We start from the raw sequence: 72,089 nt of genomic DNA on the forward strand, positions 1-72,089 counted from the left end.
TTTCAGCAGTTTGGCGTTTTGACACGCGATCCAAACTGCTGAAATCATGTGACATTGGCCATCCGAACCATTGATTGATTGACTGATTCATAACCGTTTGAATCTTTATTTGAGGAACACGGAAGACAATGCTGAATAAAGTCGTAGTTTTTTATATTTTATTCTTTTAAACTGAGATCTCAGATGAAATGAGAAGATGAAGATCTGAGCATTCATTGCGGAGTTAAAGGCTTTCGGGGACACTTGGTCAAGACCACATATTGAAATGACCCAATTATAGCCATCCAAATGCAAATGCAAATGAAAAGTCATTTTGGATAATTATTGACCTGTCAGAATGAGCAGACCTAACAAATCATTGGAACATTATAGATACAAAAAACATTTACAACCAATACAGGAAATTTACCATAGTAAATGCATCAAAGCTTTTATAGTTATAGCGCCACATAAAGACCGATCTCCATAAAAGTTTGAATGCTTGCTTAGTCATATGTCACACGTACTTACCTATTTTTGAGAAGATCTAAACATGCTCTGAGGAGTTAAAGGCTTTCAGGAACACTTAGTCAAAGTCACATATTAATATGTCCCTATTATAGCCATCCAAATGCAAAAGTTATCTCTTTTTTTTGGATAATTATGGACCTAGAGAGTCAGAATGAGCAGATCTAACAAATGATTTGAACATTATATGATAACAGATGGAAAAGAACATTGACAGCCATACAGGCAATTTAACATTTTGGCAAGTGGTTCATTTGTGGTTCATACCCCAAATAAAAGGGCTGGTGCTCGCAAGTCTTTATGGGTAGACACATAAGTAACACTTATCTAGAAAGCCAACGCTTAAGAGTTTAAAATGTAATACTCAGAATTACTCAGACTGTTTATAATATGAAGATATATAGGCTCAAACATTAAAACAAAAAAATAAAAAAAATATTAAAATATATTTTAAATCAATAAAATTATGGGACTGTAATATAACAACTTATAACCAGAACTAATGTGAAGCCACAAGTGTGGCCATGCTTCATTTCAAATCTGAGGATGAATTCTCTGAAATCATGAATTTTATGAAGCATATTGTAACACTATGTCATGAGAGTTTTTAGCAAAGGCTAAGAGAAGATGTTAATCATTATGTTATTGGCCTGTAAAACACATACTTGCAGTCTACTAACTAGTCTTTCAACTGCTCAATTCACAGTCTATTGTTTTCACTCAATGAACGTTTCACATGTCTGTCATAAATGACTTAATCCTCGTTATTGTTTTATAGTAATTACTTTATTTGTATGGAAGCATAATAACCTATTCAGGCATTCTGAATTGGTCATCAATCCCACATTCATTCCAATTTACATTAAAACCTACTATCTGATGTCTTTTTGTCAACAGACAAAAAAGCATACTGTTGGTACCTTATGTGACAGGTGCATTAGAGCTACAGTTAGCATCAAGCTACATAACACAAAATAATAGATTAATATTACATTTGAACTACAAACTCCCTTTAAACAGCGAGTGTTTGTATTTACTTCCGATCGCAACATACTGTGGGATTCAGTGATGTTCAATGATGTTCAAATGTTTTAATTAGCATTTTATATGGAGGTAATCGCTACATCTGGCGATTTTTATAGATTTTTTTATCGTGACCAAAAACGCTGTGAGAACGCTTATCCCCATAGCTTCAATTCTTTCACCGCAGACAGGATCGACATTATGCGTACTGACGATAATTGCGCCCGCATAATTAGCAAATCCCATACCACGCCTAGATACGCGGTCCTCTGAGCTGGAGGAAGTACACTTTTCTTTGCGTTTAATCTCAACCCCAATCTCTTCATGTGTGTGAGGACAACATTTCGATGTTGAACCGCCATCTGCTCTAACTGAGCCAAAATCAACCAGTCGTCGATGTACTTGAGTATGCGGATGCCCTGCAGGTGCAAAGGCCCCAGAGCTGCATCCAAACACTTCGTGAAGGTGCGGGGTGACAGACCAAAGGGAAGAACTCGATATTGGTATGCCTCTCCCCTGAAGGCAAACCTCAGGAACTTCCTGTGTTGTGGAAGGATTGAAACATGGAAATAGGCATCTTTGAGATCTATAGGGACAAACCAGTCCTCAGACCTGATCTGTGACACAATCTGAGTGTGAGCATCTTGAACTTGAGCTTTGCTACAGAACGATTTAATAGACGCAGATCTAATATCGGGCGCAGCCCTCCATCCTTCTTTGGTACAATGAAGTAACGGCTGTAAAACCCCGACTCCCTGCTGGGAGGAGGAACCCTCTCTATAGCCCCCTTTCACAGAAGAGTCTCTACTTCTGTGCCTACCTCTGTGGGTAGGACATCGCTGAAAGGAGGCTGGCTTGTCGTAAAAGCAGAGAGGAGATGGAAGCACGATCGCTTAACTGTGTCATTAGAGATTTTCAAAGAGTGTCTGGTTAAGTTTCAGAATGCAGCAAAATCAGCTAGAGCAAATTATTTTTCACAATTAATTAATACACACTGTCATCGACCTAGAATTTTATTCTCTACGATAAATTCAGTAATAAATCCAAGCTGCCAATTTCATTGTGAACCGTCGGCTGATCTTTGTGAGAAATTTCTAACATTCTTTTCTGATAAAGTGCTAGCTATTCATTCATCCTTCAGTTCACAGCTCTTCGATCAGTCCTTGGTTTCACTGGCAAGTACGCTTTATCATACTTTCCAGCAGGTCTCTCTACTGGAGCTTTGTGATTTGGTAAAGAATATGAAGACAACTTCCTCCTCGCTCAATGTTATTCCCTCAGAGATAATAAAATCTACTTTTCCTATAATTGGTCCCAGTATCCAAGTGTTGATCAATTCATCTTTGGACACTGGGGTTGTCCCTAAGTGTTTTAAGCATGCGGTTGTTCAGCCTTTGCTTAAGAAACAAGGGCTGGATGAGGGTTGTTGTAGTAACTATCAGCCAATCTCTAAACTATCATTTCTCAATTGATCATTTCTCATCATTTCTCAATTGATCAGTCAATTGATCCAGTTTTTAAATGCAACTACGCTATTAGAACCTTTTCAATCTGGTTTTACTGGCCATCATAGCACAGAGTCAGCCTTGCATAAAATGTTCAATTACATTTTACTTGCAGTTGATGCTGGTAAAAATGCTGTATTGATCTTACTTGATCTTACAACGGCCTTTGACACTGTTGACCATGACATTCTTATCTGGCATTTAGAACACTTATTTGGTATCAAGGGGACAGCATTACAGTGGTTTAGTTCATACCTTAAACACAGGTCTTTCTCTGTAGAGTTAGGTAAGTTTTTTTCATCTTCTGCCCCTATTATTAGTGGAGTCCCCCAGGGATCTATTTTGGGTTCACTTCTTTTTAACTTATACATACGTCCGCTGGGGGATATTATTAAGCAGCACAATGTTGCATTTCATTTCTACACTGATGACACACAGCTTTACTTGCCAATGAATGCTGGCGATTCCATTTGTAGACTGGAAATTTATTATTTGAATATTATTTTATTATTTTAATATTATTTCATTCATAAATGGATGTATAATGTGTTTGTGAAGTTTAAATGCATGAGAGAGTTATGTATATACTGCATGAACATACATTGGAATCATATGGCAGACACAGGGGAGGAAGACATAATTTTGCCCATACAGGAATGCATACATGTAACACGTGGCATTAGTGACGTATCATTGACTGATGGAACACATGTGTATGCATGAAGTATACATTCTATTTTAACCATAGGATGCAAGTTTTGCTACCTTGTAAGGAATTGTAAATCCTTTTGTCAGTGGTATATAATGCTCACTGTAAATGCACTGCCCCAGAGAAACAGAGAAACGGAAACAGGGAAACATGCAGCTGGCATGACGACAACAAGTTTCTCTCCTATGCCTGATACATATGATAATAAAAGAGCTTTTTGACATGGCAACTGGTATCCGGTCCTGTGATTTCATCATAACGGGGACAAAGCTGTAAATTACAGATCAACATTTGGCGTCACGAACAGGATCTGCATTTCAGACATTTGTCTCAATCAATTCATCAGGTAAGACATTTTCTTTTGCTTAAAAAAATACAATAAAATAAAAATGCTAAGTCTACCTGGATGATATATATATATAGTGTTGAGACAGTGACTGAAACTGCTTAAAAAAGAACTGTGCAATTTTAAAATACCAGTTGTGTTGCCAATAAATGTGTGTCAGGCATAGTCAAATTTTAAGTAATTAATTTGATGTGATTTAATAAGTTGTTCTGATCAGTGGGTCTCCAAATATTTGAATGAAGCTGGGTAAAGTAGATCTTTTGTGCAAAAGACTGTCTTGTCAAATTTTCAGGAGAATAATCCGTAAAACGGTTAAGCAATTAGCTTGTTGTGACTATGAGGTGGTGGAATGTGGCGAGTCTGCAGTAAAAGGTGGCAGAATAAACTCTAAAACATGTCCACACACCAGAGCCGCACTTAGAAGAAGCGCGGGGAAAGTGCAACTTGCTGTGAAATAAGAGCGGTTTAAAGTTAAGGGTCTGTGCTAAAAGTAGTACTGTTTAAGAACCCTAGAACATTTAAACACGCTAAAGTAAAAGGTACCTGTCTAATAGTAGCTAGGATCGTGGGCCTTCTGATTTTGACTAAAGCTGTTCAAATGTTTGGGGAGGAGACTGATCTGACTTCAACTGAAAGAAAAGAGAAAATTTGGAATTTGTAAGAATATTTAGGATTTAACTTTTGTTTTCTTTCTCTTCTTTCTTTGTTTTCTGAGTTGTCATCTAGGGAGTGAGAGAGAGAGAAAGAGGGTAGGGCAGGACCCTTCCCTTCAGCTGTCACACACACACACACACACACACACACACACACACACACACACACACACACACACACACACACACACACACATAGTTATATATATATATATATATATAGCCCTGCTGCTGAGAGCACAGAGACACAGATCATCTGCGAGATGGCAGAGAGTGGCTTAAATAGCAGAACAATATCTGCTTGGTACCTGGAGAAGAAAAATAAAAAACAAGCCAAGTTCTTGAAGAAAGGACTGGATGTTGATGCTTCTTTGGATGAACAGTTTAGATGGTTCACCATCCAAAAAGACTCTGTCAAACTTAAAGCCTTTCCAATCCTAGCAGCTCACTGGATTGTGAAACAAGGTGGAATTTGTTGCAGTGCGGATGGGAGTCCAGTTCCACTTGTTGAAGCAATGAAGCCCCAGATTGAAGCATATAAAAAGTTGAATAAAATAATGTCCATTACATGTTCAGAAAAAGATAACACAATCATTGATAATTCATTTGATCCAGATTGGACAAATATAATAGCCAAGGCTGAAAGTAAGTTTTTGCAAGCACAAGTAAACTCAGCAAAAACTGTAATGCCTCCTCCATACAACCCAATTTATCCAGCTTTGCCTGGACAATGTAAAAGTTATTGTAAGCCAAATGAAGGGCCAGTTGACAAAATATTTGTTGCATCTGCACAGGCCGCTCCAGTAATAACCAGATCCAAATCAGCCCATCCAAACAGAGACATGTTGCGTTGTACACCAGCACCTGCTTCTGATTGGGGTGATGACACAAGAGATGACATGATCACCATTGATAAGGTCAGTCCTGAATTTTCTTCACCTATTATTAAAAATGAAGAATTAAAATCTGAAATGATGACAGAAGAAAGACCATTCACACCAGGAGAGCGTCAAGCAATTCTCACAGCTTTGCCTCCTTTGAAGAGACAAGATCCAAACACAGAGTTTTGGAGAGAATTAGATTCCTTGGTTGAAGCACATCAAATGTCACTGAAAGACATACACACCATTGTAAAAGCTAAAATCCCAAGAGACAGATGGGAACGCCTACCATCGTCAATCACAACAGCCCAATGGATAGACTTGTGGGTTGATGGCCAGGGACGACCCCTGGGTCTTTGGCAAGCCTTAGATGTGTTCCGAAAAGAAATCCAGGAGATCCTGGGCAGTGGTAAGATACCTTTTACATCAGTAACATTGATTAAACAAAAAGATGATGAATCGCCAGATGAATATGCATTGCGTAAATGGAATGCTTATGAAAGATGGGCACTTTGTGCTAAGAAAGAACCAGATAGAGATGATGTACAGTTTACCGACACACTTGTGGATGGTTTAAGCACAAAATACCAACAAGCATTATTACTTGGAGTTAACCCAGGAGAAACATTTGACCAAATTATGCAATGGGCTGGTCGTCTGGAGATGGCTATCAGATCAAACAAGGATGAGGGAAACAAGCCAAATCGAAGAGGGGTGGCATTCGTTCAATCCAACAACAACAATGCAGACGGGATGTTGAAGGTTTGCTGCAATTGTGGAAAGCCTGGTCACATCATAACAGACTGTTGGTCTAAAGGAGGTGGAGCAGAAGGTAAAGGCCCATCGTTTAGACAGGTCAGGGTGAAAACCAATGATAAGCCCCCTCAAGGAAAAACATGGACTGAAGCACAAGTTCGTCAGCTCATCAAGGGAATTATGAGTCCGCAATAGGAATCAGTGGCCCCCTGTAAGAGTAAGAAAAGAGACAATCGCCTTTTTATTTCAGCTTTGATAGGGGGCCATCAATGTGACTGTTTAATTGATACAGGAGCTTCCCTCTCCATAACTGATTTGAACCTACCTACAACCCATGAAACCATAGAAGTTGAAGGATTTGGAGGAGATATCATGAAACTTCACAAAAGTATACCAGTTCCTCTGCAGATACATGAAGATGAAGTCTTATGGACACCTTTCTGGGTGGGACCGAATTCACAAGGAAGCCTTATAGGTATGGACATTTTACCATTGTTAAACATGATCATATTTACTGACAGTCGCCAATTAGCTACAGCAGCTGGAATAATACCACATGAAGATCGCACATGTAATATAAGTTCTGTTGGTATAGCAAAACCAATTATCAGAAACTGGGGGAAAGAAGGCGTGTGGGGACTTCTGTGTAGCTTATATCCAGATGTTTGGGCTAAACACAAATTGGACTGTGGTAAAGCAAACATTGACCCTGTTGTTATTGAGGGACCGATACATGCCCCTCATAAACAGTACCCAATTCGACCAGAAGCAAGACAAGCTGTGGCAGAGATTGTGGCAGACTTGGAAGCTGAAGGAATTGTTCGACGAACAACTTCTACTACCAACAGCCCTGTCTGGCCGGTCAGGAAATCAGACAATTCATGGAGATTAACCATCGATTATACAAGACTTAATAGTGTTACGCCAAAACCACATCCTATTGTGGCTAACCCTGCTACCATTTTGAATGACATTCCAGGGAATGCAAGAATCTTCACGGTATTAGATGTGCTATCAGCTTTCTGGTCTATACCCATTGATGAAAGATCTCAGGAAAAATTGGCCTTCACTGTGGGGGCATCCCAGTTTGTTTGGACAAGACTTCCACAAGGCCTTAATTTATCTCCAGTTGTATTTCATAGAGCACTGGACCAATTCTTAACGGAGCGAAAAGCTGAAATTGAGAGTTCAGGAAGTGTTTGTCTCCAATATGTTGATGACTTGTTGATTGCAAGCCCAGATGAAAACAGCCATATATTTGCTCTAAATATTACTCTGCAAGCTCTAAGGAAAGGAGGATTTAAAGTCAACCCCGACAAAGCCCAGTTGGCTCAATCCAAAGTTATCTATTTAGGCCAAGAAATATCTGTCGAGGGAAGGAGGATGACAACAGAGCGTGTAGAGGCATTGCAGCAACTTCCGAGACCTCTGACAGTAACAGGAATACGGAAGGTGATGGGACTCTTCAACTATTGTCGACAGTATATACCTGATTTTGCTAGCATCACTAGTCCTCTCATTGATCTGTATAAAGGGGGGAAGCCTGGAGTGGAACCGATCGAATGGACATCAGAAGCTGAGGAAGCGTTTACTTCTATGAAAGAGAAACTGATTTCAGCCCCAGCCTTGGGACTTCCTGATGGTCGTTTGCCATTTCATTTGTGGACCAGGGTGGGAGATGAGACCTATTCAGCAGTGCTGTGTCAAAAACCAGGTGATCGGTACAAACCAATCGGATACTTTTCTACAAAGATTCCTGTCACCATGATAGGTCAACCACGATGTATACAAGCTCTTGATGGTGCCACGTGGGCAGTGAATGCTGTGGAAAATCTGATAGGTGCACAAACCATCACATTGCACACTCCACACAGTATAGTAACGCTGTTGAACAACACAAACATCAAAACAATCACTGATGCAAGAAGAGCAAAATGGGAAGCAACTTTGTTGAACAAGGACTTGAGAGTGGAAATCATCAGAGACACTTCTCTCAACCCCGCAAAAATGATGTTGGAACCACATGAGGGAATACCACACGAGTGTGAGAAACAAGTAGAAGATGAAAGCCTTGGACCAGTTAATCCAATCCCGCTTGAAAATCCAGACAAGGAGTTATCGGTCGATGGATCCAGTTACTACATTGATGGAAAACGACACACTGGATGGGCAGTGGTTAAGGCTGATGGAACTGTTGTGAAGAAAGGAGCTCTTCCGGGACAATTTTCAGCACAAGTAGCTGAACTGATGGCCCTTACAGAAGCTCTTGAATTATCAGAAGGAGACCGAGTCAACATCTATACAGATAGTCGTTATGCTTTTGGAGTGGTCCATGACTACCTTGCCCTATGGAAACGACGTGGACTCATCACTAATAGTGGGAGTGAAATACAACATGCTTCTATAATTCGTCGCTTGATTGCAGCATGCCACCTGCCAAGAGAAGCAGCCGTGATAAAGGTAAAATCACACCAATCTGAAAAGTCTAAAGAAAGTCAAGGAAACATGGCAGCAGATGCAGCAGCCAAAGGAGCAGCTTTACTTGCCCCTACTCCTGTTACCTTGGTACAAGAAAACAGAAAAGATAATCCTGACTTCCATCTTCTGTCATATCACACAGAGACAGAAAAAGAGAAAGAACAATGGGAAAAGGCAGGAGCAAAGGAAGATGATCAAGGTATTTGGAGAATTCCAACAGGACAAGTAGTAATGCCTATTGGTACAAGGAAAGAGCTAATGCAGCTGTATCACGGGAAGGTGCATGCTGGAGCAAAAGCAATGAAAGCTCAAATCAGCGAGACATGGTGGTGGCCTCGAATGATGAGAGACATTGATGATTACTGTAGGAGATGTTTGATCTGCATAAAAGCCAATGTGGGAAAAACTGTAAAGGTGAGGATGTCACATGCACCCAGACCAACGGGGCCATGGACAAATCTTCAAATTGATTTTACAGGACCATTGTCACCCAGTGGAGGGTACCGGTACATAATTGTAATCATAGATCGATTTACTAGATGGGTGGAAGCATTTCCGACAAGAACTTGCACTGCTGAAGCTGCAGCACGAGTAATGGTGGAAGAAGTTTTTCCTCGCTGGGGTCTTCCATATGAAATAGATTCTGACAATGGAACTCACTTCACTGGAAAATTGATGAAGGAAGCAATGAAATTAATGGGGATTAAACAAAAGTTTCACATTCCCTATCGTCCAGAATCTTCGGGGTTCGTAGAACGAACAAATCGCTCGTTAAAGACGTCTCTGACCAAAGCCATTATGCAGACTGGCCAAGGTTGGCATAAATTGTTACCTGCTATTTTGTGGAACTTAAGAGCAACTCCAAACAGAGTAACAGGACTAACCCCTTTTGAATTAATGACTGGGAGAGCAATGATTCTACCTCCTGATGCTCCGCCTCCCGCAGGAACAGGAGGAGATTCAACTTTGTTCCAAGAAAAGTTATGACGATATCTCACTATGCTGGACAAAGCTACCAAAGAAAACACTCAGAAAGTGCGAGAAGCTCAGCAGCAGTGGGATGAAAAACACACCACTACTGACATTCAACACATTCCTGAGTTAGGCAGTTTTGTTATGGTCAAAAGAATTGCTAGGAAAGGTTTAGAGCCTAGGTGGGAAGGACCATATGAGATACTTCTAACCACAGATACAAGTGTGTGCCTTAAAGGGAAGGGTGTAGGAACAGATAGATGGTATCATTGGTCACAAGTTAAACCTTGTCTAGTGAATGAACAAAATGATAGCGATAGCTTATGGCCTGAAACTGAGCAATGTTCATCCATTACTTTTAAAGACTGGGTAACAAGGAATGATATTAATGATTCTTCTGCTTCCATTTCAGGAATCAATTCCATTGACATTGATTAGAGATGGTTGCAAGTTATTCTCGATACACACCGAAAATGGTATGCATGTTTTTAATTTTATTTGGCATTTACCAAGAGAGCCAAGCTTTATGGACTCCTCGAGTACAAGGAATCACTCGAAATGCAACTCTAAAATCTGGTCAACATTTTACTCTACCCTTTATTTCCAAATGGGGATTATGGGATTGGGTGCCGAGAAATGATAAAAATCTTGATAAATATCGAGAAGGCATCTATGGTGGATGTAACTATCACCATGAATGTTACCAAAGCAGAGTTATCTGGCCAGTGAAAGATGGGGGGTATTCTAGTAGTGGTCAAAGACGAGAAATTTGTTCAAAAGAACAATGCGAAATTGTGGGGTTAGACCTCATAACTTCTACTAATGTGGAAAGGAACTTTATTTTAAATCGTACTCACATGCTTACAATATGGGATTCATTGGCTCTAGGGTGTATTTATCCCATTGTGTTGCCTTGTGAGGGGTTTTTAAGAGATACTGAATTCCGAACAACAAGATTCAAGGGAAACTATGTAAGAGTATGGCATTCAGAAGATGAGAATGAATATTGTGAAACAGAACTAGAAACTGGGGAAATTGGACGGTGTTTCTATCTTTCGGCTGAAAAGACAAACAAAGCTAAAACATGCCCAACTACAACTATAGCACCAGTTCATGGTATTTTGTTAGCAAAAGAAACAAAAACTTTGATAAATGAAGCTCACATGGTGCGACAACGGATCAATTATAACTTAAGGTCTCTGCTTACTGTTTTTGATCAATCCTATTGTGGAAATTTTACACAAATTAGGAGTTGGTTGGAAAAAGAAGTAAAATATTATACCTCTAAAAATCCGCTGAATAGTCAAAGTCGTAAACCTCATATGGCATATGGGGAGACATAGCGGGGGTATTTGGTTCTGTCAATTCAATAAGTAATACTGCTCAAATGAGTCAATTAAGTGAATATACTCAGTGGGTGGGGAAAATGACAGGAAAAGGACTTACTGAGGCACTTCAAGGTTCTTTACATATAATAGCAGCGGGTCAACATCTTAATAATGCTGCGAAGGAATTGGCAGATGCATTAGTAAAATCATCTAATTTTGAGACACACCGTGCAGCGTGTTTATTTTTAGCTCAGAATTTAAAGGATCAAATGGTAGAAGATGTTCAAGTTATTTGGATGGGTCAAATTCCTGAACGGATAGTTGAATCTTTACTACTGGTTTTTGGTAACCAACTTAATTTAACTTCTGCTAAACATATTCCATTAGTCAAAATTGCAATAGATGAGAAATCTTTGTCAGGTTCTGGAACATTACCTTTAATAATGGTATGGCCTCAATATGGACAATGCAATATAATGACAGTTAGGCAATTCCAATCAATGGGAATTAGACAAGGAAACTCAGTAATTAGATTAGGGAAAAATGGATATTGGGCTGAAGGTGAGATACCAATGATTTCTACCACAGACTGTTGTGTTGAGGAACATGAGTGGGTAATTTGCTCATGCTCCACAATGTTTAGTCTATCCCTTAATGGATCTGCAGTTTGGGAGGTAGTTCCGTTAGATCAAGCCACAGGTGCATGGCAGGTGTCGGAAGCACAGTGGTGTATACTACATGATGGAATAAGTGAGACTATGATATATGGAGGGAAGTTGTGTCCAATTCCTCCTGATCCATTTTGCGTTGAAATTCTCTATCCTCTTCATTTAGGTGGAATTCATGTTCCACATGTGCAATTGCTGCAGGTAGAACCACAGTGGTGGAATAATGACTTAGTTGAGGAAAGGAATTATGAACTCTTTGAAATGGTTAAGAGAGTCAAAGAGAGTGTTAAAGCAGCTCAAGAGGAAGGAATTCAAGCAATGGGACATGTTGTCGTAGCGAATGGAATAGCTAAATTGATGTCTGAAAAGAAATTAACACAGATTCCAGGAAGTTTGTCATGGTCAGACTGGATAGTTCTGACTATGGTAGGAGTTCTTGTGTTTATGTTAGTAATACACATCATCATATGTGTTACTAGAAGAAGAAGTACCAAACCTATCAAAGTGGTTATTTCTAACCATATGGATAAAGCAGAGAATGGGAAATATAGAGTAAAATAAGATATTTTATACACTGCACCACTTACAGAACATAACCCTATAAACAATCAACACCTGTTTACTGATTCACAACCCCAAGGGACAGGATTTTTTAACATCAACATTTATGTTTGTTTGTTATTTTGACCAGGAACTGGAGGAGTTCAGGGCCCGAACGAGTCCAGGCACTGGTGAAGATTCATTAGTTTTTACTTTCCTTTAGATGACTGGGGTTCATTTTAAATACATGCACATAGACATAATCACACACATAGAATGCGGGAACATATCACGGGTGGGGTAATTTAATTTTGTTTTGTTTAGTTTTATTCCCAATTCCTTATGTTTCTATTCTTCTGTCCTTTGTATGTCCTTTGTTTTTGGTTTGACTTTTCTCTCCTCACTATCACTCTATTAGGTGGTGATGATGGTGTGGAACTGACGGTCGGTAGTTCCAAAGGGGGGACTGTAGACTGGAAATTTATTATTTGAATATTATTTTATTATTTTAATATTATTTCATTCATAAATGGATGTATAATGTGTTTGTGAAGTTTAAATGCATGAGAGAGTTATGTATATACTGCATGAACATACATTGGAATCATATGGCAGACACAGGGGAGGAAGACATAATTTTGCCCATACAGGAATGCATACATGTAACACGTGGCATTAGTGACGTATCATTGACTGATGGAACACATGTGTATGCATGAAGTATACATTCTATTTTAACCATAGGATGCAAGTTTTGCTACCTTGTAAGGAATTGTAAATCCTTTTGTCAGTGGTATATAATGCTCACTGTAAATGCACTGCCCCAGAGAAACAGAGAAACGGAAACAGGGAAACATGCAGCTGGCATGACGACAACAAGTTTCTCTCCTATGCCTGATACATATGACAATAAAAGAGCTTTTTGACATGGCAACTGGTATCCGGTCCTGTGATTTCATCATAACGGGGACAAAGCTGTAAATTACAGATCAACACCATTCAACCTTTGTTGGATTGCATCAGGGACGTTAAAGAATGGCTGGCAAAAAACTTTCTTCAACTGAACAATAACAAAACTCAAAACAATTGTTTTTGGTCCTCCAAAATTACGGAGCAGTTTTATTAAGGAGTTGGGTGATCACTTCCCTTCAGTTTCCACCCAGGTTAGGAACCTTGGTGTCATTCTGGATTTAGACTTATGTCTATCCCAAAAAATTAATTCTGTTGTTAAGAATAGTTTTTATCAACTGCGAACCATTTCCAAACTTAAATCGTTTTTATCATTACAAGATTTGGAGAAAGTTATTCATGCATTTATCACTTCGCGTTTGGATTACTGTAAATCTGTGTCTTCTTCAGTCGTCACTTACACGACTCCAGATGGTGCAGAATGCAGTTGCAAGGCTTCTGACCAGGACAAGGAAGTATGACCATGTCACCCCGATTTTGGCTTCGCTACATTGGCTGCCAATCCATTTTAGAATTTAATTTAAACTCCTGTTGTTTGTTTTTAAAGCTCTTAATGATCAAGCTCCACGCTGTCTTAAAGATCTTCTTACTCCACAGTCGTCATCGAGATCTTTAAGATCTTCAGACAAAGCTCTTTTACTGAGTACGCCTTACCCACCAAAGCCGAAGTTGTCTTTAGTGGCGTGGTGGGTAATGTCGGGGCTTTCAGGGACGATGCAGCTAAAGGAGAGAGATGGCTTGCAAGCGTCTCTTCAACCTTTGGCATCGCCCCATAACCATACTGTTTAGCCCTAAGATGTTGCTGTAGGTAGACGTTTGAGGGCTGAAGACACAATATGATGCTGGCTTTTTCCAGGACCTCGACACCTCAGTTTTCCAGGACCTCGACAAAATCTGCCCAGTGCAGAGGATCTTTTTTCTCGGTATTGAGATCGACTCGGTTGCCATGTGCACGCAGCTTACTGGCGAGTGTGCGCAGTCACTTGCCTCCGTCAAATCGAGAGCAAGAGTGTGGTTCCAATGAAACTATTTCAGAGGCTCCTGGGGCATATGGCATCTGCAGCCGCGGTGACGCCACTCGGATTGCTTCATATGAGACTGCTTCAGCACTGGCTTCACAACCGAGTCCCAAGTTGGGCATGACAATATGGCACGCTCCGGGTCCCAGTGACTCGGGCCTGCAGACAGACACTCACCCAGGAGTCGAACCTCAGCTTTCTACAGGCCGGTATACCCATAGAACGAGTTTCCAGGCATGTTGTTGTGTCAAAAGATGCCTCCACTACGGGTTGGGGTGCCATGTGCAATGGACATGCTGCCGCGGGCCTGGACAGGAGTCCCCCCCAGCATCGCCTGCATGTCAATTGCCTCGAGTTGCTAGCAGTACGGTTTGCCCTGCACCACTTCCGAGCTTTGCTGAAGGGTCAACACGTACTAGTCAGGTTGGACAACGCGGCCGTTGTAGCGTACATCAACCACCAGGGCGGTATACATGTGTGGCTCCTAGATGGGACGTGGCAGATTTGAGTGACCTACAACCTCTAGTGGTGGCTACCATCCCTTCCGCTAGAGCGAGTCCATGAGACACGCCTATGTGTTGAAGTTGAACATCTTCGTCACCTGGTGTTCTTCTCGCCAAGAAGACCCCTGAAAATGCCTGATCGGGTCTGTGCTATCGTTCCTTCAAGAAGGGTTGGATCCATGGCTGTCTCATTCCACCCTCAAGGTTTATGTGGCCACTATCGCCGCCTGTCATGACCTTTTGGACGACAAACCGGTAAGTAAGCACGACCTGATCATCAGGTTCTTGAGGGGTGCAAGGAGACTACATCCTCTCGTACCCTCTTGGCACCTCTCAGTATTCTTAGATGCTCTGCAGAGGGCCCCATTTAAGCCTTTGCGGTCAGTGGAGATTAAGTTATTGTCTATGAAGACAGCGCTCCTAACCGTATTGGCCTCCATCAAGTGGGTAGGGGACTTGCAGGCATTTTCGGTTGACAAAGCGTGCCTGGAATTCGGGCTGGGTGATTCTCACGTGATCCTGAGACCCCGGTCTGGATATGTGCCCAAGGTTCCCACCACTACGTTCAGAGACTAGGTAGTGAACCTGCAAGCGCTGCCTTTGGATGAGGCAGACCCAGCCTTGGCACTGCTCTGTCCAGTACGCACTCTCCGCTTACGTAGACAGGACGCAGTGTTTCAGGACCTCAGACCAGCTCTTTGTCTGTTATGGTGGGAAGCTGAAAGGGAAGGCTCTCTCAAAGCAAAGGTTGTCCCAGTGGATAGTGGACACCACTGTTTTGGCATACCAGCAGCAGGGGCGCCCATGCCCCCTTGGGGTCAGGGCACACTCCACCCGGAGTGGGGCCTTCTCTTGGGCTTTAGCGCATGTCGCTCCGCTAACAGTCATCTGCAGAGCTGAAGGCTGGGCAACACCTAACACATTTGTGACCCATCACGGAAACCAGGGACACAAGTCGGCAGCTCTACTTTCGAGCAAAATGAGAAAGAAGCGTTTTTTTTTTTCAAATTATGTGATTTTCGCTTTTTTTGCAGAATCTGTTATTTGAAATCACGAAGAAGCCTCTCCGTGTTTGAAATGGCATTAATGGTATATTTAAAAGTGTATATTTTGAGGTTAAAATCGCCTTGTTTTGTCTGTTTGTATTTTCATACTGTCTTTTGTTATTGCCCCGCCGTAAGACCGTTAGACCGTAAGATTTCCGTATGAAATCAGAGGCTATATCGATTGTAACATTTGACGGGGATAAATACAGAGAAATGGGTCAAATCTTTAACCATGATTATAGTGTAGGGGTAAGGTGCATGTCATCAAGTTTTGATGCAACTTGATCAGAGGTTCGAATCCGTCTTTTGCCACACTCTCTAACCGAGAAACACTTATTAATAAACACATGTTAGATGCTTTATTTCCACTTTTCTAATATTTTCTCAATTCTTTTTGAAAATAAATGCCTTTCCGATCTGATATGTGATGGGAAAATGGAGTAGAGAGTGTGTGGCAAAAGGCAGATTCGAACCTCTGATCGAGTTGCGTCAACTTACTGGCATGCGCCTTACCCCTACACTACAGCCACGGTTAAAGATTTGACCCATTTCTCTGTCTTTAACCCCTTCAAACAGACACACAGTAAGCCCCACTAAGAAGACCCCGGCAAACAGAAAGTGTGCCTGAACGACTTATTTCATTGGAGGCAACAAGATTTACAGGAATTCTTTTCTGTTTCTTATGGGGTGTGTTTCCATAAACACCAAAGTTTGTCATTTTGTGTTCATTCTAAGAACACACACACACGTTATCTCATGTTTAGACCTTCCCATACCTACCTATTGTTCTTAACTGTCGTTTTAATTGTAATCGTTAGCATCCTATCATTTGCCAAAACCCCCCATTACTATAATGGGCTTTTAGATGGTAATGTTAGCATCTTTATTATTAGTAGTATGCGGTCCGTTTTTTCCTGTTGCGTCTGTCGTTACAAGCAACCATGCAGCAAAACTTTAGAGACTACACTTTTAGAATCTGTGAATAACTCAAAATACCCCAGAACCGACTTGTGTCCCTACTTTCCGTGACTGGTCACATTTGCCAGATTTTGCAATCTCAGAGTGGAGCCTTTGTCCGACTATGTACTCGCCTCTAGAAGTGGCCGGTAATGGATTGGCTCAGGTGTCTTCGCTTGCTAGCCATTCCACTCCACAGACTGGATACGTGCGATATTCTTCTCAGGTGAGCTTCCCCGAAAGCCCTGAACTCCTCCTCCTGAACTCCAAGTCTGCCTTATCTAGCCCAGACACTCATGTCAGGCCAGGTGCCTCCATGTGCATGGTTTCCCCTCTTGGCGAACCCCACTAGTGTTTTTCCACCGTAAGCCTCCCTGAGTGGGTGTCTTCCCTTGGCAAGCTTGCCGCCTCCTGGGGTTAAAAATCCACCTTCGGCTGGTACCCCAGTGATCTTCCATATGCAGCCCTTAGCGGGTCATATGTGTATTACTAAGTCCTAGGAATACTACGGGTAGGCATCTTGGTGCAGATCTCCATCTGGAATATGCCTCCCTGTGTACCTTGGTATCTCCTGTGATAAGTGGGAGGCCTTCGGTCGTACTAGTCTTACGACATGGCACTCACGCTTACACAGGGCACTGGAAGACAGCCGTGATGAAATTGGGACCCCATTCGTCAGTCACTGTTACTCGGAGTGACTGAACGAAAGGGAACACCCGGTTACATATGTAACCCTCATTCCCTGAGGAGGGAACGGAGATGTAACGTCCCTCTGCCACATCCGCTGTACTGCTGGAACGGCTGGGAGTTCAGCTTGGCTCCTCAGCAGGTAAACCTAATGCGATCATGCCAGCTACTGCCTTATATACCCACGTGGGTAGGCGGAGTTACGCATGCAAATCTCGCATGCCCATGGCATTGGTACTGCCATTGGGCGTTTTCTAGATCTCGAAGTTAAGCGAAACCCCCATACCCCAGTCACTGACGTTACGCCTCCGTTCCCTCTTCAGGGAACGAGGGTTACATACGTAACCGAGATGTTTTTATATTACATATATATGCCAGCAGGTGATAAAAAAGAGCGGTTTATGTGTAATGTTTTAAGTCAACAAACGTATTTACTTACAAAAATACTGATTTTTTTTTATTAAAAAGTGTGCATTTTTTTACAGCTTTTTTTATTAAAAAGTGTGCATAATCTACTCATTAAATAAAATAAGTCTAAAGAAGTGGTTTAGATGACCAAAGTACAAGGTTTTCTTGCATGATTAACATTTTAATAGTTTGGTCAGACATTTACACATTCATATAAATGGGATTATGGCAAACGTAGAGTTATAAACATAGTGACGCTTGTCTATAACTGTGCTTTGCATCCACTTTCTGCTGATTGATAAATGAGACTGACACGAATGCTAAATGACCACGAAGGCACCAGTTCGTTCAATTCGTTCTCCTCTTGAGATTTCTCTCTCGTTGAAACTCAAAACAGCGACTCGGTCAGTGAAGGGCGCGTTTGTTCAGTAGCTCTACAGTGCTATTTGCTGACATGACACATAAGATCTATTTAACCAATACTGTCACATTTTTATTTGTTTTACAGTTTTTAGAGAAGTGCATGACATGACTCAAACGTAATGAAGAATGAAGAAAAATGATGTTTTATTGAACAAGGTTTAGGAGAAGCACTTTTAGATAATTGACACCAGGGGCGTAGCCATCTTTTCAGAAGTGAGGGGGACAGAAATGTCGTAATACCATTTTTTTTTTTTTTTTTTTTTTGGACCAATATAATTTATCGCATCTCTTGCTTTTAATTGGGCAAGATATCAAATACACTGCTGAACAATAACCAATAATTAATATCTATAATATTATTCTCCTATTCTCCTTTTTTTTGTGCCAATTTTATGATTGGTTTATATACTACAAACACTTGTGCATTAAGACTCCATAGATTTTATGCAATGTAAAAAAATATATATATATTCTGATGTAACTCATCTGTTCTCTATGTGAATATATAGTAAAATGTAATTTATTCCTGTGATCAAAGCTGAATTTATCATCATTACTCCAGTCTTCAGTGATCCTTCACTAATCATTCCCATATGAGGATCTGATGATCAACACACATTTAGGATTATTATCAGTTGTGCTGCTCATGGTGATGCTTAATTTTCTAAACATTTGTGGTAAAATTAAAAAAGAGAGAAATTAATACTTTTATTGATCAGACATGCATTAAATTGATCACAAGTGATATTTTTAATATTACAAATTAGATAATTTATTTAATAAATGCAAATAAATGCTGTCCATTGAACTTTCTATTCATTAAAGAATCCTGAAAAATAACATGTAGGCTATCATGGTTTCCACAACATTTTGGGAACTGTTTTCAACACAGATAATAATCATAAATGTTTCTTGATTATGAAATCCTCATATGAGAATGATTAGTGAAGGATCATGTGTCACTGAAGACTGGAGTAATGATGATAAATTCAGCTTTGATCACAGGAATAAATTACTATATATTCACATAGGGAAAAAAAGCGGTTTTAATTTGTAATAATGTTCAAAATATTACTGTTTTAACTATTTTCGATTACATAAATGCAGCCGTGGTGAGCAGAATAGGGCCTACTAAACATTAAAAAAGCTGCATTATTCATATGATACTTTATTGTCAATAAATAGCCTACATTGAGATGACTTAAAAAACACACATAAAGCATATATTGTCGCACTCGTCTGATTGTCGTCGTCACGTTTCATCACTCATAACGATTGTTTTCCTTCAGCTGCAGCTCCAGGGGCCTGTACCATGATGGTAGTTTAACAAACTCAGGGTTACAGGATTAGTTTTGAGTTGACAAAACCAAACCAATCTATTCTGGCTTTGTTGGTCCCATGATGCTGATCATCAGCTCGCTCTGTCAAGTCAGGCTTTGATCCTGAGTTCAGGAGTTTAGCTGTGACATCAGCAGTGAACAGCCAATCACACGCTGTGGATCAGCGAAACTGAAATTCATTTCTCTCTTCTGCAGATTATTACATGATTGAAAAATATTAAGAATTTTAAAAAAAAATTACACAGCAAGAAGAAAAGAGCTGTCTATGAAAGAGGACAACTAAAGAAACAATATTATATGTCAATACAAGTTAGTTTAGTTGATAAAAAAGTTATGAAGTTAGTTTAGTTGATAAAGAAAATTGAACATTTAAGCTCAGTAAACTTCTTTTTTTAAATAGCTTTATTTATTGATTTTAATCATATTTGTATGACTTTATGTAGGCTATTTATATTAATTTTAACAAAGTGCCTATTAATGATTGATTAACTAAAATGATAAATGTGTAATTAAGTAAGGGTATAATAATTACATAAATTATATCTAAATCATTAAAAATTATTATTTTTATAAATAAGCATGGGTAAAAGCCAGACGCTTTAGTCTTTAAAAACATTTGCTATGTAGTGACCTTTAATTTGAAGTAGAAACAGGGGGAGTGACTTTATTGCATCAGAGGTGTGTCAATTTACTCACAGCTGATTGGCCCAATTTCAGATTGAGATCTCTTATCCAGAACATAACCTGCCCTGGAGCAGGTTAGCCGTGGAGTGTAAGTTACTATGGCGATGAACACAGCTAAAAGCCAAACCACTTTAATGGTACCTAAAACCCAGGATTAGCACAAACTAAGCTTAAACTTATCTAGATAACCTGCTAAACCAGCTTCATGGTACAGGCCCCAGCTTGACAGGGTATTACGAATCCACTTTTGGACTCTCTGTGAGAGCGCCCTCCTCATATTAAGATTCGGAAAAAATTACAGGTCATGCATAGATAATCTTGATGTATTCACATTGGTTTCTATGTAAATACACTTGCCCCTGACCTCAAGAAGCGCGCTATCAACCGAATTTAGAGAAGGCTGTCGTTAGCGTTCCTGTTAACTTGTCCGCCCCCGCACAGGGTAACACCGGTTCGAATCCCGCTCAGAGCGGGTCGACTAGGATCGGTGAGACCCAGTAAAAGTGCGGGGGACGAAAATACATTTTATTAAAAGTGAGGGGGACACGTCCCCCGCGTAATCTACGCCCATGATTGACACAGTTGGAAAGCACTCAGTCAATCAACAATAGAGGTATATATACGCAGCAATCTTACCTCTGTTTGTTGACAGTTAAGCCGGGTGCACACTGTGCGATTTTGGCCACGATTTGGCCGTCTGGGACAAATTTAGCAAATCCTAAAAGATTCCTCTGATCCTAGGCTAAAATCTGACGTCTTTGGTCGTTAGTTTGGCATGTTCACCGGCCGCCGATTAATGAGCGCTGCGATCAAATTTTACCTCAGACGAAATTCTGGCAGTGTCAGAAGATTTGGCACACAATCCTGCAGTGTGACTTCTACGACGACAGTCAAATATCTCCGTTTTTGAAGACAAACTATGACCAAAACGAGAGCTAGAGATTTCTTTGTAGCCAGCATTTCAGTCCCGCATGTAATGCAGCTCACTGTCACTGAACGCGTCATTCATTGATGATATGAACTCCGGGTGAGTTTTCTTGCGCGCGTCCGTTTTTAGCGCGCCTTCACTATCGTGCAGTCTGACATTAATGTCAACTGAGATCTTACAGTGTGACATGGCGATCATGTTCGTACAGTCTGACAAGGGACATTCGCAAAGGATTTTGAAAAATCGCACAGTGTGCAGGACCCATTATCAGCATCCCTCCACCACCCCTTCGCCACACTTTTTGACAACTTACATATGGGGGGTACTCTGGGATCGGGCCTAACTCCGAGATCGAAGCCCTGCCCCCGGACAGCACATCGAATAAGCATTAAATTACTCAATAAATTATGTAAGTGTGAACTTGTGAACTGTTCAAACATAAAACAACGACAATAAAACAAAACACCAGAGCTTATACTCTGTATCATCAGAATTGCTGAAGATATTAGTGTTGAAATCCGATGGCTCAGAAAGGCCTTCATTGACAGGGACGTGCACAGGATTTTTGAGGGGCAGTTGCTCTGACCTAAAAAAAGGGCACCCCCCCCCCCAACCGAACCCCCCCCCCCCCCCCCCCCCCCCCCCATCATCTGTCCAATTACATATTATTGTCATTGCCATTATCATTATTATTTCAATGCCCCCTAGGGATATTTATGTTCTGCTCAGGAAAAATATTATAGGTGGGGCTATTTTTTTTGCAGGGGGGTCTGGGGGTTTCTCCCCCAAGGATTACAAAGCTATAGAAATGTTATGTCATTAAATACGATAAACAGTTATTCTGGAACAGATCTTTGTCTTCCTTATCCCGTTAAAAACATCTTACATTATGTAACCATATTCCGTCCGTTCGAAAAAAAAGTTGTACTAACTGTTCGTTACAAGCAGCATTTGCCGTCAGGCAGGTAGCTAACATAAACATATTTTTGCTAGCTTACCTGCTGCAAAATTACACCATTTTTGTACAAATAGAGCTATTTTATGTAGCGTAGTTTTTTTTTTTTTTGGTATCTAGGCCTACGTGAAATTCTGCATCCATTGTACGATTTTTTTATTGATTTTTTTCCACCTCGGAAGGGCAACGTGAGTCGAGAAGGGCATGCCCGGACAACCTGAGCAACCCCCCTGTGCACGTCCCTTTTCATTGACACCAATGTCATTTCCTCTCTCAAGACCCATAAAGGCACTAAAGACGTCGTTACAAAGCCCATCTCACTACAGCGGCTCTACAATCATTTTATGAAGAGACAAGAAGTGCAAAAAAACACAAAAAATAACGACTTATATAGTGATGGGCCGATTTTAAAACACTGCTTCCTGAAGCATATTTTAATATAAATATTTATTTATTTATTTATTTTGACATAATTACATTTTTTTTTGGATGAACTAACCCTTTAACTTAAAATCTGTGGCAGTGCACCGAATAGCCAAAAAAATTGTGTGATGGGTCCACGGATGTGATGCTTATGTAAGTCAATGGCAGTATACAGACGTGTTGGGTATAGTTATTATTGTCATGATGAATTCATATCTTGGTCTATGATTTTGCTATTTTGACATTGCGCGTGATTCTCGATTTAATCAGCCAGCATATTTGTATTTACATTTATTTGCTTTTGTTCATTTACGGTATTCAGACATGTTTTGAACATGCAACCCAATCCCTTCTCTAAACCTATCTCAAAACTACAATTTGTCTCAGGCTGTAAACTTGTTTTTTTTTGCTGTGAAGTTGGGCATTTTAACATGAGCTCAATGAGATTCTGCTCCTTCTGAAGCCGGTCTCTAATGGCCAGTCGAGGAACTGTAGTTTAAGTCACTTCCGTTCTATCGTGTTAGCAGCCATAGATATCCATAATAAAGGCTAGATGTCTCGTGCCCGCTGTTGGCCAATGGAGGTCGCCGTCCGCAACTGGCGGCCATCTTGTCACAGGCAGCTCACTCACTCGTAACAGTGTGTTTTAATGGTGCATGTACTTTTAAATAGCCATAACTTGCTCAATTTTCAACTGATTTTCAAACTGTTTTGTTTGTTATAAACGTCAGAGATGTATTTATGACACTACATACTTATGAATAATTATAAACATGGACTTCAATATGAAAGTAACATTGACAAGAACAGATAGGTGGAATAAAAAATGTATTTATGTTAAATCAATATATAGGCTACTAAAACACACACACACATGCACACACACACACACACACACACACACACACACACACACACACACACACACACACACACACACACACACACACACATTTAGCTCTGAATTTTTTTTCTAGAGCTAGCTATAGCTAATATATACTTTTATAATACGAATATCACTATAATAATAATAATAATAATAATAATAATATATTTTTTTATTAAAACAAAAAAAACATGCATTAACATATTTTAAGACAAAAGATTGGTTGTCATAAAATTGAACAGTTCGATTGTGGTCTCAGCCTTGATAAAGTGCACGTAAGTTAGCCGTGATACTCAAGCTGCACGATGAAGTCGTTTATCAAAACGAAAAGCTGCAATTTTAACGTGTTAAAGCATCCAGATTTGTAGCCATGTTAATAATGTTTGTAAGAAACCAAACCATTTGTAAATCCGTCAAGATTTCAGCGAGATAAGAGTATTTATGTTCGTACAGATCACTCATCTTACATCAGGTTCCACAGAGCCTGACAGAAAGCTTGCCTGTGACAAGATGGCCGCCGGTGATGACGAAGGGGACTCCGCCGTAAGACATCTAGCCTTTATTATGGATATCTATGTTAGCAGCTCTGATTACCTCACCGACTTTGAGCGTAGTAACTTTGCAGGTGTTGTTTATGCTCAAACAGCAACATCACACACTCACTAAAGTAAAAAAAACGTGAAATCATAATCAACCACGCGGCCTGGTTGAAGTGTTAATGTAGTAGGCTACTACTCATTTGTCCTGCATAGTTACGAATTAATCTAAAGTGTTACCAAATTCATCTTTAATGCAAACCCTGTGTCTGAACTGAGTTTAGTTGAAACGACCACACAAAATTCATTGTGCACTTCAAATTTGTGAATTTCGATGATCACAACCAGTCCACTTATACTTAATAGACAATAACTTTCAATGTAATTGATCACACTGGGTACATTCATGCCTTGAGAGAAAGAACAGATCATTTCCGTTTTACAGGACACTTTTTGTGTGCAATATCCCAGCGATAAATAATACATTTTCCTTAAACATGAAGCTCAAACTCAGTTCACTGATATCAAGCAGAGTTCTCAAGTAAACTGAGAGCTGCAGCTTCGCTCTCTTGTATGTTTTGGTAAAGAGTGTGGTGAAGTGGTACTTTTCCATCAGGTTTTCACATATCAGAACAGCTTAGCATCAACATAGACCTTGCTGAGCCTTTAATCTGAGCCACAATCGACCTCTGCCTCAGTGCAAGTCCATCATGGCCTCAGGGTTGCCCTTCTCTCTCTATATGTGCATGTGCGTGTGTGTGTGTGTGTGTGTGTGTGTGTGTGTGTGCGTGTGTGTGTGTGTGTGTGTGGATAAACCCCTCAGGACATCGACATTGGGCTGTTGTATCAAGGAGTGCTGTGTTGTGAGGGAGGGCAGGATGTGTAGCAGATCTGTTTGCAGGTCCATGTTTTCATCAATGCTTCACTGTTATCCTTCCAAATCCAGCACAACCCATAAGGAAGATCACAACTGAGATGTTGTTAGTATCTCTGCCATTTCTCTTAAATTGCAATGAGATTCAATTGAGAAAAAAGCTTGTGGCAGATTTGCCAAAGCTTACAATCAAGTCAGAGATTCCTGTTAAAGTGGGTGCGTTTACATCTACGTTCTTAAGCCGATAATGCCTAATAAGCCGACAATGAACATGGTCATGTAAACGTGGTGAAAGGGGGATTCTGAAATCCACTGCCGCTTCAATATACCTGTATATATATATTTATATCCTAATTAAATTCATAATCAAAGCCTTAACCAATATTTATCTTCCTATATTATTATAATGATTCTTTCCATTTATAATTTTGCTTTATGTTTCTTGTTTTCTAAAGTGTCTTTCATTTAATGTATTATATTTGAATCATTTTATATTTCCTTTTACTGAAACACTAAAAAGTCAAGATGAATATTGCCTGTACTATTGTGTGTCCCTCTCACTGAAAGAAAGCACATGTTATCAGTATGTTTTGCTTAGATCTGGAGCTTAATCAGCTCCAACCTTGGAGAGACTGTGTATCTGTGTATGTGCGCAATATTCTATGTTACAGATCAGTGTTGAGAATGATGTGCAATGGGCACCCTAATAGATGGGTGGACTTGTTGTGGTCAAGCTGGCGTCTGCTCCTGATCTAGAATTTCATTACAGGCCTAATTCTGGGGTGAAAGCGTCAACAAGTCACACGTCTATAGCTCAACCTGATGGAAGTGTTCAGTAAGTCCAGGGCTGCTTCTTTTCCTCCTCATCGTCCCTATGACAGTGTGATACATCCAATGCCAGGTATGTCTCCGCCTAAGGGCAAGTTATACCCATTTTCTATTCCATAAAGGGAGGCCATGGAGAAATACATTTCTGATTCGCTAGCATCCAAGTTCATCCGCCCCTCTTCTTCTCTGGTGGGGGCAGGGTTCATTTTTGTGGGTAAAAAGTAGGGGTTTAACGATTCGTTTTAACAATGATTCGATTCGACTGAAATAAAACAGTTCCACTGATTTAAATTTTCGGCTAAAAAGTTACTGAATCATTTTTAAGTCACTGAATCGTTTCGGATCATATCGTTCTAAATGAACCAATATCGTCCTTAAATCGTATCGACAACCTCAAATCGTGATACAAATCGAATCGTTGTTGAACGAATCGTTACATCCCTAGTAAAAAGGATGGATCCCTTTGAACTTGTATTGATTACCGAGGGTTGAACAACATCATGGTAAAGAATACCTATCCTTTGCCGTTGATGTCTTCAGCCTTTGAGAGGTTGCAGGGAGCATCAATATTCACAAAACTGTATTCACGTAATGCTTATCATTTGGTCCGCATAAGAGAGAGGGATGAATGGAAGACTGCATTTAATACCCCCAGGGGGCACTTTGAATACTTGGTCATGCCCTTTGGGCAGTCTTCCAAGCACTAGTCAATGACGTGCTTGGAGACATGGTAGATCAGTTCATTTATGTCTACCTGGATGACATTTTGATATTTTCTTTGTCTCTCCAGGAACATGTCCAGCCCGTCAGACTAGTACTCCAGAGGTTGCTAGCGAATGGGCTTTTTGTCAAGGCGGAGAAATGCGCTTTCCATGCACAGTCTGTTCCATTCCTAGGGCACATCGTTTCATCCAAGGGAATGCACATAGATCCCGACAAGGTTAAGGCTGTGATAGATTGGCCAACTCCAATTACGATTCCTGTAAGGCCCTGCAGAGGTTTCTGGGGTCTGCCAATTTTTATTGACGTTTCATTTGTAATTTCAGCCAACTAGCCGCACCTCTGACAGCGTTGACCTCCTCCAAAACGACATTCAGGTGGTCTGGTGTAGCCAACGCTGCATTTTCCAACCTCAAGAGCCGCTTTGTTTCGGCTCCCATTCTCATCGCCCCTGATCCATCACGTCAGTTTGTGGTGGAGGTGGACATGTCAGAGGTGGGGGTAGGAGCGGTTCTTTCCCAGCGCTCTTCCCCGGATGACAAGATGCACCCATGCATGTTTTTTTTCCCATTGATTATCGCCAGCCGAATGCAATTACGATATTGGTAACAGGGAATTGTTGGCAGTCAAGCTTGCATTGGTGGAATGGCGCCATTGGTTAGAAAGATTGGGGGTTATTGTTTGGACCGGCCATAAGAATCTGGAGTATTTCAGATCTACTAAAAGACTCAACTCTAGACATGCTCGTTGGGCTTTTTTTCCCCGGACGTTTTGAATTTTCTCTCTCGTACCGCCCGGGTTCTAAAAACATCAAACCCGATGCTTTGTTTTGGGCGTGTGTATGCGTTTTTGACCGCTCCGAACACCCGTCTATTTCCAAGTGCATTTTTCCTGAGATACTTATCTCAGCACTCACATGGGAGGTTGATGCGGCCTTAGAAGGGGTAACGTCCCTGCCCATTGGCCCATCGAATCGTTTATTTGTGCCTGAGGGAGTTCGGTCCGACGTTAGCTGTTTTGTTAGCTGTTTGATGAGTCAATAGCTGTTTTTATTTAACAAGGTTCGGGAGGAACACGATTCAGATAATTGACACAGGTGGAGAGTACTTAGCTAATCAACAAAGAGGCGTATATATACGCAGCCATCTTACCTCCATTTTGTTGACAGTTTATCAGCATTTGCTTCATGATGCCTCAACATCTAAACTCCTCATCCAGCGATGAAGCAGATATCCCCAGGGATCTGCCGGCCTCAGTGACACCCATCCGGCGCCGAGCCTCACAACCAAGACCCATGCTTCTTCACGAGGCCACACGCCCGCTCGAACAGGCTCGCCAAGACGCCGAGGTCAGTCTTTACCACCACTCACAAGACTTCCATCTTCCTCCCTGGCTTCCTCTTACCGCTCAGCCATCCCAACATTCCCACCTATCAGGAAATGGACTGCAGCGGGATTGAGGCAAGCACTGGGTAATGAGGACATACAGGCATCATGAAAAATGAACAAAGCAGAGTTATATAATCTTTATGTGTCTACACAAATGACTAACCTCTCTCCTAAGCTCTCTCCTAAGCAGGCCCTCTACAACCTCCTGACATCGCTCAACCTGCCATCGCGGCTTCTGCCACTGTAGTACCGCATGCTGCTGGGCCCAGCGGCCACCCCACAGCTTCGCAGTTTCAGGCTCCCGTTGTACATAACCCCTTTATGTACTCACTGATGCCCGTGCCATCTAACGCTGTCACCATGGACCCGCCACCAGTAGCCCAAAACATCCGAGCTCAGATTCTATCAGGTGCGGATGTAGAGCTTTCCTCTCTCCTTTCTCTGCTCCCCGCAGCCGAACCGGACCGCCAAGTAGACTGCACAGACGGCGCATATTAAATGATTATCTAGCAATCATTGCTGAACTCGTGCTGTCCTATGGGGGAGGGCATTTCTATACCTACCACAAACTGTTCTCCGCCAAAAGTGCAGTGCGAGTCGTGAAATGGAACCACACAGATCTCTACAGCAGGGTGTTTTTAGGCTGTAAAAACATTTCTTGCGTGGTCTGCAGGTCAGTGGCACACCCAACATCATCATGCCTGCAGGTTAATCCGTCCTCTCTAACCTACCCTGAAACAAGCACCGCTCTATCCACTAGCTACGTGCCACGTGCAGCAACAGCCAACGCAAAACCGGAAGTTGAAGGGAGAGTCTCCAATTTTGAAGAGGGCAAGCAGCTTTGAAAACACTTTAATGCCGGTAAATGTCGCAGACAGCGATGCTGATTCATGCATATTTGTACCTTCCGTGGCGGTGCATATGCCGTTTTGTGTGTCCAATGTACAAAACTGTGAATAAAAAATCTAAAGATTACTTATCGACTCCTGTAAATATTTCACGACTGGACTTTGAACTAACTCATCACCCGGATGCCAGATTTACTAATTATCTGCTATTGGGCCTAAAAAACGGTTTTAAACCCAGCGTAGAATGTCCGCTCTCACAAAACACTATCTGTAATAATCTTCAATCTGCTCTCATAGAACCTGAAATCGTAGACAACCTGATAAAAAAGGAAGTTGAGTCAGGCTTTATGATCGGCCTGTTTGACGATTCCCCATTTAACTCATTCCGTATCAGCCCCATTGAAGTGGCTACACAGAAATTCTTGGGCAAAAAACGGCTAATAATCTATATGCCAGCCCCACACAATTCCCCACTCCCAAGCATAAACAGCTTAAATGAATTTTCGCTCAAATACCAAGACATAGATCAGGCAATCAACACGATCAAAATCGCAGGCCGAGGTGCTTGGCTCGCTAAAATCAACATCACATCAGCCTTCAAAATAATGCCTATCCATCCAGATTCATGGCACCTTTTCGAAGTTCGCTGGCTTGAGAAATATTATTTCTCTGTGCGTTTTAACCTTCGGCTGCAAAAGCAGCCCCAAAATATTCTACATGCTATTAGAAGCTGTTTTTTGTATCCTGTCAAACAATTACGCTATTCCCCACCTCATTCATCTGCTAGATGACTTTTTAATAATCTCGCCTCCGGACGCCATCCCAGCCGCTCACATTCTCACAGTTCAAAAAGTTTTCTCTGAACTCGGAATCCCCATTGCACAGGAGAAATCCATGGGGCCTGCCACATCCATAGAGTTCCTTGGAATTAATTTAGATGCTGCCAAATTCCAGGCATCCTTGCCTAAAGAGAAAATCGACCGAATAATTCTAGTCGCTTCCATTCTCCTCGAAAAATCCAATTGTTCAAAACGCAGTCTTCTATCCTTGCTAGGCCATCTAAACTTTGCCATCCGCATTATTCCGCAGGGCCGCCCCTTCACATCGCATCTCGCTCGCGTCTTCTGTCCACTTGCTAGACGACCTAATTTTGATAACTCAAGCATGTCGTGACGAACTCGGTTTATGGTTGTCATTGGAACGGGCTATATTTTTTCTATAGCAACCTTGTTTTGTCCCCCATCGATATCCGACTGTTCACAGACGCCGCCCCATCAATAATGCTCATCATTATTGATGGTAAGCATTATTGCTCCAGGACACTACACTGTCCTCAGCGCTATTCAACCTTTACCCTCTCGTAGTAGCAGCTTTTCTGTGGGGTAAAGAATGGGCGGCTAGCAGCATTCTAGTGCCGTTCCCACGCACCCGCCATGAGGCCATTGCTAAGACGTCTTACTTGGATTTCAGCTCGCGACCAATTTATCATAACAGCTAAACACGTCCCCGGATCAGAAAACCAAATCTCTGACTCCTTGTCTCGTTTTCTGTTTCAGAAATTCAGGATGCTGTCTCCAGAGGCGGATCAATTCCCAACTCCAGTACCTCATTATTCGGAACTGATACTCCCGTAACCCACCCATTGAAACCTCTCTTTGGCACATCGTTCGACACCATCCTACAAGCAGTTTCTCCCAGGACCCTTCAATCCTATATAACTGCTTGGAATTTTTTTTTTTGAGCATTCCACATCTCTTACAACATGTCATTCCCTGATTTCTCTCTCCTTTCAATAACCTCATTCACTTCCTACCTTAATATCCTAAAGGGCCTCCAAGTCGGGTCCATAAAAGGGTACTTGAGCGGCATCCATTTTTTTCACAAATTGATGTATGGTGCCACCTCCCCAGAGATAAACAATTCACAAACTTCTCTCCTGATCAAAGGGATCCAAAAATCCCAGCCCACCCGCCCGACACAAGACAACCACTAACGCTAGACATCCTCACCAAATGCATTCACACCCTCCGCACAGGGTATCAGCCCCCTAATACCGCCCACACTCTAGACGCCATGTTTGTACTAGCCTTTTTTGGTTTCCTTAGTTGTTCCGAACTCACTATCACATCAAAATTCAACCCAAAAATCCACCCAACCATCTCAGACATGTCAGTATTAGATGGGGAAACCATTTCATATCTGATCAAACTAAGTAAGACCGACTAAATAAAAAAGGGTCACTTCATCTACATTTTTAAACTTCGTAATCTTCAATGGAGAACTTCTCAAACCAAATCTCCTTTGGAACCCCTGTTCACAGACAAATCCAACAAACCCGTGACATGTTTTTGGTTCCAGAAACAACTCAAATCTGTTCTCCAAAAGTCAGGCACCCCAGTAAAGAACTTCTCAAGCCACTCCTTTCGCATCGGAGCTGCAACCTCAGCAGCTCAAAAAGGCCTCTCCCAACAGCAGATCCAAGCTCTTGGGAGATGGTCCTCAGGAGCTTTCCAAAGCTACATAAGAACCAATCGGTTCCACATCAAAAAAGCCCACCAAACCCTTATTGATAAAAAATATAATAAAATTGCTACGGATATTGTTAAAGCCCTCATGCTGTATTTCTGCTTCCAGCCTCCCCAGGACAAAAGGAAAGTTTTCCATGCAGCTAGTCGGAAAGTTTCCACAACGAGTCAATGGAAAGTTTCCTCAACGGAAAGTTTCCACACAGTAAGTCAAAGTAAAGTTTCCTCGTAGTAAGTCAAAGGAAAATTTCCTCGCAGTAAGTCAAAGGAAAGTTTCCTCGCAGTAAGTCAAAGGAAATATTCCTCGCAATAAGCCAACGGAAAGTTTCCTCAACGGAAAGTTTCCATGCAGTAAGTCAAAGGAAAGTTCTCGCAGTAAGTCAAAGGAAGGTTTCCTCGCAGTAAGTCAAGTGAAAGTTTCCATGCAGTAAGCCAGAGCATTTTTTCCCTGAAGTAGGATATTGGATAGTTTTCCCAGTAAAGCAGATATGTTACACAGTGAGAAAGGGTATAGTTTCCCACAAACCCTATAGATGGAAAGTTTTCACGAGTGGAAAGTTTCCACATAGTAAGGAAATGGAAAGGTTCATCGCAGCAAGAATATGGAAAGCTTCCACAAAAAAAAAAAGGGCAAGCCCCACAAATCTCTCATTCCATGTCTCATGTTTTACGAGGATCCCCCGCATACAAGGCTGCTGACACTGCCCCATTCCAAATGCCGGCCTGCCAAGCTCAACACTTCTTGGGGGGTATTTAGCAGGCGGCTGTCCTTAGCTCTTTAAGCTTTTTTGGGGAGGGTTTTTTCCTCTAGGTTCGGGCCAAAAAAATTCTCCCCCCGGACAGCAAGCCAAATACGCATTAAAAAATTTACTCTCCCTAAATTACATGTAAGTGTTAACTCGTGAACCAAATTTTTGGTAAAGCAACGATTCTGGGGGCCTGGTATGGCTCGGGACGTCCGGGAATTCGTATTGGCTTGTTCGATTTGTGCCATGGGTAAGACTTCCAATCGCTACCCAGATGGGTTAATCCAACCACTGTCCTTACGGGTTCCTTCGAGACCCTGGTCCCACATTGCACTAGATTTTGTTACCGCCCTCCCAGGGCAAGACGGTCGTTTTGACCGTGGTGGACCGATTCTCGAAAATCATTCAGTTTTTTGCCTTGCCTAAATTACCTTCTGCCAAGGAGACAGCGTTGGCTGTCGTAGATCACATCTTTCGTTTACATGGCCTCAAAAGTTTCGGAGAGTTTTTTTCGAATATGAGTCAGCTTGACATCAATGGGTCGGAATGTCCTTGTATGGGCCGTACGGACTCTTCTCCTGGAAGGGTACGTGAGAGAGCAAATGCACAACGCCCATAAACACTGCTCTCAGGTGCAGATCCACTTGTCCGTGCAACACTTCTGTTGCACCGTGCTCCACTTTATTCCTGTGGGTGACGTCAAGTGACTTCAATGCACCCGCATAGCATTCCGGGAAGGCAGCGCTGCATTTGAACCGATTTGAACGCACAAATGACGAGAAGCATCACAACATCACGCTTCAGTCGTATCGCAAAAGTGGATCTCCACGGTCACTGCTGTCACAGGACTTCACGAAATCAACAATGTTACCAAAGAAGTGTGTTTGTGACGGAGCGGTCCCAGCGATAAAGGTTCACGGTTGTGCTTTGGAAGCAGGCGGTGAGTAAAACTGCTTCAAATGTCTGTGTTCGTAAGTAAACATCAGTAAACAACACGATCGTGTATAGTTAATTAATTAATGGAACATGCGATCTATGGTGTGTGTTTAAATACATTTGTTTAGCTGACCACTATAGGTGTCAGTTTGTTTATTGTAAAACCACCCAAACATAAACCTAGGGGACGTTCTCATAAAGTGTGCTTCGACATTCAAATGCGCTACTCCATTGTTGTTCTATGTATAACGTCTGACGTGCAAAACTGTTTTTCTTGCTACTGCTAAGGTTTAGTTGCATACCATTTAGTTTAGTTCATAAACCAAATCATGTCATCATAAACTACGAGTAAACGCACGCAAATGTTGACAGGCCACTAAATACAGTAGCCTACATACCACACGGACGTCCTGCTGTTGCTGCTTCTCCTGTTCAATTTATATTTGATTCTGGATCATATCTGTATTAGTTGAATCTGATTGATAGCCATGGTTTATTAGGGTAACATTTTCTTTTCCACGCTTGAGGATGTCACAGCTTTCAGACGCTCTCAAAGCAATAGCGGCGTGTGCTCGTGATTCTTTAGCTCCGCCCACATGATACGCCTCCATCCGCTTGTTTTTCCCCCCTGTAAAGACTCGGTACAGCCTATCTTTCTTTTATAAATATAATAAATCTAAAGACTGAGATATGAAGCATGCAATACTACTCTATAGGTACTCAAGATGGACAGATTGACAGAAACTCAGTGTTTCACCTTGTGGCAAAAAGTTGTAGCAATTCTAGTTGCATATAGCTTGTTTGTCCATATAGTTGTCAAAAATAATTTTTTGCACATTTTATGACTCAAGAAAATGCGTACTTTAGTCCAAATTACTGTGTTCATTTCTGTTACCCTAACATGCTTTCCATTACTAAAAGTAACATCTAATTGACAATGAAATAATTAGCATTTTAGTGGCCTGCCAAATAGAGCTTTTTATCCACATTTGACACCTGGTGTTAATTTTGTATCCTGGTTTAGGGGGCAAAAACACTCATACACTTGCAGTATTATAGGTGAAAGTCCAATCAGGTATTTAAGAGTCACTTTTTTAAAAAGATTAACAGTGACCAAGTCAATTTTATCTACTTGTATATGGATTTCTATATACGTGGTGTGATTCCTCTAATTGCTCCTCGCTTGCTATTTGCACTTTTAAAAATGTCATGAAGTACCACATAATCAAACAGAAATAAAACAACAAAAGCACATCATCATGTGGGGGGCTGTCTCTTTCCTTTAAATCTTTTCAACGTCTACCTAAGTGACATTTAAGAGACACAGCCTGTAGGTCCATAGACACAAGCATTAAAGGTACTTAACCTTATCTGGCCGTAATGAATGTGCTGTGCGGTGGCTAATGGCAAACCACACTCACCCACACACGCGCCACAACCTCACACACTACTAATTCTCACTGGAGGGCCATAATGTTGTTATTAATGGATGACACTGGAAAAGGTCTTTGTGTGTATCGGCCTGGCTAACCCAAGACACCTTGAGGGATCCTGTGAACATCAAAACAACATAAGACCTTTCCTCCATTTACGAGTCTTAAGTGACAGCGCTTCTTTCCACACGCTCCGTTCAGAAATGATGTCCCAATAAGAAAGGCTCCCATAAGGAAACATCCGTTGAATAGCTGTCATTTATTTCTCATAGTGGGACTGAAAGCTGAAGGAGGCCTCAAATTGAAACCAACCCCATCAGCATATTGCATAACACTGTCCCTCATGTTGCAACAGACAATTTCGTTTGTTGAAGAGGAGCAACACTATTAATTGTGGCAAGCAGAATACATAAAACCTGACAGCTTTACGAGACTGTATCCTCGACACATCGATGTGAGGAATCTTTTACAATATGAGCATCTTGCAAATGGCACCCGGTTTTGCCAGGCCAATAAAATGCTTCATGGTACCTGTTATATCTTGACTGTATAAAATTGACTAATCAATAGTGCATTCTACAGACAAACTCATCATTTTTAAAATTGCTTTTGGGTTAACCAATGTTTTTGGATGGTTATGTTACTGTTTTTTTGGACATCTGGAGTGTAAGCAGTAAGTTGTGCAACCCAGACATGGGTCAGACCCAGAAGGGACGTCTCAATTAGGCAGAATAAATCACATTTGCTTTGTCATTTACTCTGACATTGATATAGCCATTGGGGGAGAGCATCTGGACTCCAGTGGTTTTCCAAAAAAAACTAAACAAAACACAGAAACAACTATAAAAGAGCTATAGTTTCACAATCCAAGAAAACTACAACAACTGAACATTTGGCCTGTGCCCTTAAACCTTCCCTGATGAAAGACCAGATTAAGCCAGCATGAATTTGATAGTTATTAAGACTTGTATTTAATTTATGTTATTTCAAAAATACACACTGTTTTATACATATTTTGGATATACGCCATTGTTTCAGGTACTTGTCACTGATGGCCATAGAGTGGACCCGCTCTTACCAGGAAGCGTTGAATTAACTGATAGATGCGCTTACGATGCACACACAAGGTCTCCTGTTCTTGATTATCCTGACTTCACCAGGCCGTTTGTATTACTTTAGCCTTTTTACTACTGTTGGGCAAGTGCGAGCCATGGCTTTCAATGGGTGGCCTGGTCTAATATAAGGTGACCAAATTTTTGAAACAAATTTTCAAAAATGTGTCTACCTTCACAAAAAAACCATTAAACCTTTTTGTCAGAGCGTTGCGTTGTGCTATTGCTTTGTGGGCAAATGGGAAATGTTAAATAAAGCAACATGTTAAAATATGAAAATGACCTGATTTTACTTTCAATTCCTTTTACATTCTCCACGATATCGATATTAACATTTTTCATAAAGCCATGTAGGATGTTTCGGTACAAAAATGTAAGCAATATTGTAATGCAATATTTAGAAAATGTACTCTTGATACTCAAGTACTTTTAAAATGTACTTCAGTACTTTTTCTTAAGTAGACATCTGACTGTAGTACTTTTACTAGTACTTGAGTAAAATTTAGCAAGGGATATCTGTACTTTTACTCAAGTAATGAAGCTGTGTACTCTGCCTCTTACTAACCATTACCATAGTAAACATGGTAAATACAACCGCTTGAAGAAATCAGACAAATCATAGGCTATCACAATCATGTGTGTCACTGGAGAGAGAGCTAAAGCTGCTCAGGTCGTATTTTGTTAATTTGTTAAAAAATGTGTAGAAATGATAATTCTTTCTAAATGGGATGTGAACTGTCTAGTGACTGTAAATAAATAGAAACAGACGCAACTATGTAGGCTTCATGTGTCCTCTTTCTTTTAATACATAGCAGTAAAGACCACTTCATTTCTGTGGGACTAATGTGCAATCTTGACACAAATCAATTGTCCTACCATGTCCTACCATATAACAATGAAAACATGGATAGCTGAAAAATTCAGTCAATGGTAGGCAAAGAGTGAAGTAGATTTGAAGTAAATGTCTATGTACACTAGTGAACTAGCCTACACAAAAATTCAGAACAAAATTTGTTCCAAAAATTTAGGAACATATCTGTTTTATATTAATATTCTCAAACAGTACGTTTTATAAGACTAAAACTATGTAAAAAAAAGGCAACTCAATCAAAATCAAATATTAAACACAATTACAAGCCAAGTAGCCTATACTTTGAACACTTAATTATAATGTAGCAAGTGGCTGATTTGTAGCGACTACGCCACCCCGGAATAACGGGGAAATAACCAAAAACACAGAACACGCAAATACGTTCCACCAAAAATAGGCTGTAGGCGAGAGTTTCCGTATAAACAATTATTTTATTAGTGTTAAAATTGAAATACAAAATTTAAAATTGATATGAAACATCAATATTAAATGGTCTTGGTCAAATCAAAAGAGGAAATTAAATAAATGTAGGGGGCTGAGGTTTCCTTAATGAGAAGCAGGCTGATATGGTGCATACAGTGCACAAAAGAAGAAAATCCCTCCAATCAGAATCACATCCACAAAAAGATCACTGCAAATAATGACCAAATATAGTGACACCGCAATAATGACAATCCATATCTAAGTGAAGCCCGTGCAACCCAGAATCAGCCCACTTCCCGGAAACAACCAGCTCCTGCAAAATACCAAAAAAAAAGAGAACTCACATTAGAAAAACAAACATTTAAATAAAGCAAAAAAAAGATAAATGAAATCAAAAAGTCAAGGTACTAGATGAAACAAGGATAATCAATTCTACAAACAAATATACATTAAAAATAAAACAAAATAACAAAACATATACTGTCACAGAAAGATGGCATAAACTCAGTACTGATCAAGGCTCAAGGTTTCAAATGACCGAGATCACAAATACCGCATATAGCGGTAATTAACACTTATAAAGAGCGACTGTTATTCAACAGTCAGATAACAAAACTGAGGGTTCGTGACAGCAATAACAAATCAATGAACAAAAAAAAAGAGCATACAATCCAAATGAAAACTACTCAACAGAAATGAAACAAATCAAAACAATACAAACATCAAGCCCATTTGACCAGTGGACCAGAAGAATGACGCCCAAAGCAGCAGCGCGGCCCAGAGCGAGGGTTGGAGAGCGAGAGAGAGAGAGCTGCACAGTGAACAATAAACCCTAAACAGATACATTTATTTATTATTGCGATTTAGGACATGCGTTGTTTTACTAAAACAAAAAGTCACTCACCTTATGATTAGACTAAGTGACACTCGCGCACACACACGGATGCGTCACAAACAGTCATATAGTAGCTCCTTTAAACTGTTGATTAACAGCTGATGTTCTGACCTGGCTATTGTGCTGCCATGACGCACGAGTGGGCACTGTAAACACCGCACTAAAATGCATAGCTTTAGTCAATTCAAACTATGCTTTATACAAAACCGCAACAAGGCATTAAAACTTACCTGGGGGTAAGCAGAACACCACACACACACAGCCTTAACGGAGCGACGTCACACTAAAATAAGGAACGCATGCAGTCACTGCAGAATACGAAACAATAACAGAGCTACATAGCTAAAAACACGTACCTCCAAAAATCCAACACAGTGAGAGAAAAGGGGCGGGCTTTCAACCAAGACGCATTCCAGGGGGCATAAACAACAGGTTTATATACAAAAACGAGGCGGTACCTTATTGGACACGCATTTAATAAGGTGACGTTTCAAAACACGTGACCCACATCACTACAATAAGTTGTATAAGTAATTTTAAGTATATCTCGGTCAAAAGATGATATGGTGTCTCTTTTCATCTTTATGCAGATGATACTCAAATCTACCTTCCCTTACAGCGGAATAACACATTTTCTCTTCTGCCTCTTTTTGATTGCCTAATTGAACTTAAGTTATGGCTTTCAAGCTATTTTTTACCCAGTATAACACACAGTGTGCCAGGAATCTGGGCATCCTATTTGACTCCAGTTTAAAATCGGAAAAACAGATCACTGCTGTTGTCAAATTGTGATTCTTTCAACTTCACCTTCTCAATAAAGTTAAGCCCTTTTTATCCAGGAGCAATTTTGAAATAGCAATTCATGCCTTTGTAACATCTCGGCTTGACTACCGTAACTCATTGTATTATGGTATCTCTCAGGCCTCTATCTCTCATCTGCAGCTGGTCCAAGCCGCAGCTGCTAGACAGGAAACGAAAATATGATCATATAACACCAATTTTAATGTCTCTGCACTGGCTCCCTATCAAGTATAGGATTGATTTTAAAATTGTGTTATTTGTTTATAAAGCCTAACACATCATTATCTTACTGATCTATTATTTCGCTATAGCCTGACAAGAGATTTGACATCAGGTGACCATGGCCTACTGAAAGTACCAGAGTAAGACTTAAAAATCGCAGCGATTGTGCTTTCGCTACGGCTGGACCAAAACTTTGGAACAGCCTTCCCCCCTATATTAGGCTTGCTCCATCACTCATTTTAGATCTTATCTTGAGACATATTTATTTTCCTTGGCCTTTAACACCTCTTAGTATGTTATCTTGGCGCTCCTTGATTACTGATGATTGTTTATTTATGTGCCTATTTTTGCTCTTTTACTTCTTTTTTTCTTCTCTTGTTTTACTCGTTTTTCTTTTATGCTTTGTACTTTGGTCAACCTTGGTTGTGTTTAAATGTGCTCTATAAATAAGCATTGTTAATAAATGCAGTCCATAAATGCAGTCCATAAGCATTGGTTGATTGATTAATTGAAGATTGATTACAAGTATAGGACAAATATACTAAGACCTTTCTATAAGTTAAGTACAATTTTAAGTGTATTTCTGAGAAGTAGACTAGTATACTTTCTTATTTTTAGTTTAAAATAAGTGTATTAATAGAACACTTGAATAAATGTCTTTTTCATAAGGGAAGATATCAGCTAACAGAACAGAAATAGCATTCAGTGCTCGATGAGTTTCAGTGTACACAGAACAGAGGGCGCTGCTTGTTTGACCTGTGTTTTTTATGTCTGGAAATCACATTGCCTCTGCATCTGTGTCACGAGTATAAAAGTCTTAAGATGAAGATGAGTCAAAAGGTTCTGTACTTATTTAAGAATAAACTCAGATAATCCACAACAATGTAACAGCGTGTCTACACACAAACAATCACCAATGAACTGAGGAAACAGGAACTTTAGTTCCCTATATCAAGGGAATTTCGCACTGCGTCGGAACAATGAATTTGGGGATGCTCCCTAAGCATCCGCACATCTGAAGTATGAATGAAACTAGTCCAATCCTGATTGGTGCTGCATCATGACGTAGATGTAATGGCATACCCGAAGGCTATAAAGTGGAGACCGGTGCATAGTAGCGTCAGTTATTGCTCTTCAGCATAGCGGTCTGTGTGAATTGTCTATTTATTGTTATGCTAATGTACTGGGGCGCGTGAGGCTGGCTATGGGGCGATGCCGTGTGTGGAAGATGCTCTCGTGAGCGATCTGTCACCCGAATCGGCATCGTCCCTCAAAGCCCCGGTACTGCCCACCAAACCCTGCTGAGATACATCTGCTTTGGTGGGCAGGGCATATATGGCAGCGGGTCGGGCTGGTAGTCTCCTGCACACGCTTTCTATCTTGCAGGCCTACCAGGCCGATCTCCTAAAAGAGCTTGACAAGGGTGAGGGGGGAGGATATCCTCGAGCTCCGGAAGGCTGCGGATTTGTCTCTCCGCATCACAAAGGAGACGGCCCGTGCTATCGGCCGCTCCATGGCTTCTATGGTCACAGTTGAGAGACAGTAATGGCTGAATTTATCGGGGATAAAGGAGAGAGATAAAACTTTTCTCCTGGACTCCCCGATTTCGCCTTCTGGCCTGTTCTGTGATGCCGTAAACTCGGTCGTCGACAGGTTTCAGGAGGCGAAAAAGCAGTCCGCGGCCATTCGGCAGTTCTTGCCCGTCGGCCAAAAACTGGAAAGGCTGCCCCCAGTGGGCAGCCTCAGCCGTCAGCCAGCTCCTCGCACCATTAGGTGCAAAAAGAGAACGTCGCATCTAGAGCCCCTCCTCCGGAAGCTTGGCAACAGAGGCGGCGCTCTCACCAGCAGGCTTTGGTGGAACGTCCTTCTGGCAAAGAAGGCTGCTGGAAAGAAATCCTAGCCGCGGCAATATTTCCCAGAGCAGTCCCTCCTGCGCAAGGGCAATCGAGTTTGCCTCTCCCGTTGCACTCTCAGGAAAACTATGTGGTAATCGCGCCATCACAGATGCTTCAGGCCACATCGTTTTCCCACAGACAGGTGCTGCTCCAGTCGCCTCGAGAAAGATCTGCATCTGGGCACTGTAGCGCATCCACACACCTAAAATCCTTTAGTAGTTTATCTCGGCGCATGGAAGTGCCTCCGAATATGTCTACATGTGTCCTGCGTACTCTACACTGTAAAGAATTATTTAGAAAAAACGTTACCTGGTTGCCTTAATATTTTGAGTTCATTGAAATTAACATTTTGAGTTAATACAATGAAATTTTTTTGATATTCGACAACCTTTATTAAAAGATTATTAAAAGATTGTGTAAGCATATTGGGTAATTGTGCGTGTTTTATTTCTGATGACGCAGTGAAACATGCCAAATAGTGCTATTTTCATGATTTATCACATTTTTTATGTGGTTCAGATACAATAATATTTTGAGTTTCTATTTATTTAACAAAATTCCTTCATTGTATCAACTCAAATTTTTGATTTCAATAAACTCAAAATGTTAAGGCAACCGGGTTACTTTCTTTTTTAAGTTAAACCAACAAAAAACAACACTTTTTTTTTTTACAGTGTAGAAATAGGGTACAGACTGCAGTTCGGTCACCCTCCTCCGAAATTCAATGGGGTGACGTGGACTGCAGTGGTGCCGGAGCAGGTTTGGGTAATGGAACAAGAAGTAAAATCCTTGCTGGCAAAGGAAGCCATAGAAATGGTTCCACTGTCAGAGAGGGTGGCCGGGTTCTACAGCCGGTACTTTATAGTTTCCAAAAAGGATGGAGGGCTATGGCCAATTTTAGATCTGAGGTATCTGATTCGGTCTCTGAGGAGATTCAGGTTCAAGATGTTGACTATTCCCACCATCGTCAGATCCAGTCCAAGGACTGGTTCGTCATGATAGATTTAAAAGACGCATATTTTCATATCTCCATCCTTCCATGTCACAGGAAGTTCCTGAGGTTCGCTTTCGGGTGCGAAGAGTACTAATATCGAGTCCTTCCGTTCAGCCTAGCTCTTTCCCCTTGCATGCTCACCAAGTGCATGGATGCAGCTCTGGCTCCATTAAGACTTCAGGGTATCTGTGTGCTGAATTATATCGACGACTGGCTAATTCTGGAACAGTCGTACGAGATGGCAGTTTGACATCGAGATGTCGTTCTGGCCCACATTCGGTGCCTGGGGATGAGACTCAACACAAAGAAGAGTGTGTTGACGCCTTTCCAGAAGATCAGTTTTCTGGGGATAATATGGGATTCGATTTCGATGCGGGCACAATTGTCTCCTGTGGGAACCAAGACCATTCTGGCGATGGTCTCAGGGATAAGACTGGGTCACAGCATCACTGTGAAGCACTTCCAGTTGTTGTTCTTGGGCATTTAACAGCAGCGTCCAACGTGATTCCGTTAGGCCTGTTGCACGTTTCCTTCTCTGGGGCTTGAGGATGAGGTCTGTAGCCCATACCAGAGTTCCTACCTGGAATCTGGCGGTGGTGCTCGAAGGGTTGGTCGAGGCCCCCTTCGAGCCACTGGATTCGGTAGAGCCTAAGAACCTGACCCTTAAAGTGGCATTTCTCCTGGCAATTACTTCTCTGAAGAGAGTGGGGGATCTCCAGGCCTTGGCAGTCACGTCAACTTGCCTGGAGTTTGCCCCCAGAGGAGTTAAAACCGTCTTACACCCTAGGCTGCCATCTAGTGAGTGTGGTCAGGTCCTTGGTTCTTCAGGCATTTCATCCCCCGCCCCATATGACAACGGAAAGAAGGAGACCTTTTCTTTTGGGCCCAGTCAGGGCCCTGAGGATATATTTGGAAAGGTCAGCACAGTGGAGGAAGTCAAACCAGCTGTTAGTGCGTTTTGGCTTGCCCAAGAAAGGGCTGCCTGCATCTACCCCCACGATTAGTAACTGGTTTGTGCAGGCTATAGCCATGGCATATCAGGTGCGCAATCTGCATTCACCTAAAGCCATGAGGGCCCATTCCACTAGGGGCATGGCCTGCTCAATGGCCCTCCTCTCTGGAGTCCCGATGCAGGACATCTGCGAAGCAGCTAGATGGGCCACTCAGCAGACATTTATTAGGTTTTACAGTCTACACCTCCCTGCGACACCCGGCGCCAGGCTGCTTCAGTCCTAATTGTGCCTGGTTTCCAGCTTCACAATAGGGCAGGTGTACCCTCGGTGTGGCCTAGTGGGTACTCTTTCACCAAAATTTGTCGCTCCGACACAGTGCGAAGTTCCCTCGATATAGGGAACATGGGTTATATACATAACCCGAGATGTTATGCACTGGAACGAGCACTGGATCTTGTCGCCAAGCGACAAGCAAGTGGAGGGAAATATGAACAAAGACAACAGGAAATAAGCAAATTAAAAGTCCATGAGATTGAAAACTAAACTGACAGATCATGACAATCTGTCATCGTGTTTCCAGAGTTCCTCACCGAGTACAGTGTCCACACATGACATGCTGGGAAATCATATATCAATCAAATATCATGTCCATGAAGAAAGTATTCATTCCAACATTTGAGATAAATCACGGCCATGTTGTGCTAACTGGTTCCTTGTTCTAGTCGAATCAAGGCCATGATTTAATTAAAATATGAACATGAGGAAAATAACTACAACATATTCTAAAACGTGGGAATAAATTCATAAAGTGTGACCATGAATTAATTAGTTTTGGGAATTGATTCTTGGCCACATTTTTTTGGCTGATCTCAGTAAAAATAAGATATGGCTGTTATCTACAGGTTTGATTAATTGATGATTAATTCTGCTGAACTATGACTTATGTAACCAATATCACCTGAGCATTACTTGAAGGTTATGTCAGTTGTCAGTCTGGTTTAGTTCACGTATTTTCATCAGATTTATTTGGAAGTAACACATTGAAAATAATGAGAGGAAGCTGTCGCTGGAAGGATGTTGAAAATTTGACCTTTACGAAAACTCTGCTCCAGATTCACAAGATTCACAAACGCTTCGTATACCACAAATTTGTTAGTTAAACGTGTGAAAAAGAAACCTCACATTTGGTTATCCAATTATATAATCCCTCAGTTACTGGTATTTTTTCCTCCGGGGTTTAATGACACTGCAGCCATTTTAAAATCCACGAATAAGCTATAACATCTAGAAATTTGAATTTCTCTTGTTCTCAATTCATTTATAGCCTGTTAAGTTGCTGTTTACTTTTCTTAAACAGAATTAAAACATTGCTGCCCATTTCCTTAATAAGTTCTGCTTATTTCTTTAAATTGTGGGCTCCAGAGCAGAGCTGCTTACAGCATTTGCTCTCTCAATCTTTTTCCGGACTGATCACGTTACTGATCATGTCACTCAAATTGTTAGCTCTAATTTAGTTAACACAATATGTTAACACTAGTTAAACAACATTAGTTAACACTATTTTACCCATAGCTTAATCAAAGTTCATACTCACCAGTGATCTTTAAACAGCTGTGTGACGAGACAACACTTTCACTTTCCCTGTTATCTGCTTCACATAGCACAGTTCACGTTTCTCACACACATTTCCCACAACAGCTCTTCGATTCATCTCTCCTCTTCAACAGACTCTCAGTCTGGTGACACACAGCATTCCCTCTTCTGGGAATCATAATCAAATAATTTTACTTCCCTATACCTTGCATGCATTTTTTGGCCATATAATTTCTCATTTGTCAAAATACCGGTGTATATTCTGCTAGCCTGCTTTGAGATTTCTCTATATTGGAGGTCTGTCTCTGTGATCTTTCACGTGCACACTATTAATCTTTAGGACGTCTCGTACAGAGCTGCTCCTTCACCCAGGACAGACCTCCAAGGGCCCTCTATGTGATCTCAATTTCTCCCGGATTTCATAACCCCTTAGTTTCTTCTTTGGATATCAATTCTCCCCAAATTACCTTCCAAGTTTTCTTCCTTGAATATCAATCCTCCCCTACCTAATGTGGTCTCAATCCTCCCAGAAATGTCTTAACCACTAGCATGATTTCTTAACCAATTTTTTTCAAATTATTTTTTTCTTGTCCAAAGTTCTAGAAAAGGTTGTTGCTGCCCATCTTCAGGATCATCTAAATTCAAACTCCCTTTTTGAAAAATTTCAGTCTGGTTTCCGTTCCGCTCATAGTTCTGAAACAGCCCTGATCAGGGTCACAAATGACCTGTTGATGGCAGCTGATACCGGCACACCATCGCTGCTCATTTTACTGGATTTATCTGCTGCTTTTGACACGGTTGATCACAATATCCTCCTTCAGCGTCTCCATCATTCTATCGGACTCTCTGACACTGCTTTGAGCTGGTTCCAGTCATACCTGTCTGGAAGAACAGAGTATCTTTCCTTGGGAGGTGTAAAGTCTCAGACGCATACAGTAACTTGTGGTGTTCCGCAAGGGTCGGTCCTCAGCCCGATTTTGTTCACCATTTATACTCTTCCCCTTGGCCACATAATCAACAGGCATGGAATATCATTTCATTGCTATGCCGATGACACTCAGCTATATATAAAAACCAACCTCACTTCATCTACAGCCACTCTGTCATCTCTGAGCTCCTGTCTTGAGGATATTGAGGCATGGATGAAGGCAAACTTCCTACAGCTAAATAGCTCCAAAACAGAAGCTATTTTAGTGGGTACACCACACCAGGTCCAGTCATCACCTATAACGCACATCACCTTCTCTGGTCAAAACATTCCAATTTCATCGACAGTCACTAACCTGGGAGTAAGATTTGATGCTCAACTCACATTTGAAGCCCACATACAACATCTGTGTAAGATCTCCTTCTATCATCTCAGGAACATTGCTAAACTCCGTCCCACACTTGGTCTGTCAGATGCTGAAAAACTTGTCCATGCTTTTATTTCATCCAGGCTGGACTACAGCAACGCTCTCTTTTTTGGGATTCCTGGCAAAAGTCTACAAAAATTACAATACATTCAGAACAGTGCTGCCTGGATCCTAATGAGGATAAGAAAATATGACCATATCACACCCATCCTACACTCGCTCCACTGGCTCCCTGTTTCATACAGGATTAATTATAAAATCATCTTACTTACCCATCAATGCATCCACGGAAACGCACCCCCCTACTTAAAGGAACTACTCGTCGCAACACAAAACTCTTCACGCAACCTCCGTTCTGGAAATAAAGCCCTTCTTCAACCATCCACAACTAAGCTCCGCACTATGGGGGATCGAGCCTTCTGCTCAGCCGCACCGCGTCTTTGGAATTCCCTTCCAGAAAACATAAGGGCTCCTCAAGCCATAGACTCTTTTAAGAAAGAACTAAAAACCTTTCTTTTTAAACAAGCATTTTTTACTTTTTGCTAATTCATTTTTTTTTTTATGTGTAGCACTTTGGGATTGTTTTTAACTATGAAAAGGGCTTTACAAATAAAATATATTATTATTATTATATTATTATTATTAACCACTTGCGTGGTCTCAATTCTCCCAGAATATCTTAAATCACCCACGTAACCCTAATTTTCCCAAACTTCTTGATAACGTTCCATGATCTCAGGTTCCAGAATATCTTAGTCACGATGATCACAGGGACAGACTCCCACTATCGTTATCTCTTTTACCATAAAGGTTTTCTCAAATCTTTTAACCCAAATTCTCAAAATAAACCAAGTTCTCAAATGAAACTCTCATTTAAACACATTAAAATTCCCCTGAATTTTAAGTTTGTCTCTTACCAGAAGCGTCCCGTTGCCACCTCGGGTTCGTTTTCTCTGATTCCAGTGTTCAGACCCTCCGGACCCCCTGAGCGGTCGGCCCTTCTCCCTCAATCCTGTCGGGGTAAGGCTGTGACTCTAACTTCCTGGATGATCAGTCACCGTCCGCTCACGGGGTCCAGACGGCACATCCAAGGAATCCCACCATCTGACACCAAATTGTAATGGCAAAATAATTAACTTCACTAAATAGAGACAAACATTAGCCAATTATAATTATAAAGGTTTATTTCTTGCAAGAAAGTGCCACAGTCAACACAGCCATCAATGCCTGCATTGAGTGTGAACTGAAGACATAACAGAAGTCTCAATCTCTTATACCCTATCTCTATCAAACCCTTGCAGCTGATCCAGAATGCAGCGGCGAGAGTGGTCTTTAATGAGCCGAAGAGAGCGCATGTTACGCCTCTCTTCATCAAACTGCACTGGTTGCCAATGGCTGCTCGCATCAAATTCAAGGCACTAGTTATCGCCTACAAAACAAACACTGGCTCTGCACCAATATACCTAAACTCACTTGTTCAGACTTACACACCCTCCAGAAGCTTGCGTTCTGCGAGTGAGCGGCGCCTCGTGGTTCCATCCCAAAGAGGCATGAAATCGCTCTCGCGGACATTTTCCTGGACCGTTCCCACCTGGTGGAATGACCTGCCGATCTCAATTCGTGCTGCCGAGTCTGTAGCCATTTTTAAAAAACATCTTAAGACACATCTTTTACATTTGCACTTGACCAATACAGAATAGCACTTACTGATCACCACAGCAACGACCAAAAAGCGCACACTCCTGGATCATATCTACGTCTCTCATCCGGATTTGTGCCTTCAGGCGGGTGTGTTACATAGTTATCATAACTATCAGAATCCAGTGTTCTGTATTTTGCATACGTGAGTTTTTGTTGTAGATGGCTATTGCTGCGCGTTTAGCTAGAATGCCATACAAAACCAGCCCATTGGGCCACTGAATCTGCATTAACGACAACAGCTGGGGCAACAGCCTTAGTCCTAATGGGTTGTTATCATAGCTATCAAAATCCAGTGTTCGGCATTTTGCGTACGTGAGTTTTTGTTGTAGATGTCTTAAAAAAAAAAAAAAAAAAAAAATTGGTGTGTATTGTGCTAATTAATTGAGATTTCTTACAGCTCTTACAGGTTGTAAAAGCCACGAAGCAACGAAGCAACGAAGCAACGAAACCTTGTCTGTTTCGTTGCTTCTATTACTCTCCCCTTTTTTGTAAGTCGCTTTGGATAAAAGCGTCTGCTAAATGATTAAATGGTAAATGGACTGCATTTATATAGCGCTTTCAACAGACCCTATGGCCATCCAAAGCGCTTTACATTTTTGCCTCACATTCACCCATTCATACACCGACGCCAATGTCTGCCATGCAAGGCGCCATCCAGCTCGTCGGGAGCAGCTGGGGTTAGGTGTCTTGCTCATGGACACTTCGACACTTGGTCAGGTGGAACCGGGGATCGAACCACCAACCTTTCGGTTTGTAGACAACCTACATGAACCACTGAGCCACTGCCGCCCCCAGTGTAAATGTAAATGTAAATACCCCCATTTTCAAAACAATTCCTCTCAGTAGTTTTCCACACATGGTGAGAGTTTTAAACACAGCACAGAAGTGTCCTGCATGGCAGACACACATATTTACATATTAGCTCCTGTATGAATACAAACACACTCTAAATAATCAATACTCTTCATCAGTGATTATAATTTTCCCATAACAATGGTCATCTTTGTAAATGAGAAGTCCGGTAAGTTAGAGTGTTTCCTGCTGGGTTGTGCATACAATCCTTCCGACGGAACACTGGTTGTTGTTTTTGTTTGTTATTTAATTTTTTTGTTTTTGAACCCACATAGCAACATTGTGTCGGCCCAGATCTGGCCCTCATCTGGCACATGTGGAATACAGATCTGGCCCACATGCTGCAATGAATTACGGCCCTTGAGTGGCCCACTCCTGTTTGCCAGATCTGGGCCACAAGCAGGCCATAACAATGCCACATGTCAGCCAAGAGCAAAGAAATAAACCAGAACTGGACCTTATCTGAGTCACAAAATCTGTGTATAATAAATATGGAGTCATCACAGACTTAATAAGCCACAATGTTGCTATGTGGGAAGGTTATCCTGGGTGGAGATCTAACTCTCTGTCGGGGGTACGCTTTCGGACTTTCAGTCTGGCTGATCGTCACGGTATTTAGCGTTTAATGCCCGAGCCTGGTATGCCTTCGAAGACTAGGTAGGTAGTAGTTAGTATTTTTGTCAGATAGGAGCTGGCGTTCCTATCTGACTCCAGCTCCTATCGTGTGAATGAGGTTTCACATATTAAAAAGGTGGGCTAGTTCTGCGGAATTCGTGAGTGGTTTCACTCAGTGTTCGAACTATACCGTGGCCTTTGGGGGAGCCCACTTTTCGGGGTGTGTGTGGGGAGGGGGGGGGGGGGGGTGCGCGTGGAAGAGAGGACGTGTATATTCCTTCACACACAGACAAACGGGTCAATCTATTGCTTAATGCATTGCGGAGACTCTTAATATACAATTTACAATTATTGAAGAACATCTTTGATTTTAATGAAGGAAGAAAAAAAACAAGAATTGATAGGTCAAAAAGCCCACAAATAGTCTATAAACAAAGCATCCGGCTGTCTTTGAGTTCACATGAACGGTTGAAGTTACTCGTCAGGCTACAGAAGAAAACCATAATTCCTCCATTTAACTAGTCTTACTAGGACATTGATAGTCGCGCAGACCTATATCAACCCAGCCGCTACACATAATTGGGGATAACATGCCTTAACACAGAATCGACCACAGAGGCTTGGGGTCAGCTTCCTTTGCTGTTCTTCCAGAAATCCAAGATCAAGAAGTGGATATTCGTTTTTGTTTTTTCTACGAATCTTTGCGTTGACATGCACTTAACATGAGTGGAATTAGCACCGCAGCGCCACCACACCTTAATGGTCATGACAAGAACAGCATGCATAGTTATCTTTATTGAAGTCAATTAGATTTAAATTGCCGTCATGCATGAATTAATTATATATTTTTAGAAATTTTACATATAATAATCCACGATGATCACATTACAGAAAACTGAAATTGCACCTCAAAATAACACAGTGTCAATATTTTTGAGACCCCCCAACATTTTTCAAATCACGTTTTCAGGGGAGCCCATGTCTTATTTAGGGGAGCCGAGCTCCCCCTAGCTCCCCCGTAGTTCGCACCCTGGTTTCACTCGTGTTTGTAGTGCGATAGTTTCTTTCGTAGCTACAATGTGTGACTTGTGGTAAGTCTATTTTTGTGAATGAGGTCATGGAAGTTCTGCGGCATTCGTGAGTGGTTTCACTCGTGTTTGTAGTGCATTAGTTTCTTTTGTTGCTACAATGTGTGTGACTTGTGGTAAGTCAATTTTTATGAAAGAGAGAGTGGTAGAAAGAGACTTTCCTCTGCGAAAACTGGAACTTGAGTTGGAGAGATAACAGAATGATTGAGCGTTTCAGTTAAGGAAGTTGGCGTTAAAGTTGTCTGTGAAAGAGGCTGAAGCTGCGCGAGTTGATGTGCCTCCTGTTGTACCGCAGCAGCCTGTTGAATCACACGAACCTGTGTTTGATGTTCACCAGAATGTGAGATTGGTTCCGTCATTTTATGAAAAGGAAATAGACAAATATTTTTATCACTTTGAACGTGTTGCTTTATCCTTGAAATGGCCGAGACAGTTTTGGACTTTGCTGTTACAGTGTGTTTTCACATGTAAAGCACATGATGTGTATTCTGCTCTCACTCTGGAACAGAGTGGTGAGTATGATGTGGTGAAATCTGCCGTGTTACACGCCTATAAACTAGTGCCTGAGACGTACTGTCGAAATTTTAGTAAAACTGAGTTTGTGTTAACCCGTTGAGTGTCACTTCGTTTTAGCTCATGGAGTTCTCCCTGCGTGTAATTGAACAAACCGGCTGGTTCGTATCGATTTTTCACAGATCATAATCCTTTGGGTTTTTTTTTTTAAATCAGATGAGAAATCGAAATCAATAAATTATGTGGTGGAGTCTCATTTTTCAACCATTAAGCATGTATGTGGGAAAGGATAATGTGATTGCTGACGCCCTTTCAAGAGTATAACATCCTGATGTATGTTGCATGTTTCTTCTCTTCTTTCTTTTTTTTTCGTCTCTAGGGCCCAGAGGTGTTGGCAGATGGAATGGAGTGGTAGATGCTTCATGATTGAGGAACTACTTGACAATTGTCCTTATTCTCATGAGTTGCTTTAATTAATTTGTTTCTTTTTGGATTCTTTGCAGAATCTTTTTGACCCTGTCTCCTATTGGTCTCTGAGTGTGTGTAATTGGCTGCAGAAAATCATGCTCATTAATTGATTTGTGGGCGGAGAGTATAAAACTTGTACTCACTTGTTCATCAGTGCATCGTCTGGGGGATTACCTCCAGAGGAGCCATTTTTGCGCCGCTTTGTTTTGTAAATCATATTTCCTTTATCCACATTCCTCACCTTTAGGATTATTATTTTTCCCCTTTATTGTTTAAACCCCTAGACATTGGGTTTGCATGTGTGATCCTCTTTGTGTAACGGCCGAGAATGAGCTGGCCGTGACTATACGTATATATAAATCAGAGATATCCCCTGTACAGCACTATGGGCAGCTAATGTTGTGTTTATTGGTGCTATATAAATCAATGAAATTGATATTTTATTAACAGGCACATTAACAGGGCATAATATAGTTGCATGTCAAAGAGAAACGTGGAGAATTGAGAGATTATATTACAAAGATACCAAAACAGTGATTTGCAAAAGCTTGCAATATATCTTCACCTTCCTGCTTTGATCCATCTGGTCTTTTGTGCAGATTTAGGAACAGCATCCAAATATAACAAACCCACTCTGTTTAAGTGCTATTAGAAACCAGCTCCAGCTGCAGAACGGCGGCCAATAATTTGAGAAAATTGCTCTGAGCAGGTCTCATAAGTCATAACTATAAAACCTGAAATCAGAGAGGACGTCCTTATTTTATTCCACATGCAACAGACACACCTGCAGGTCAGCATGTCAACTGTGAATTTATAGTGTTGAAACTCTCTTCCCTTCTGTAATCAGACAAAAGAAAAATGGTACAAATGTAGGGAAGGATTTAATTTCATCCATAGGGAATTTATTGGATCTTGAAAGGTGGAGGTTGCACAACACAATGGAGGCAGGTGATTAAAGGGAAGGGATTAAAAATGTAAACTATTTAGATAATTTTATAAATGATTATAATTTTTTTTTAATATGTGAATGAAACATTCACAATGTTAATAATAATATTAATTTGTTACATTTATATATCTGGGTACTCAAAGTGCTTTACATATAGAAGGGGGAATCTCCTCAACCACCCCCGATGTGCAGTAGCACCTGGATGATGCGACGGCAGCCATTTTGTGCCAGAACGCTCACCACACTATAAAAAAGTTATGATAGTTGCTTTTGGATAATAAGGATATTTCATAGGCCTACATGCTTTTGAAAATTAACTCAGAAGAATATTTGACATAAGATGTTTTAGTCCATAAAATAATTTACTTTGATTTTTAGATATGAACGTTGTACTCTCTGGGGTAGAAGATCATCATGGATTAAATCTGCCCATGATCATATGCCCCTAAAATAAGAGTGGAAAATATCGCTCTGTGCCAGAATGACGCTGTCCTGATGCTCCTATATCCGTTAACATATTTTATCAGGAAAAAGAAAATACATGTGTGTCAAATGAAATCACAACACATCAATACTTGCAGCAATCTTTACATTCTGTTTAGAAAGACAGAAAATTGGATTAAGAGCAGAGGAGCGTGATATATCCCATTTTTTTATAGGGATGTGTCTGAAGCCGAGAACCTTATTTGGAAAGGCACAGATAAATGCTTTAAATTATCTGGGTTGCCGTGATGCTGCAGCTGTCTTCCTCCAAGAAGGTGGATGTCTGGAGGTTTGGAAGATTCGATACTGGAAAATTCAATACTTTGAGGCTGAGACCTGCAGTCAGTGGTGTAAAGTAACGAATTACAAATACTCACGTTACTGTAATTAAGTAGTTTTTCTCAGGAATTGTACTTTTTTAAGTAGTTTAAAAACAGTCTATTTTTACTTGAGTACATTTTAAGTTCTGTATACGCTATTTTCCCTAAACCTGTCGTCGCTACATTATGTTGATTTATTTTTCCTGTCAACGTGATTGGCTAAGATCAATAATCAGTCCTGTGTCTCCGTGCGTCACACGTGACTCCGTCAACTCAACCATAGCGACCACCAGCCTAGAGTGTGAGATGCACGCGCACGCTTTATGAAAGGGGGTCGTTGCTGGGTACTGTATGATGATGACTGAAATCTTCAAATCGCCTAAAACAATTACTACAAGTGGACCGCAGAATGTTACATTATCTAATACATGCATAAATGGTGTTCTGTTAGCGCAACACCAGCTCGCGGTGCCATCTGCTGGAAGCTCTTCATTGAACTTAATTGTTCGCCAGGCTTCAAAAGTGCATTAGGCATTAACTGATGGTCACTGCTAGATTTTTGTCCCTTACGTTGATTTCGTTTAACATGCTTTCTGTCCGCTTATTAAAGTGCATCTTTTAATGTAATGTGTTCTCACGTGGCGATTTAAAATTGTAGGCCATGTATATAGCAAATAACTTTTAGAAAACATCAGATTTATATTTAAATCAGGTTTATTTTTTAACTGCAAGCAAAAAAAATCAGTGGTGAAAACCATGATCTCGATGTTACTCGATTCTGATTTCTATTCTTTTTACAGAGAAAACATCCATTGAAATTAAAGCAGTACAACGAATGTGTCTTGAAAAGAAACAACTTTTCTTTGAAAAAGATTTTTTTATACAGTTTTTTTTTTAACGTAAAATTGTTAATGTACAAAGCTTTGCAACCTTTTTTAATTAACCGCAAGAAAACCTCTACAGAATGGTGGTCATAAATGTTACCTGATTATTGGTTGATTTCTAAAATATTACATGGCTGTTTTTTTTAGTGCAAACAGTCAAAAATAAAATAAATTTTTTTAAGTAATATTGAAACATTTTTTTTGTTCTTACCGAGAATCATCCATAAAAGAGTAAGCTACATTTTTAATTTGCAGGGTATAAGATGGACTAACATTCATAGCATAATACTCACTAGTCACTACTCTTGAGTACTTTTAAAACGGCTACTTTTTACTCCTACTTTGAGTAGTATTTAGGACAAGTACTTTTACTCTACTTAAATTACATTTTTTGACAAGTAACAGTACTTTAACTTGAGTATGCTTTTGCAGTACTCTTTCCACCACTGCCTGCAGTACACACCAGTGGTCTTTCCGAGGCTCCCTTTGAGCCGCTTGAGGAAGTTTCTGAGAAGTTTCTTATTCTAAAGACTATCTTTCTTCTCACTGTTTTCTCCCTAAGATAATAGAAGATTTACAAGCACTCTCTGTGATCCTCATGTTTGGAATTTGCGCCCGTTATGGCCAAGGCCTTCTTGTACCCTAGGCCGGGCCATGTTCCTAAGGTTCCCTTGAACCCTATGAGACCTTTTGTTCTGCAAACCTTTTGTACTCCGGCTTTTGTGATGTCTGACCAGGACATAGGTTTTTGAACTGTTCATGTTTTAGACACTTATGTCCACATAGCTGCCCTGTGGAGGAGAACAGTACAGTTATTTGTCTGTTACGGGCCTTCCTCGAGGGGGGGGCCAGTTTCAAAGCAGAAGATGAGCAAGTGTGTGGTTTGAGGCTCTCACTTGCTTATGTGGCGGCTGGGCAGCCTACTCCTTGGCCGTCCGGTCCCACACTACAAGCAGTATGGCTGCTTGGCAGGCACTCTTGTCAGGGGCCTCCCTGCAGGATGTCTGTGACGTGGCAAGTTGGTCTTTGCCGCAAACCTTCGTCAGATTCTACGAACTTGACATTGATTCTACTCCTGGGGCTCGGGTGCTCGCCTCCTGACACTTCACGGGCAGGCATCCGGATCCTATAGGGGTGTGGTTATTCTTGTACCCAAAGCAGTGACGCAGCTCGAGTGCCCATGATAGTGAATGTCTCGGTTACGTCTGTAGCCTTAGTTCCCTGAATAGGGAATGAGACGCTGCATCACCTTGCCATACTCCCCGCATGTCCGCAAGCACCTTGTTTAATCCTTTTCAGAAGCTAATGGCGTGTGTGTTTGCTGGTGTGCTATATAGTTTCCGGGTCTGTGACGTCACCGACCTATGAAGTTCTGTCTTCCTATTGGACTGATGACATGCGTGCTTTACGACTCAATCATGCAGAGGCGTTCCCAAAGCGGTGACGCAGCATCTCGTTACCTTTACAGGGAACTAAGGTACAGACGTAACAGAGACGTTTTCCCTGTTTCTGTGCAAACCAGTAGACTGACAACGCAAGTAAATCACGTTTACATGACTTTATTTATAAACCGGGTTATTTCCTTGTAGTGATGTCAAAAATAATAATTTCCGTATTTGATTCAGAGTATTCGATGATCACTTGCATTGTCGGCTTATTAAGCATATTCGGCTTAAGAACGGGCATGTAAATGCACTCTTTCTGAAAACAGCCGAGTTCATGGAGGCGTCCATGAAGTTTCACTCACCATCTGCAGTTTCCATTGATGACTGGGAACAAACACACACACTTGTAGAACTCTGGGAACACAAAATGCATTCCCTTAACGCTGGTTATTTGGGAAGCTGAACAAGGTGATCTTTTCCTCACAGCAGAAACACAAGCTTGATGATTGGCGCACTCTTGCTCTTTCTCAGTTCAGTGTGTGTGTGTGTGTGTGCGTGTGTGCTAATCCGGGAGAACTGCCCATACAAGGAAATTCCTCCATTTGTGACGTCATACAGGGCCATACTCTAAAAAAAATTATCGATACTTGTCTGAATCCTAAAGGAGTGTATTTGCCCCAGAAATACTCTGTAATACATTTTTGAAATGTTGGCCATGTTTTGTATGAGAATAAACTCATAAAAGTGTAAAACAGTGTAAAAAATTCAGAACGCATGAAATAGCTGGTCTTACCAGACTCTCGTACATTTATTTGTACAGAGAGTCCGGCCACTCTTCATTGACAAGCGTTTACCTCCGTGAAGGCGGTACTCTGATGAAGATTAAAACTATTAGATCTGCCGTAACCAATCGCTAATGTATGGTCGTGATGTATGTCATGTGTCGTTCACCTTTGTTTCTCACGTGGAAATCCGTAAAAAAAAAAAAGTGCACGCCACCTCAGTGATAAAACTTGAACCTTGTGCATTTGGATTGTGATATGTTCATGGTGGACAGCTGAGTTTTGTGATCGGGAACGCGCTGCTCGCATGGTTCGTAATATGATTGAATGCTGTAAATAAAATGTCATATGCTTGGTATGATAAGAATAAATGGTGCCGTAAAAAACGGCCCAATTCAAATGTTTATGGGCTTTTCTTCTTTTATTTTTTGAGCAGTGTTGAAATATATTGCTTTTGTAAATACTTGCCAGCATTTAAAGAAATACAAGTCTAGAACACTGACTAGCCCCTGTTACTGAAATGATGACAATAACTTCTGACCCCCGAGAAACAATTACTGTCCGAACAGGGCTTCAGCCAACTCCTTCAACAAACCTCGCAAAGATTGTTCTTGCTCCAGCTTTAACTTCTGGATATTCGGCAGCGGTGCCACAACAGAATGAATGGTTTCGTTCGCATCTTTCTCCACCGCCATTATTGAACTACAACTCAAACTAGCTCAAAACATCAACATCATCGTTCTCAGCCACTCCCTCTGTTCGCTGAATGGACCGGCTAAAATTTGTTTGAAAAAAACCCAAAACAAACAGAGAGAATATACTGCAGTCCCAGACGGCATACTGAAGGAAAATGAAAATTGGAGTGGAAAGTATGTCGGAGGGCAGATCCAGGCTAATAGGAGCTAATAGGATCCATCTAGGCTAATTGAGTGGAAAGTCACACCCTTGGATTGAAAGGATTCAATATCTGAAGTCGGATCACCACAAGTGCAACTGCTATGTGTGTTGGAGTATTGCATGCAAGGCTCTGTCAGCTGTCAGTTTTATTGATGTTACCACGGTTTATCACTATGAATAAAGGTTTCTTAATGTATTATTGTATTGTAAAGGAGTACTGAAGGTCAGGCAGTGCGTTTGCAAACCTTATATTTGGCCACTGACCAAGTGTGTGGGTAAATGTAATAGTAGGAGCAGCCCTTAGGATGGCAAAGATGTCATTACACATGCCACACCAGTGGATATAACCTTGACTGAAAGCTCTTACAAACTCACAGAAAGCATTTCAAGGATCAAACCACACAGAATGATGGATGAACCTAAATGTGTCCAATACAGAAACACTTGGCTTCAACATTTCTTTCAAGCAAAACATTTAATTAAAGTTTAGTAATAGCATTTTAAAAATACATACACAGTTTATATATTAATTTAATGCATTCTTGCTGAATAAAATATTTTTTTAATCTTACTTGCCCAAACGTTTGAATAGCAGTGTATCACCTTTTCCACAAAAATATGAAGCGGCACAACTGTTTTCAACATTGAGAATAATAAGAAATGTCTCTTGAACACCAAATCAGCCCATTAGAATGATTTCTCAAGGATAATGTGACACTGCTAACAATCCAGGTGTGTAAATATCCTGTTACTTTAGGAAAGCTAAATCACAAACGGGATGAGCTAAAGGTAACATTTCATTTTAAACTGATATATAGTTACATGCACTTATTACAGAAATAACAGTAGTAATTAAGCAGTGTTGGGCTACAAAGTAACACGTTACTGTAATTGCACTACTTTAAGGTGTAACAAACATGTAACCATTTTTTTTTTTAAATTAAGTAACGCTATTACAATTACTAAAATTCAAACGAGTTTGTTACTTGCGTTACTCTCTTTTGTGAAAAATGAACGCTTGCAGACAAGAAGCTCATTACGCTGTAGTATTGTTGCCGCCATGTCCTGGAGATGTGTTTTCAAAAAGAGGGGACACTTAGAAAACAGTGGCTGAGCTTTAGTTACAAGACTGTTCCAGAACAGCACAACCCAAATATTCGACTGTATGTTGCACATTTTTCGGAGGACTGTTTGGAGCATCTTGGAGTGCACAGCCGTTTCTACGGTAACAAATGCAAACTTACCATTTTGATAGTTTCTGGTGCAGTCAGATCGATCGTTGATCGATCAGCTTGGTCATCTGCATCATCCGGATCATATTCGGGCTCGAATTGATAAGGTAAAACAGGCATTATCATCTGTCATTGCTTTGCTTTGGGAGCTGATGTTCCAAATATTGTAAGAGGCGTGACATTTCCATCAAACGCATTAGGTATTCGGGCCAATCACAATGCACTGGATCGCTGGCCAATCAGAACACACCGTGCTTTTCAGAACGATTCGCTTTGAGAGATTAAACTTGTTAGCCTATTTTAACATTTATTGAGAATCTCATCTCTTATCTCTATTTAGCTTTGCCTTGTGATGCATGTTTGTTAAACCATTTTGTTAAGCTTTTGTTTAATCACATATTCAATTATATTGAGTGCATGGTGTGCTGATAACAATCTTGTCCTCAATACCCAGAAGACCAAAGAGATCGTTGTGGACTTCATCCGAACTAAGAACCACTCACATGCATCCATTAACATTAAAGGAGTCACAGTTGAACGTGTTTCAAGTTTTTGGGGATTCATATCTCTGATGACTTTACTTGGTCCCTGAACGCCTCTATAATCTACAAGAAAGCACAGCAGAGGCTTTTATATTTTACAGAGCCTTAAAAAAGATACATTTTTGCCCCAAGATTTTGGTTGAGTTTAATCAAATGTACCATATTAACCAACTCCATCTCAGTATGGTTTGGCAATTGTTCAGCATCAGACTATTATGCCTGGTTCAGACGACACGATATTAGCCCGAATTTGGCACGATCTGTTTGACGTAAGGTGTCGTAGGGATTCGTAAATGATAATGGACGTTAGGGTGCAAGAATAGATCGTTTCATCTCGTAGTGTGTCATAGTGTACGACAACCGAATCCGCGTCTGCGATAGTTCACAACGTCACGACAGAAAGACTAGTGTTTTTTTTTTTTTTTTTGCGGTCCTTCACTCATGAAACGCATGAGAGATGACGGAGCGGCTAACTTTAGGTGGAATTATAAAATGGAGGAAAGGTTCGTGGAGTTGTGGCAATAGTATTCCTGCCTGTACGGTGTGTCATCGACGGACTACCACAACAAAATAAGAAAAATGCTGGCGAACGATAGCAGAAGCCCTTCAGGAACCCGGTGAGTATGCTGGAATGTAAGCTTAAAAGATGTTTTACAAATACGTTGTGGTGGCAAGCTTTTACTACTGGCTAATAACTCAATATTTAATATAAAAAGAAAAATATTTTACCTCAAGTTGGGTTTTCTTTCTATTTTTGCGCTTTTCTAAACATAAAACAGCCAAAACATGCTCCTTCCAGACATCGTTTGTTTACGCTCTTGTTTCTTAGTCAATGACATCACGCACGCCGTGACAACAAGCGATGATTGGTCGAGTAGCAACGTGTAGTCTGACATGTATCTTAGTCCAGGACACGACAAGATGTTAGGAGTAAAAATCGCCTAATCTGACACAGTAACTATCGTAACAGACAACAATATCTTGTAGTCTGAACCAGGCATAAGGCACTCCGAGGTAAAAATGGCCCAGAGAATTATCGGCACACTACGAGGACCTTGAAACATTGCTTGAGAAGAGCAAATGGCATCATCAAAGATGAATCTCATCCCATCCAGTCTTTGTTCATTCTTCTTCCATCTGGTAGGCGTTACAGGAGCCCACGAACCCATACCAGCAGCCTCAGGAAGAGTTTATTTCCTGTTAAACACTCTGCCTTGAGACATTATCATCACTTACCACAGTATTATTTGTATTTATTTATTTTTTAATTGCTTTGCTATTTCTCTTTTAGCATTAGCTGAACACCTTCCAGTGTTCAGTCTATTTATTTATATTGTGCATTTACCAAACTGCTTTTTTTTAACGTGTGAGTATGCACTCCCATTATGTGTATGTATGGTTATAGGTATGCATATATTCATATTCTGCATTTTAGTGCTACTTAAGATTATTATTTTATCTTGCATCCTGGTTGGTTGTGAACTGCATTTCGTTGGCTTGCACTCGTATGTGCTCAATGACAATACATTTAATTTAATTGAACCTCAAGGCTTATTTGTTTTCTCTTTTAATAAGGGTTAATACTGTTAGCCAAGCAATTTTAATTGGGCCTAATGGGGCACTGAGACTGTTATTATTTTGTAAGTAATAAAAGGGACTTTTGGACTTTTGTCAAACACTGTTTGTGTCATGCTGTTCTCTCACATCTCTAATACAGTACTCATCACTGATGAAAGCTTTTGCACATCAAAGTTACAATTTTTCATGTGTATAGTACGGATATTTTTTGAGGCTTTAATTGAGCTGATTGTTTGGGCTGTGTCATGCCTGTCAGAGCTTACATACGAAATTGATTTGATGCAAAATAATGGCAGCAATTTTCTGAGAGGCTCTGTATGGAAATTATATGAGTTACCTTAGGAACATGCTTGTGGAAATGTATGCGCAAAATTCTCGACTCTTAGATGGATATTAAATGAAAGCGTTGCTTCATCGTTATTCTAATCATAGGACGCTTCGACAGTGTCAGTTTGACAGCAGTGGCCTGGCTGCTAAATACAAGCAGGAGAATCATTGCAAAAGTGTTCAGGCTAATGTCTTGTGTTTATTCCACAAGATTTATGGATAAGCTGTTTGATTTATAATTATTCGATTATTTTCTAATTTCACTTACCCTGCTGTGCATGAACATATGTGAGAGGCAGCTGCGCTGGGACTTTCATTAAATTTTAATGACATATTCTCTAATCGGTTGCATAGTATGTCGTGGGTATATCCCTCGAATGCATTCTGCAGTCCCTTTTCTCTTGCTCTCTCAGATATTTTTACCTGTTCACCAAAAATGACTAATTATCTCTTTGGAAATGTCTGACACTGAGGCATACATACTATAATAGACGTGCGAAAGCTTGAAAGGTGTAACAACAGTAACTAAGGAGGGCGTGGCTTATTGAAGGGTCAATTGGTTTAGTTGATTTGAAGCTTTTAAAGGCTTAGGTTCTCTCATTACTAGTGTATTGTGATTGGCGACCTGTTTAGAGCGTATTACGGAAATGTCGCGCCTCTTACCATAACTGTGTGTTTCATCTGCTCAGGCATAAATATTAACGATGCTGTCAATTTTGGCATACCATTTCAAGCTCAATTCAGACCCTGAGAGTTAAAAAGAACATTAATTCTAAAGGTACGTTCACACCAAACGCGAATAGAGCGTCTGGGGCGAATGATTTCCATGTTAAGTCAATGGAAAGGCGCGTTGACACGCGTCTAGAGGTCCTGCGGCGCGTTAGACGCGTTTCACACGGCGCGATGGACGCGATTCCGCCTCGTTCGCGCGAATTTAGCTTCTTGCGCGATACTCGAGAGTGGTGCTTTTTGTGCATTCACGCGTTTGAAGCGAATTCGCGTATACGCCCGAGTTGAAAATTTTTAACTTTGCTGTTCAGTTGATAATGTAGTTGTTTAAAGCTAAAATATGTGTTTTACTTATAAAGACAGCGCCTATTTAAAAAGAAGACTCTTGCGTTTTTTGTAGTTGTGAGATCCAGGCGATCTCCAGGCGCTCAGCGATCGTTAACCCCGGCGAGAGCAGCCTTTCCTCGGACAGTTCTTCTGGCGTTTGCTGCGGGATCGGATGTCTCTGTAGAGGTTAACATGACATATACTTCGTCTTGTGAGCTGGAGCGCCTTTAACGTGCGTCTATTTCGCTTCAAATGCTCGATTTCTATGCACGTCCAATTAGCTGCGTACGCGCGAATGGATTCAAAATGTTCACGTGTCAAACTAGACGCGATTTTGATGCTCAATTCGCGTTTGGTGTGAACGTAGCGTAATTATATTCATGGTTTTAAATTGCATGAAATTGGATGTTTCTGTAAACTCAATCAAAAGGTGTTTTAGTGGCCCCTTGTGGTTAGGTGTATCTCAGATGTTTGTAATTTTGTCCTTTCATGCCCACTGTAGTTCAGCAGAAAATGGCTGGCACTGCTGTGGGTAAGCATGCTTTTTCCCTCTCTTATATTGGGCGTAATAGTGTAATGAAATTGGCACGTGTTGCTAATATAGCACTGCATGGTTAAACGGGTGAAAACATAACTTTTAACCCTAATAAAAGTAAGCTCATTGTGTTTACGTGTTTTATGTTTATGGTTTCTTATTTCAGTTTGAATGCATGTCTGTAATATCTGCTGTCTTTTTACATTGTGATGTACTTTCTCAGGTATGTTGTTATTGATGAATTTATTGCTATTGAATTGTTACGAAAAAAGTTCAGCAGAAAATGGTTGGCACTGCTGTGGTTGGAATGTATGCAATAAATCCAGTTTTTTTACAATGTAATGTACTTTTTTTTTGAAAAAGTGAAAAAGCATTATAGGACCCCTTTAAGTTAAAGCGAGTGTGCTCAGAAACAATGACACAATTCACATTTAGAAGAAATAAGGGTTCAAAACTCATAGTCTCTCACTTCTGCCAATGCGTGCATTTTTTTTAAATGTACTTTCTTGTGCCGTTGAATTGTTATATAAATGCATCTCCAAGACTGCAGCTCTTGTGGGCTGTTCCCGGTCTGCAGTGGTCAAAAGATGCTAGAGATGTCACAAGGTTGGTCGATGAACATCTTTGAACTTCTTGGTCTTAGATTGTTAAAAAATTATTTCCTGTTACCATCTATACACTGATCAGGCATAACATTATGACCCTGACAAATCAAGTGAACAATTTGTTGTCAAGTTGATGGGCAATTGATGGGTTGATGAAAAATGGGCAAGCATAAGGATTTGATAAGGGCCAGATTGTGACGGCTAGACGACTGGGTCAGAGCATCTCCAAAACTGCAGCTCTTGTGGGCTGTTCCCGGTCTGCAGTGGTCAGTATCTATCAAAAGTGCTCCAAGGAAGGACCAGTGGAGAACCGGCCCATTGATGCACGTGGGGAGCGAAGGCTGGCCCGTGTGGTCCGATCAAACAGAGGAGCTACTGGAGCTCAAACTGCTCCAGAAGTTAATGCTGGTTCTGATAGAAAGCTGTCAGAATACACAGAGCAGCTCAGTTTGAGGCGTATGGGGCGGCATAGCTGCTGACCAGTCAGGGTGCCCATGCGGACCCCTGACCCCGCAGCAATGGAAGAAGGTGGCCTGGTCTGAGGAATCACGTGTTCTTTTACATCACGTGGATGGCCGGGTGTGTGTGTGTGTGTCTCTTACCTGGGGAACACATGGCCCCAGGATGCACTATGGGAAGAAGACGAGCCGGCGGAGGCAGTGTGATGCTTTGGCCAATGTTCTGCTGGGAAACCTTGGGTCCTCCATCCATGTGGATGTTACTTTGACACGCTCCACCTACCTAAGCATTGCTGAGACCATGTTCAGCCTTTCATGGAAACGGTATTTTGGTGGCTGTGGCTCTTCCAGCAGGATAATGCTCCTGACACAAAGCAGTCATAATGAGAAACACTACTCTAATTTTTAAGAGCTGTTTCTAAATTTTTGCATTAATAGCAAATTTTAGGTTTTTTTGTGAAAATAGATAGAAATATCATTAGATATTCATTAGAAATAAATCTCCTGCACTTTCATTTGGCCACCATTTTACCTTTATTATGCATGTTAAGCTACAATGTTATTTTGTGGAATCAAATGTAATAGTACTCTCACTTCTTGAATGGCTTTGCTATTCGTATTTCTCAGAGATTGCTCTTCCATACCTCATGAGACTTGGATGACAATAATAAAGGTAATGTGGAGATCATTTGATCTTGTAAGCATGTTATGAGTGTTTCATTTCATATTGACATGATTTTACTGCAGTGGAGACCTTGATATCTTGGATAATTTGAGCACAGTTTACATCATTGAGGCTTCTTCGGAAAAGCATCACATGCTTATTGGAAAAATATAGTACAATTTTCACAAATCAAGTGCAATTTTCTTTCCTGTATGAACATATATAAAGGAATTGCTGCTTGTACTGACAGCAGAGAGAGATAGCAGATATTTTAATATGTGGGTACGGTATTAGCAACTGTTGTTGATTACGGTGACGTCTGTGCTTTTGCCATTTGGGAAAGGTCAAGAGCCGCCTATGAAATTGAAATGACAGATGCGATCTGCAATAGGCAGCCTTTCCAGATGATTTCATAAGATTTGGCTTGCTGAAAAAATTCTTCATATTGCATGTATTATTATAAATAAGCTCTTATAACTAATACTCACCATCAGAACACTGCATAATTGCTTTAAACCTGTAATAAAAGGCTTTTTGTAGCAATCTCAGAATAAAGTTTTGAACAAAATATATGTATCATGCCAAACATGCAGAAGATTTTTTAAGGGTGGTTAGCTTACAGTGGTTCAGGGTTCCCAAATGACTAAAGAGATGTTATCAACTAGATTGACAAGAAATGTAAATTTTTCTACAATTACCACCCACATCTACTTATACCAACACCAGAAATAAGCACAGTTACAATAGCAAAATATCTGTGAGAGCGTTGCTATAATGTGACTATATTGTATTGCAAATAGGTAGAACATTACGGTTAATACCGAATCAAAACTAGTTAGCACATAATATTTGATTTAAAGGGTTTAATGACAATGTCTGGTTATGGTTGCACACAAAATAGATGTACGAGATGATGAAAACGTATTTTATTAACCGGTACGATAAAATCATTTTCCTCATCTCGTACATGGCATGTATAGAATGCTATGTATAGGCATGTATAAAATGTTATGAGAGAGAGAGAGAGAGAGAGAGAGAGAGAGAGAGAGAGAGAGAGAGAGAGAGAAAAGAAGAGCAGAGAGAAAAAAAAGAGCCCCAGAGCATTTTATCCCTTTCTTGACCATGTGACAATCCAAATGTGAGGCTTTCAAACTGACCAATCAGTTAATTACAATTTCCCCTTCCGTACTAAAAGCGTGACACACATTTTTGCCTTTAGGCCTTCAGTGTCTCTTTGTCTTTGGAAATTCAAAATGGCCCTTGCAGTAAAAAAGATGGGGGTTGAAACAGTAAAGCAAATGTCTTTGTTCATTTTTAAATATCTTTGATTATTTTCAATCCTACCATTTGCACCCTGGCATTCAATGGATTTACATGATGAACTATTTTCACACAAAAAAGCTATTTATGCACCAAGACATCTGTTACAGTGACACCTTTCAAACAGAAAGTGTGGAAAACTTGAATGGAGCATCAGGTGGTTTTTCCAATCTGGTTCCATTGAGCTTTTTATATTCCGGATAAAGCACAACCGAAAGCTATGCAAACAAGATGAGGCACAAGTTTCCTTTTATGATGAAGCTATAGCATACACTAGAAGCCACAACGCTTTTGTTTTGAATTCATGTGGTCTTTAAGTTCAGTGAGTGCAACTATAGTGAAAAATGACACTGATGTTCTCGTAGCAATTTGTTGACATGAAGAGGATCGTCGGGATGAGGAGTTCAGCTGCACTTCAGGGAGTCAGTGACGACAGTGCTCTGATTTGTGTTAAAAGCAGAGGCGGCGGACCAGAACACTACATGTTCAATGACTCTGGAGGTTACCGGCACATGGTGTTCTCATCCGCACACCGGACCACCAACTGAGTCACCACTGATGGACTCTGAGTGCTGTGGCATCAAATGTCTGAAACAGACTGAAAATGGCCATCATGTCGATAAAGGAGTGGGCAAACTGCCTGGATTCATAAGAATTTACAGGACGCATCCAGCAAGGGAAGATGGGAGTCCGATTAGAGGTTTTCTAATGGCTCGAGGAGCAGTGAGTGTACCTGATTCAGCACATCTGTTTGCATCTCAAAGCAAGCTCTTCGAGGATTAAAATGTATGAAATGCATTCATTATTTTGGCTGCCCAGCTGTTTGCTCAGTCTTGTGCAGCACAACTGCTGCAACTGAATAACTTCAGTTTGCTTTGTTAGGTTTGATACAATTATTAAAATAAATGCACAGAATTGTCAACCCATGATCAAAAAAATCAGTACAAACACACAAAACCAGGCCTGGCGCCAGAGGGGGGTAGGGGGAGGCTTATCCACGGACCCAGTGGACATCGCCGTTCCGAGCTTGAGACGGACTTGATAATCGCTTGTAATTTTCTCACTCAAACCACAGCCAACCTGCTGCAGCTTCTGCTTTGAGTGAAACGCTGCCCATAACTGCTTGTCTATGATATGTAATCCCCCGTAAGAATTTGTAATAATAGCATATTGTTAGCAAAAAGGAGCTAGTAAATGATCCAGTGTGTATCTGTATTTGCACTTCTCAAATGATTTCATTTCCAGTAATGTAGTAATGTAGCCAATACCAGACATGTTTGTAGATTTCTACAACGCAGTTGGCCAATCACAGGTGTTGAACTTGGAATCCACTGACCGCATCACTCACTCTCGAGAGTTTGTCCAGCAGGTGCTGAGTTCAGTTAACAAGCAAGCGCATCTCTATAAATGCAGACAATGAGAAAATAAGAAATGCATTGTACACCAGCTTCACTGTGGAAATCTGTGAGATTGCGTTTATTGAATGAGTGACCGCTTTTAGTGAATATGCTGCCTGGGCAATATAATTATTGTTTTTTTTATTTTTATTAACAGCCTATAATATATTCAGAATTTGAATAAAACTTTTGTTTTCCATTCGTGACAAGCGGCCACATACATGCTTCAATACACTGACCCATCCACATATACATGCCGGATTCACTCGCAAGATGTGATGACTGATCTGTTATAAATAATCATGTTGAAATCAGGAAAACACGATTCCTGGCTGTATGTCATTATCCATGGATCACTGAATCTGTGGTAAGTTGTAAGGACCACTATATCGAGCCCAAACTTTTACAGAACAGTATAAGTCCAACGTTTCCGCCCGAACCCCTTTAGACAGTGCACCAGCTCACGGGACTCCGCCATAACAAACAGACAAACAAAGAAATGGTAAGAATAAACTCAAACTATTCATTAAAGAGTGAGCCAAAGTTTAAATAAAGTATATTTAACCCAATATAATGTTGTTGTGAGTTTTTATTTTCTTACTGCAAACTAAATTTACATTAACTACCTGGATAAACTAACCTGACTGAGGCTCTGCCAACATCCTTCAAAGCAGTTACACCTAACATAGACATATATCATATATGTATCCTTTTGAGCTGAGTTTTCAATGACTACGAATTACGATTTCCTCTATAATCCCATAGTTCAGGTCAAGAAAGATATTCATGACACTGTTATAAAATAATTTGACAGAGTATTGACACTTAATGACATATTAATGACAAATTCAACTTGTACCACTGTAGTTTAGGTCAAGAAAGATATTCATGACACCGTTATAAAATAATTTGAGAGAGTATTGACACTTAATAAATGTTAATGATAAATTTAATTTATTTAAAAAAAAATCATGACATAATGGCCTCATGACAGCCAACGCCAAAACCAACCACATGATAGTTTAATGTAATGTTAACCCATAAAGCTTAGTAGTTTCTTAAGTTTGATCAGTAATCTGCTATGTCATGTTTATGGCAGGTTATGCTGTATTGGTTTATGTCAAGTTGTCATATCAAAGACATCTCACATAATGTCATCTTTGCATTAAAAATGACATAATTGAGCGAATGACACTTAATGACAGTTGTCATAAACATACATAAACTCCTTCATATTCATGACATGTCATGATTATAAAGGTGTCATGTCAGTCTTATGTACACCCCTTCAAGTAAAGTGTTACCTATCTAATGCCTTGTTCAGACCACAAGATTTTTTTTTTCTGTTACGATAGTCACTGTGTCAGATTAGGCGATTTTTACTCCTAAAATCTTGTCATGTCCTGGACAAGAAACATGTCAGACTACACGTTGCTACTCGACCAATCATCGCTAGTTGAAATATTAAATATTGAGTTATTAGCCAGTAGGAAAAGCTTGCCACCACAACGTATTTGTAAAACATCTTTTAAGCTTATCGTTCCGCTATCGTTCACCAGCATTTTTCTTATTTTGTTGTGGTAGTCCGTTAATGACACACCATACAGGCAGGAATACTAATGCCACCTCTCCACGAACCTTTCCTCCGTTTTATAATTCCACCTAAAGTTAGCCGCTCCGTCATCTCTCATGCATTTCGCCGTGTTTGAAGACTGTGTACGAAAACTGTCTGTGCTCCGGTTGGTCAGCGTCACACGTGACAGAACCCGTTGTGAAGGGCCGCAAAAAAAATTAAACATGCTAGTCTTTCTGTCGTGACGTCGTGAACTATCGCAGACGCGGATTCGGTTGTCGTATACTATGACACACTCTACGAGATGAAACGATCGATTCTTGCGTCCCGACGTCCATTATCATTTACGAATCCCTACGACACCTTACGTCAAACAGATCGTGCCAAATTCGGGCTAATATCGTGTCGTCTGAACCAGGCATTAGTTTACTTTACTAGTGTTGTAATAACATAGTTATTTAAATCTACTAAAATAAAGGGAGATTTCTCTTTTTCTTTGAAACATGTCATTGTCGGTTCAATGGTTGATATGGCGTGTCTTGTTACTGTTTGCTGGTGTGGCTTCAATTTCTTTTAGGAGAGCCTGAACCTCTGCGTTGCATTTCTAATGTCTGTTATTGCAAGTAGTTCACAGTCCTATTGCTTTTGCCAATCAGGCGTTCACTGAGGGGACTGCTCATGCCAATCCCTGTAAGGGTTTCAAAATGATTGCAAGCCTCCTTTCGTGAATGAGTATGGCTGGAGGGAGGCATGAATTAATCATTTTGCGCTGATAAAAATTGTTTTGCATTAGGTTGTTCACATCAGATTATTTTAGCAGATATTGGGCCTCCAGACAAACATTTCTAATTTAACTGTACAAATGTTAAAGTTCAGAGAAGGAGGAGGCGGGAATCAGCGAAGGTTTAACTGACTTTAATCCAAAAATAAACAAATGCAAAATAAAAAATCCTTCATGGACACAAACCTATACAAAACACAACACAACGTAAAGTCCATGCCTGGTCCTCTCTCGTTCTTCACATTGTCTCTATTAACATGTTCTACTCTGGTTTGAAGTGAACTAAAGCCTTTTCCCAGTTGTTCCCCTTCCTCCAAAATTTCTCCAGATGTTAAGGGATGTTTAGAAAAAAAAAATCTTGCCACTTTTCCACAAGCAGTTGAGTTTACGGCAAAGCTCTCTTATAGCTCCCACAACAGCTCTTACAAACTCTCTGGTGGGGAGCTTCTCCTTACTGGATGCTGCATGAAGCATGAAGAAGAGCTGCAGGCATTCAGTCCCAAGGAATCTGGAACACACTGAGCCAATCAGAATTCACAGGCGTGTAAGAAGTGGATGGCATTTATGTGTTTAGATTGGGAGTTGATGGGAATGGGGTGACTGTGATCTCACTCTGGGTATCATGCACTTGGCCTCTAGATGCTATAAAAAATACAATAAAGTGAAGTTTTACGCATGTATAAATAGTCTATACATTTTTAAAATAGTTAAAAACTATTATTTCTTGTTGAATAAGCTGAAAATGAACACTGAGTGATGTAATGACACATCTGCCACTTCATATATCAGAAAAGGATAGTATTCCAATAGACTCTCAACATTAACACACACATACTTTTGATCAGAGTTATGCAGAGAGTGAACTCCAATGTCAGACAGAAACCCAGATTCATACGGTTCAATAACAAAGTAGACACTGGTTGGACTAATGAGTAAATATATACCCACAGCTGTTGGGGTCTACCACAACAACAAGGTCATTGGTATATTTGGTTCCTTCATATACAACCCCTGATACATCTGAGTGACACAGCTAGCTGTTCTTGTTTTGTTTTGTATAACTGGCCATTGTGTTCATGTGCTTCACTGACAGATTGAATTTTAGGAGGAAATAACTGACCACAAACTAGATTTCTGCTGAAGTTTTACAAAAGATGCACACACATTTTTAAGTAATTATGATATTATAGCAGAAGTAAACTAGGACACACACAAACACACACACACACTCACACTTTTAGGAGAGCCTGAACCTCTGCTTTGCAAGTAGTTCACAGTCCTATTGCTTTTGCCAATCAGGCGTTCACTGAGGGGGCTGCTTATGCCAATCCCTGTAAGGGTTTCTAAATGATTACAAGCCTCTTCTCTTGAATAAGTATGGCCACTCAATCTCTACATCCCTAATAGCTATCCACAACCATAGTGATAGTCCTCATAGTACAACAAGTAATTCAAAAATAAATAAATGTAATTATGTTTTGCTTTCAGACTCTCATCAGGAAACAGCATACTTCTAGAGACATATTCTTGTGTTAACAACTTGTGGTAGTCAATCTTACAATGAGTAATTTTGGGAGCACATATCAGCTCAAATTTCATTTTAAGGCACAATTTTGAAACCTCACTATCCATGGGGTTTTAATTTTAATTTCTACATAAATTGTTAAGAGCCTCAAGACACGCCAATTCTGTCCAGCAAAACCGCCAAGTTGTCGGCCATCGGCTTTAACCACACACGGTGCATTGAATCACTTTAAATGCCTGAATTGTGCAATGACTTTTCAAAAGAACTGAAAGTGCTTTTCAAAAGTAACCAAATGTTTAATGTACCAAGTGGATTTACAACTTCAAATGCATCCTAATACACGATAATTGATAATGATGATGGAGGCTCATGAAATGTGGCATTTTGCTTGATGCATGTGCCGTACTTTATCACGGCATCACTATCACCAGATGCAACAGCTTTTCTTTCTGTCTAACATGCATGACCTCCATTCCATCAACATGAACTGCTTGAAATTTGTTTGAGTGATTTACTTGTACTGGCAGGTAAAAACATTTTGCCTTACATCTTCAGGTAAAACAGAGCCAAGTTTTGACAAAAAAAGCCTCTACAAAAAGTAACACTGCTGTCAAGAGTACAACACATAATACAAAACAATACTCAACAAAGGATTGATCAGAACACGGAGTGTGTGTGTGTATATATATATATATATATATATATATATATATATATATATATATATATATATATATATATATATATATATATATATATATATATATATATATTTGGTGATCCTGTCATCTGTATGGAACATTTAGTACACCGCTGTGGTGTAAACGTACCCTGAAAGCACACTCACACCAAGAACAATAACGATAACAAATGATAACTGTATATTAGCGGATAAATTGAGCCAGGACACCAAGATATCCCGGCTTTAATCCCTTATCCTAGTTTTGCGCAATAGTCCCCAGGAGGAGACAAACACCATAATAAGGCTGACTGTGGAAGGAGCCAGGAGCATTGACTTAAGGGCTAGGTGAAACCTGGGGACTGATTGACAGTGGAGGAACCAGTGGAGCATAGACGGACCAGGTTGAGTTCCATGGCCCAGAAGCCCAAGGTGAAGCTGCTGGTTTGAGGGACAAAGACAGGGGGTGCTTCCCAATTCTTATTTGTGTATCCTCATGTCCTCTCCTCGCACCTTAGCTCCACCCCTTTAGGATGCGAGGGAAGGACGCAAGGAAAATACGTGAGGACGAAGGAACTGAATCAAATAAAATTATGTATCCTCCCTCCCTTTAACATCACTTCAAAGGAAGCCTCCTCCATTCTCACTCCCCAATCCTCACTCCTTGATCCTCACCTCTTCCATCCTCACTCCACCATCCTCGCCTCCTTGATCTTCACTCCCCCAGCCTCACTCCTTGATCCTCGCCTCCTCCATCATTACTCCTTAATCCTCACTCCTCCATTCTCACTCCTCCATCATCACCTTCTCCATCCTCACTCCTTGATCCTCGCCTCCTCCATCCTCACTCCTCCATCATCACCTTCTCCATCCTCACTCCTCTATCCTCACTCCACCATCCTCGCCTCCTTGATCTTCACTCCTCCAGCCTCACTCCTTGATCCTCGCCTCCTCCATCCTCACTCCTCCATCATTACTCCTTAATCCTCACTCCTCCATCATCACCTTCTCCATCCTCACTCCTTGATCCTCCATCCTCGCCTCCTTGATCCTCACTCCTCCATCCTCGCCTCCTTGATCCTCACTCCTCCATCCTCACTTCTTGATCCTCACTCCTCCATCCTCACTCTTCGATCCTCACTCCTCCATCCTCACTCCTTGTTCCTTACTCCTCCATCCTCAGTTCTTGATCCTCACTCCTCCATCCTCACCTTCTCACGGAAAATTGAGATGTCCTACAAGATGGCTGAGCTCCATCGGTTTCCGGGTCAAAGAATAGAGGATGGAGGAGTGAGGAAACTGGGAGGGATATTGAGAAGCACCTGGGGACTCGGCAGA

Source organism: Pseudorasbora parva, chromosome 17, assembly GCF_024679245.1.
Source record: "Pseudorasbora parva isolate DD20220531a chromosome 17, ASM2467924v1, whole genome shotgun sequence".
Lineage (NCBI taxonomy): Eukaryota > Metazoa > Chordata > Actinopteri > Cypriniformes > Gobionidae > Pseudorasbora > Pseudorasbora parva.